The following is a 72,089-nucleotide window of genomic DNA, read 5'->3' on the forward strand; positions in this document are numbered from 1 at the left end:
GGCCAGGGGACTCTAAAGGGGCTTATGCACTGCATTGCCATGCTGGAGACCTACCTATGGGTCACAGTCTTGATTCCTTTCTCACCTGGTGCTGCTAAGATGACAGAGACCCAGGCCTTGGCTACACTTGCGAGTTGCAGCGCTGTAAAGCCGCCCCCAGCGCTGTAACTCACTCCCCGTCCACACTGACAAGGCATTTGCAGCGCTGTATCTCCGTGGTTGCAGCGCTGCATGTACTCCACCTCTCCGAGAGGAATAGCGAGTGCAGCGCTGCTGCTGCAGCGCTGCGGCGCCAGTGTGGCCGCCCAATGCGCTGTGAATGGCCTCCAGAATTATTCGACAGTATCCCACAATGCCTGTTCTAGCCACTCTGGTCATCAGTTCAAACTCTACTGCCCTGGCTTCAGGTAACCAACTATGTGACCGACCCTTTACATTCCCCGGGAATTTTAAAAATCCCCTTCCTGTTTGCTCAGCCCGGCGTGGCGTGGAGTGCTATCAGCGAATCTTTCCAGGTAACCATGCCTCCACGCGCCAAGCGAGCCCCAGCATGGAGGAATGGCGAGTTGCTGGACCTCATCAGTGTTTGGGGGGAGGAAGCTGTACAGTCCCAGCTGCGCTCCAGCAGTAGGAATTACGATACCTTCGGGAAGGTATCAAAGGACATGATGGAAAGGGGCCATGACCGGGACGCCCTGCAGTGCAGGATTAAAGTGAAGGAGCTGCGGAATGCCTACCGCAAAGCCCGCGACGCAAACGGGTGCTCGGGTGCTCCCCCCGCGACCTGCCGATTCTACAAAGAGCTGGATGCGATACTTGGGGTTAACCCCACCTCCACTCCGAGCACCACCATGGACACTTCAGAGCCGGTGTGGCGGGGGGAGGAGGAAGAGGAGGAGGAGGAGGAGGAAAACAGGAGTGATGGTGGTGGGCCTGATGGAGACACCCCGGAATCCCTGGAGCCATGCAGCCAGGAACTCTTTTCGAGCCAGGAGGAAGGTAGCCAGTCGCAGCGGCCGGTACTTGGTGGAGGACAAACGGAAGAGCAGGTTCCCGGTAAGCAGTTTTTTTTTCGGGAAGGAATTTTTTCGGTGCGGGCTCTTTGGGAGAGGAGGGTTAGGCATGCATGCCTAGATGCGGAATAGTGCATTGATGTGGTTTATCACATCGCGGTAATCGGCCTCGGTAATCTCCTCGAATGTCTCATCCAGAACGTGTGCAATGCGTTTGCGCAGGTTTATCGGGAGAGCCGCCGTGGTCCTTGTCCCAGCCAGGCTAACGTGTCCGCGCCACTGTGCCGCGAGGGGAGGGGGGACCATTGCTGCACACAGGCAAGCTGCATATGGGCCAGGGCGGAAGCCGCATTGCAGTAGAATACCCTCCCTTGCTTCCCAGGTCACCCTCAGCAGCGAGATATCATCCAGGACGAACTCCTGTGGAAAATGTTGGGACAGTGTTCAGTGTAGGTGCCCTCTGAAGCTGTTCGCTCTCCCCAAGGCACAGAAACCCAGAGGACAGTGCAGCCCTGAAACAATCAGTCCCCCTTACTCACCATTGTGAGGCTCCCGTGGGATATGTGTGCTCTGTTTCAGACGGGAAAATTATGCTATTGTGTAGACCCTGTGTGTTTTCTACTCCTTAAGTGCGGGGGGGATCATTACTCTGTCTGGTATGAACAATGCTGCCTCTGTTAAAAGTTGCATTTTGCCTATACAGCTGCATCAACCTTGAGACCTCAGCCGTCCCTCTTATCGCCTGCTCAGAGACTGCAAAGACTCAGGAAGAGACCGCGAAAAAGCAAAGAAGACATGCTGCAAGAAGTGATGCGGCAATCTATTAAAGAGAATGAGAAAGCACAGGACTGGAGGGAGAGAGAAAGCAGGATCCGCCAGGAAAATGCAGCGCACCGGCGGCAAAGCACCGCGCACCGGCAGCAAAGCACTGATAGGCTCATAAGCATCCTGGAGTGCCAAGCAGATGCTATCCAGGAGCTGGTAGCCATGCAGAAAGAGGAGCAGTACCGCAAACGCAAACGCCACCCCCTCCACAGCCCTTGTCCCAAAACTCTTTCCGTTGTGCCCCACTGTCACCTCCAACCCACTTTCCCCAACTTCTGTGTTCTTCACGCCACCCGCTGCCTCCAACACCAGTATCTTCACCACCCAGCCCTGAAAACCACGACCCTTACCCTCTGCACTCAACCCCCATCACCATGCAGTATAGCTATCCTGAAGTGCAGCACTCACTGCACAGCACACCAGACAGGACATATGCGAATCTGTGATTGTACTGTTCCCCACTCCACCCCCTTGTTTCTTTTCAATAAATAATTTTTTTTCTTTTCAATAAATGGATTCTTTGGCTTTGAAAACATTCTTTATTATTGCATAAAGTAAAAGGCTAGGTCTACACTACAACGGGGTTCCGACCTAAGATACGCAACTTCAGCTACGTGAATACCGTAGCTGAAGTTGCGTATTTTAGGTCGGCTTACCTGGTGGTGAGGACGGGGGAAAGCCGACCGCTGCCGCGCTGCCGCCGACTCCGCTGCCGCCTCTTGTCAAGGTGGATTTCCGGAGTTGACGGCAGAGCGATCAGGGATCGATTTTACCGCGTCTTCACGATAAACCGATTGCTACCCGCCGGATCGGCGGGTAGTGAAGACGTAGCCCAGGAACTAAACAGGCATTGCAAGTCTGCTTGTCTGCTAAGCAGACACTGATTCCTAAAGATTGGAACTACTGCACTTCACTCCTGTGCAGGGCACCAGATATCACTGCTGGTTTTCAGCCTCAAATTGCTCCCTCAAGGCATCCCTAATCCTTGCAGCCCCGCGCTGGGCCCCTGTAATAGCCCTGCTCTCTGGCTGTGCAAATTCAGCCTCCAGGTGTTGAACCTCGGAGGTCCATGCCTGAGTGAAGCTTTCACCCTTCCCTTCACAAATATTATGGAGGGCACAGCACGCAGATATAACCGCGGGGATGCTGTTTTCAGCCAAGTCCAGCTTCCCATACAGAGATCGCCAGCGGGCCTTTAAACGGCCAAAGGCACACTCCACAGTCATTCGGCACCGGCTCAGCCTGTAGTTGAACCGTTCCTTGCTGCTGTCAAGTCTCCCTGTGTAGGGTTTCATGAGCCACGGCATTAACGGGTAAGCGGGATCTCCAAGGATCACAATGGGCATTTCAACTTCCCCTACCATGATCTTCCGCTCTGGGAAAAAAGTCCCGGCCTGCATCTTCCTGAACAGCCAAGTGTTCTGAAAGATGCATGCGTCATGCACCTTTCCGGGCCAGCCTGTGTTAATGTCAATGAAACGCCCACGGTGATCCACAAGCGCCTGGAGAACCATAGAGAAATACCCCTTCCGATTAACGTACTCGGATCCTAGGTGGGGTGGTGCCAGAATAGGAATGTGCGTCCCATCTATCGCCCCTCCACAGTTAGGGAACCCCATTTGTGCAAAGCCATCCACTATTTCCTCCATGTTACCCAGAGTCACGGTTCTTCTGAGTAGGATGCGATTAATGGCCTTGCAAACTTGCATCAACACGATTCCAACGGTCGACTTTCCCACTCCAAACTGGTTTGCGACCGACCGGTAGCTGTCTGGAGTTGCCAGCTTCCAGATTGCAATAGCCACTCGCTTCTCCACTGGCAGGGCAGCTCTCAATCTCGTGTCCTTGCGCCGCAGGGTGGGGGCGAGCTCCTCACACAGTCCCATGAAAGTGGCTTTTCTCATCCGAAAGTTCTGCAGCCACTGCTCGTCATCCCAGACTTCCATGACGATGTGATCCCACCACTCAGTGCTTGTTTCCCGAGCCCAAAAGCGGCTTTCCACGGTGCTGAGTATGTCCGTGAATGCCACAAGCAATTTCGTATCGTACGCGTTACGCGGCTCGATAGCATCGTCGGACTCCTCACCCTCACTCTCACTGTCACTTTGGATCTTAAGGAATAGTTCGACAGCCAAATGTGACGTGCTGGCGAGACTCGTCAGCATACGCCTCAGCAGTTCGGACTCCATTTCCCGCAGACAGATCGCGCTGCACTCTGAAACCGTTGAAAGATGGCGCCAAAGGTGGACGGAAACAAAGGGATTTCTGGGATGCGAAGCGATGCATCACGGGGCATTGGGACAGGACCCAGAATCCCCCGCACCCATGCCCCCTTCCCACAACCCACGGCGCCAGAATGGGAAAAGGTGCTCTGTGGGATAGCTGCCCATAATGCACCGCTCCCAATAGCGCTGCAATTGCCGCAAATGTGGCCACGACAGTGCGCTGGGCAGCTGTCAGTGTGGACAGACTGCAGCGCTTTCCCTACTCAGCTGCACGAAGTCAGGTTTAACTCACAGCGCTGTACATCGGCAAGTGTAGCCAAGGCCCCAGTTCCTAGTTACAGTGTGGCAGCCAAAATACCTAATGGTCCACCCGGCGCAAGGATCTGGAGTGACTTGCTCCAAGTATGTTAATGGTTAAATCAGTGATATGGATTGTTCACATGAGAATGAATGAAAGGAACTATCTACACAAAGGGAAGCAGCTGGTCCATCTGGTCTGGTATTCTGTCTCCAGCAAGGGCCATTACCAGATGCTTCACTCCACCATAACTATACAAATATATGCTTACAGGGGAAGGTATTTCTTAATGCAGGCAGCTAGTGTTTGTTTTATCCATAAACCAGTAGGTCTGATCCTAAGAGTTGATCCTATCCAATGTCACTGCAGATATTTTCTCACTCAGATACGTATCAGCCTGCTTTGAACCCCACTATACTCTGCATCTCCATAATATGTTGAGGCAATGAGTTCCACAGGCCAACTATGTCCTGTGTAATAAAGTCAGACTCTGTAATGGCCAAAAATAGTCCAAATTTAAAGATGTTTCTGTCTTTGAAAGAGCAGCAGTGTAAAGAGGTTAAACAATTATGTTGCGTACATTGCTGGAGAAGAAACTACTGAATGACAAACATTTTTCTCAACTAACATTCCAGAGAAAATATTTTTCCCCTGATTAACAAGGTATTAAAAAGGTCAAAAAAGAGCTCAATGTAGATTACTATAAGAATCAGTTTAAATAATAAAAAATAGGTTTGTTGGGGACATAACAAAATCTTTTTTTGATTATGAAAATTATGAGTAAAATAACTAAATACACTTTGAGATACCAATTATAAAAAAATCCACCATGAGCTGAATCATTCCCAGTATATATTGCTCCCAATTCATTAGGTCAGGCTGTAGTATCTGAAGGAAATAAATGCAAAGGAAAGAGGAGTATTTTTCAGGGAGTCTTTCTTGAGGTGACTGGACTAGGAATTAGTGGAACAAAATTGAACAAAGAGGAAAAGTTTGGGTGTGGAATCAGTAAACACTTTAAGAGTGACCTGCAAAGGATAGCAATATTGGGGCTTGTGCTCTTCTTTATGAGGGACAAAAAAATGCCTAACAGGATTTGTTAAGGTGGCGCCCAGTCATGAACCTGGAGTCCATTGCTAGGCACTGTACAGACACAGAACAAAACGGGAGCCCTCCCTAGAGTTTACAATCCAAGTAAGGGTGTGTCAGCACATGGAGTTATTCAATAATAGCTGTCCCTGAATAACTCTATGTGTAGTTAAGCTGTAAAGTATTCACCACCTTCTTTTTTTTTTTTTTTAACCTTAGAAATACCAGGAAAATAAAGTCTTGCTTTTCCTGTTTTGCTGGAGGTCTTTCTTGGAAGACATGGATATGTGGATTCTCAGATCTCACAGCACATACTTGAAAGGCAAGGTGTGCCCTATCTACAAGAGCTTTGCTTCACACTGATTATTCAGGTATTTGAATTAGTTAAATAGATGTTTAAAAAAACAAAAGCATCACCGCCAACAACCAAACAAATCGTTTAAAACAGTTAGAGTAAAAAAACCAAAAACTCTTTCCATATCAATGAATCAGGGGGCGGGGGGGGGGACAGAGGCGGAAATGCCAACACTTTCAGGAAGCAAACAAACAAAAGAAAAACCCCACAAATCCAAATTTGTTTCTCATTGGAAGTAATCTTAAATATATAATATTAGGTTGTTTTTTTAAAGGGAGTCAGTGTCATGCAGTGGATAAAGCACAGGAGTAAGAATTGGAAGACATGGGGTGAAATCCAGCCGTATTAATGTCATAAGGGAGTTTTGTCACTGACTTCAAGGGAGCCAGGATTTCACGTATGGTTTATTCTCTCATCTCTGCCACTGACCTGCTGTGTAATCTTGTTTAAGTCATTAGTGTCTCTGTGCCTCAGTTTCCCCATCTGTAAAATAAAGATAATGATATCTAAACCCTCTTTGTATAGCGCATGAAAATCACCAACATAGGTGCTATTACTTATATCAAACTGTGAGTTTGATATACACCATTTTCTTAAGACTAGTAGAAATGTTTCTAAGATTTTCTTTGTTCACTCCAAGGAATACAGATTTTAGTTTGGATTTAAACATTCTCCTGCAGCATTTGCAACTCTGATATTACAGCAGTGCTTGAGAGCTGGAAAATAAAACTGACAGAAAAAAAAGTAAAATTCACCAGTCTATTTTTATAAATTAATGGAGATATCACATCTCCTAGAAGTGGAAGGGACCTTGAAAGGTCATTGAGTCCAGCCCCCTGCCTTCACTAGCAGGACCAAGTACTGATTTTGCCACAGATCCTTAAGTGGCCCCCTCAAGGATTGAGCTCACAATGCTGGGTTTAGTAGACCAATGCTCAAACCACTGAGCTATCCCTCCCCCCCCAATTTCTTTTATACTAAGTGAAATTCAAAAATGAATCAATCAGCATTAATAGTAAATAGTACATTTAATTTTTAAAAATTATTTCAATTATAATTTTTCAGTCAAAAGAGTTATTAATAACAACACAGGTAAGGAACCTTTTATTCACGTACATTCTGTTTGGCCTTTAATCAGTGAGAATAGTACAGTCTTTCAAAAGAAGTGCTCCTGAAGAATATACTGTGTTGGCCTATACTGGTTGGCACTGGATTCATAGATTCCAAGGCCAGAAGGGATGATTGTGATCATCTAGTCTGACCTCCTGTATAAACAGGTCATAGAACTTCCCCCAATAATTCCTGTTTTTTAGAACAACATCCAGTCTTAATTTAAAAATTGCCAAAGATTTAGAACCCTCCACAACCCTGGCTAATTGTTACAGTGAGAGGAATTAAGACAATTAATAGGTCTTTTCCAGCTTTAATTTTGATGCTCATTCCCAATACCAGTATCTACTCCCAAAGAATCACCACACCAGTAATATAATGGTCAGAATAAAATAGCTCCCAGCATTTAAAAAATTTCCCAGGGACAGCTTTACAAAGAAACAGGTGCCTGTGAGCTGCAGGAGGGTTGTCTTGCCAATTCTAGTGAATTTTAGGTTTTTTGTTTTTTTAAATATAGGTCTAATTATCAGGGCCTCCAAAATGATAGTTTTCAGGCTGTTCTTAGTAACATAGAAATGTTCTTATATGCTAGTTTTCTTGCTGCTCCTGAAATCCATTACATCTTTTACTCTTTTCCCCCCTACACTGCATTACTACATGATATTTGGTTACAATAATACTATGTCACAAAAACATAACAGCAGCAAAACTACCCAATCTGGTTAGCAAAAATTCCTGAAAAGCAGTTTGGTATTTGGAAAAGCATTCTAAAATCTGGAGGCTGACCTCTGGAGGCTCCCATAAACCCTGGAAACCATCCCCTACCATCCCAACCTTTCCTTAAACAGGCCCCAGCCATAGCTAACTTGATGTAGGGTGACCATGTTTTCCCAAAGGGAAAAGGGACACCATTCGGGGCCAACCCGAGGCACCCCCTCCTCCCTTCCCATGTGGGGCCAACCCGAGGCCTCCCTTTCTCCCACATGTGGGGCCAGCCCAAGACCCCTCTGCCACCCACCTGTGGCCAAAAGAGACTGGCCCAGCCAAAATGGGACATATGGTCACCCTAACCTGATGCCTTTTTGTGAGAAGGAACAAGACTTATCTGTTATCTCCATATGGAGTAACTGGGGGCAACTAGTAGGAATCTCTAACATCTTGGGGGGGACATAACACCCTCCCACACCCCATTGCCTCCTGACCGGGGCTGGCTCCAGGCAGGATCTTCGGAGGGAATTTGGCGGCGAGTCCCTCAGTCCCTCTCTTCTTCTTTGAGCTGCCGCCGAAGTGCCACCAAAGAGGGTGAGAGCCAAATTTGTGTGAGCGGCATTGCCACCCTATGGGCCAAGTGATGTGCCGGAGTGCCATTCCATCTGGAAGTCCCTCAGAACCTCATAACTCAATGGTTCTGGTGGAACTTCACTACTTGCAACATTATAGCTACGTCACTGACTCCTGAGATTCCACTCCCTGTCCTGTCCATGCATTGCTTCCCCCATTCCTCTTCTCCACAGAAGGGGTTCCACTGTTCCAGCCTTTCTTCTCCTTAGGCCAGAACATGCTCTTCCCCTTCTTCTGAGTGTGAAAAAGCTTGAGAATAGCTGCTGCTGCTACTTCCTTCTCAGCAGAAGTCAGCAGGGGGAGCAATTAGAAAAGAGAGGCAACCGCTGCATCAGAGGAGTGGTATCTAGGGTTTGATCCAAAGTCCAGTGAAGTTAATGGGACTGAGCTTTCCATTCAAGCTGGCCAGGCCCCTAGTGGTCAGAGGTAAGAATAACCAGGGGGGAAAACAATCCCAAAGAGCTAGACAGGTCAGATCCAGGACACTAGGCTCAGTAGCAGAAAATAAGATAAAATCCCAGGACCATCCCACTCATATTGGGGGCACTAAGACAGGTGTGCCATGACATATCTAGGTGGGTTTTTTAGCAATGTACATTAATTAAATGTCTCATCTTCCCATCTGGAAGCGGTAACCAGTGAGTCTCTCCCCCCGTGTGATTTCAGAGTGAGAGATCCGGGTTCTTCTATCCCTGGTGGTCCAGGGTGGGAGGTGTTCATGTGGACTTGTGAGGTTCCCCCCAGAGTTGTTAATGATTGTAGCTTATCTATTTACCTTGCAAGCCTGTGCCCCCACACTCTGAAGGGCAAGTTTTGCCTAATTGGGGCACAGCATGGGGAGCATTTGAGGAGTAGCACACACTGTACTGGCTGCTATGTTTAGCCTCTCTTCCCTCCTGCTACCCGAACTGGAACCTTCTGCCACCATGACCTGCTGACAATGGCAGGGGAAAAGGATGAGAAGAAGGGATGGGGAGGAATGGATTAGGCTCCAGAATGTCTTTGTGTGAGGGCAGGCCATTCTTCAGCAGGGATGAATTCTACAGCTCCAGTCTCCAGCTTTCTCTCTCTCTCCCCCTCCTTCTCCATGTGGATTACCAGATGTGGCACTTGAAGGCTGGATTCATTGGTGCTGTGCTGGAGCAGTGGAAATGCCTGGCAAAGTCCTGGCTGTTGCTGAGGGGCCCACGGACGCGGAGTGGTGGTGGGCTGTGTGGGTCCCTGTGCAGGAAGGCTCGCAGTCTCTCGGGGCTCTGGTGCCCACACATCCCCTGGAGGGAAACAAAACAGTCATGTCAGCATTTAAGAATGATCCCAAAGGCTCACTTGCCCACAAGCCCTCACATAGGTTCTGCAGGGTTCCAGCTTGTCATCCTTCCTGGACAACATGAGCATGAGGAGACAGGGCAGACAGAGAGATAAGCTGGACAACAGTGCCAGGAGAGAGGATGACACTCAGATCTACATGTTCTTCTATTCACACCTGGATACTGCCATTTCCTAGTGCATGGTAGACGGGAAGAGTTCCATCTATCCATATTTATCTGTTCTAAACTCTTCACTATGTTATTTCAGTGTGTTAATTTAGTCACAGCCCCGACAAGGCAGAAATTATGCTGGCTGGCAGGGGAAGCACCTATAGGACAGGTAGTGCTGTGAATATGCCATTCTTTGGAGGGGAGTGTCCAGCCTTTATTCAGGTGGTTTGCAGTGTCTGGGTCATACTGGACTCATCACTGTTGCTGGAAGCCCAGATGATCACTCTGGTTAATCCTGCCTGCATTCACTGACAGCTGGTCCTAGAGCTGCCACATCCCTTCTCTAATGCAGACCTTACCAGAGTGACCCAACACTTTGTAGCCTCAGGATTGGATCACCTTCTTCTGCACTCTTCTCAGGAGCCTACCATCAATAAGCACCCTGAAGCTCCAGCTAGTGTGGAATACAATGGCTGATCTCTATGATCCCTGAATCTCTATGAGAACATAACACCAGTGATCTATGAAGTGCACTTCACTTGCAGCTCAAGAGTTTGGTTATGTATAAATCCTAAACTTGAGAAGAGGAAGGTACCTGAAAAATCTCACTCCATCCATCCATCCATGTACTTGACCCCTATCACCAAAATACTTGATCAGCTCTGTCCCTAAAGCCCATCATGGTGGCAGTGCTGGTTCACTCTTGCTGTCTTTTCCTTCCTGCAAACCTAAATTTCTTCTTGCCCACTCTTCCCAGATAAGTACATTATCTTTTGACGGGCAAGTTAAATATCATTCTTTTTCTTTTCTTTCATTATCATCAGTCATCATAACCAAGGGTGCTTAGATATTCCAGTGACTGCTGCCTTAGATAAACCTTAAATGATGGATAGTAGATAGACTGTTGTGCTTGGTCCCTTTGACAGTCTGATATCGCTTCAGAGCCCAGTGTAAGATGTATGTCTTCAGTGAGGCCTTTGATCAGCATTTAGGGAGCAGTCCAGCGCTGCGAAGTAGGGAGAGAGACTCAGACCAGGAGGAAGGGAGATGGTGATGATCAGACACACAAACCAGAGAGAGAAAGTATGAGAGGAAGATACATTAAAAGAGGCCAGATGGGCTGAGACAGACAAGATGAATAAGATCAGCAGGGTGTTCATTACATTGGCAAAGCTGATGTAGAAGAGCTGATGGTGTGAGAGTCCACTCCCGGGTAAATTCCTCTCCTGTTTGTGCTTTTTCAGCCAGTTCTTATAGGCCTGTGGGCAAAGAGGGACAGATAAATTAAAATAAAAAATCTCAGACTGTGTCCCACAAATATCATTAAAGTTTAACTCACAACGGAGAGCTGAAATCAGGAGCCTGCATCCTCCCAGTGTGGATGTTGGTGCTGTCCGCTGGTGCTGCCCCGGAGCTCTTACGCTGGGACACAGACATCCATCACTCCACTCACTCACTGAGAAAGTGTAGTATCCTTTTCTTTCCCATCTCATCTCCTTGCTCTCTGAGATGGCTTATCCCTGCCCTCTTTCCTATCAACCTAACTGTTGTGCTTCCCATTCAAGGGAATACCACATAGTGGCAGCAGAGGGTCAGAAGATGATGCAGTTTGATGCACTATAATTGAATGAAAACCATTTCAACTTGAGTCACCCATGCTCAAAAAATACTTGCCATGCTTTGCATATCACTAGTACCTTCTGTCTAAAGATCTGAAGGCATGTGACAGACATTATTTAATTAAACCTCATAACTTCCCTGAAAAGGAACTTTCTTCTACAGAGAACTTTCAGCTTCATAGATATGGGTATTGATTCATACAGGACCAAGACAGGACCAGAGTAGGGGGGTTGCAGGGCAGGGCAGGTTGAGGGGTACTGGCAGAGTTGTGTGAAACTACAAGATTACAACAGCAGGTAGCTTGTGATACCTGGTAAGCGATGGCGAGTCCTCCTGTGTCAGCTGCATTCTCCAGCAGGGTGAAAGTGCCATTGATTCTCAGGCCCTGCAGAGAGTAGCGTTCATACTGTTCCACCAGGCAGTCTGTACCCCGCACTAATGCATCCCTGTTGCATCTAGGACAGCTCTCAAGCACCACTGTGGAGAAGAGGGAAATCCAGGAAGGTAAATGCAATACCAGTGTCCACTGGGATTCAGTCACTACTCCCATTAGTAATGAGCATGGTCTGTGATTGAGTCTTTTGAATTTACCAAACCCATCTTTGCACTACACATTTAAATAGGGAGCAGGTCCTGGAGGAGCTCCCCTGAGCTCTCCAGAGTGAACACACCCCTGAGGTCTGTGACAGTGAGCAGAGGGAACAGACTCTATTATAAATTACCAGCAATGGTTCGGGGCACTGGAACAATTTTTATAGTCAGGGTGCTGAAAGTGGAAACCATGTATTTGGTTATTTATTACTACTTCAGGCCAGGGGATGTTGCTGCATCCCTGGCACCTCTAGCTCCAGCACCCCTGAATGGTTCACAATACGCACCGTAATCATAGAATGCGTGAAGCAGCTCGTGTGCCATGATGACTCCCATGGCTCCAAAGTTCACAGCGCTGAAAAACACAGAATGTAAAGAGGTATCAGCTGCCAAGCCTGCAGGAGGCAGGGGACGCAAGGGTTTCTCTGTACAGTCCTGCTCCATCAAGTGTGATTCTACTCTGCCAAGTGATGGTGTAAAACCAGTATCAGGGGCTGCATGCTTATCGTCTCTGTTATTCCAGATCAACATGTTCAGTAATGTGCAAGCAAAGGTATGATTCTTCTAACTATCAGCACTGCCAATTCCCCCTGGCTATGTTTACATAGCAATTAAATACCCATAGCTGGCCTGGGTCAGCTGACTTGGGCTTGCTGGACAGCTGCAAAATTGTTGTATAGACTTTTGGGCTTGCTGGAGGCTCCAGCCTGAGCCTGAATATTAGATCTACACAGCAATTTTAGCTCCACAGCCCGAGTCAGCTGACCCAGGGCAGCCACAGGTCTTTTATTCTGGTGTAGACATACCCTGAGAGTCAAGCTGAATTCTTTCTAGCTCATATCCTTTCATCATTAATAAAGATTCTGCAAGTCAAATTCTGCCCTCATTAATTGTGGAATCCCACTGTCCTCATGCCAGGTTAGTGACATGGTAATGCCAGGTTAGTGACATCTGTGCAACCCCATTGCCAGCTGAAGAGTTGCACAAATGGTAACTGAGGGTAAAGATAATGGGGTTGTACAAGTGAACAATTGCAATTGGATGTTTGTTAACAAGTCTGCTAATTATGCGCAAGATAGTAATCTAATCAGGGGTTTCACTAGAAATAGTTGTGGTACTCCTACAAATTCCACCCACAAACCAAGCTCCGCCCATTTGAAACACCAGAATGAATCCACTCACAGTCAAATTTCCACAGTATGATCATCCCTCTCCTTTCTTACATGCATTGATCAATAATGAAAAAGCAAAGAACATTGACATGTACGTAGTGATCGTCACTACGTTTCAGAATTAACAGGTCACTGAAATGAATAGGAGCAACTCACATCTCTCTAACAGCGGCTGCTTTAAGAGTTCTGCAGACTCAGTTCACATTTTAAAGGTTATCTGCAACTACAGCTGGATGCATAACTGATTTTTCAGTTTACTGGCCATTCTGAAAAATCAAAACTAACTTTTGTTTCAGGGTTGACCAGAATTTAATTTTAATTTTTTTTTTAGCAAACTGTTGAAAAAAATATCTGCTTTGTATTGAATGAAACATTCAGTTCCACCTGAAATGAAATGTTTCATTTTCAGTTTTTTAAAAAGGTTTCTTTAATAAAATTAAAGTAAATTTCAAAATGAAAAGTCATTTAGAATTGAAAAATCAAAACTTTGCTTTAAAAAATGTTGAAACAAAATGTTTCGATTTTTTTGTTTTTATTTCAACTGAAACAACTTGGAGAATTCAAAATGAATTTGTGAAATATTTTTGTCAACCCCAAACTGCATTTTGGGGGGAACCCCCCCCCACCCTGGATGTCTGACTCCTGAATCTAATGCTCTCTCTCTCTCTGAACTGTTGGCTCTGCTGGGCTAACAGTGTTAACAAACTTACTTCCCTCACAGTCAATTTAGTCAGCAGATCAGACTGAATACAGGGGGCAGATCTGCTGATTCAGAAGTGACTCACTCATTAAGCGGAAGCACATAGCATTAGAAAAGTATATTTGTCTTGCCATTATTCATTTCAGCTGTGTCCCATTCTTAATCCTGTTATGAGTTTTATGAGTCATCAAGGGCACATGGGTGTTCTACAGATAGGAGGTGTAAGTTTCACCATAGACTAAAAAGAATTATTATATTGATCAGACCACTTGTTTCATTCCTTCCCCTAGTGAGAGCCTACTTTTGTACAGGAACTTAATGAGTCTGGGATTATTCTCCCTCTGCAAACCTTTCTCCTGGGGGACAAAAAAAATGACATCACACAATGTTTGATGTGTCTTAAATGACCACTTAATGACAACACTGGTTGCTCAACAGAGATGCTCTCATTATAACAGAGGAACAGAATTGTACTGTTCGATGGTTCACAGGAACGCATATAAACCTCATAATGCAAAAAAAATAATAATTAAGAAATGGTTGCTTAGTAGAGGTGATCTTTTTATAGAGGAGGAGCAGAGCTGTCTTTGATCCATTTGAAGACACTTTGGACAGGAGATTGCCTAAAGGTTTCACAGGATTTAGTCTTGGAATCTAGAAAACAATATATCTCCATCTTTGAGTGACTCAATATCGAGGTGGGCTCAGGAACTGTCTTCGTTGTAGCCTGTCTTGATGAGCCTTATGTCTTTTTCCTTCTGCTCTATTATATTCTGCCTGCATGGGAGGGACAGGAAAACTGCCAGCCTGATTCTCAGGGTAAGAGCCTGAGGTTACTCAGTGACAGATGAGAGATGGCTTATCTCAGCCCCACATGGAAAGCACTTAGGCTCTGATTTTGCTCTCACTGAAGCCAGTGGACAAATTCCCACTGAGTTCAGTCAGAGCAGGACCCTCCCTCCCCCCTTTTGGCCTTTTGCAGTGAAACAGTATGCTGGAAACTCAGCATGCGGAAGGGGTGAGGTTTATGCTGGTGGCTTTGCAGCCCCTCCGTACCTGGGGAACTCAGCATGGAAGAAGGGGCTGCGGAACATTCCCGCGGGGAAGACCACGGCGTGGCGCCTCAATGAGTAGTAGGAATGGACAGACCAAGGGAAGACCTCCCAACTAGAAGCAGAAAAAGAGAGAGAACACCCACTATTAACGGCTTGGGACCGTCTCCTGATCTCTCTCCCTACTGGACCTTTGTGGGAATGGTGGTGACATAGAGAAAGAACTCCCCAGTGCAATCCCATACAGCAAGGAGGCAGAGTTAGAGGTTCACATTATTCAGAGCCTCATGTGTTCAATACAAACACTGTATCTGCCTTTATTTATTTATTAGGCACTTATCACTGCCATAGCTAAGTTCCTTGGAAACATTCATGGATGTACCCTCCCCACACCACTGTCAGGTAAGCCACAGCTAGTAGTCTCATTTTACAGAGTGGCTAAGAGACTTGCTCAGGGTCATGCAGGCAGTATGTAGCAGAACAGGGAAATGAACCCAGCTTGTCTGACTTTCTGCTCAGTGCATTAACCACAAGAGCAAATTTCCTCCCCACTGTCTTGGCCCATTCCTATACTATATCTCAAATCCTTTTGTTTTTGTTATATCTTCTTTTGTGTCCAATCAGCTGCTCCTATACCTCCTCTCCACTGCCTATATACATCCTATAACCAGTCCCCTACCACACATCATCCCCACCACCTGTCAGCTGACACATACTTATCCTGCAGGTGGGGATGAAGGAGCCTCAGGGAGAAATTTTCCCTCACAGCCTTCAGGCAGGCCACCACATTGAGCAAAAAGGTATTGTCATGTATCTCCAGCTAAGGAAAGAGAGAGGCAATGAGAGCGAGTTTAAAAGGACACAGAAGAGAGAGAGCAACAAGAGAGAGATGAGTATCAGAAAGAGGACGAGGCAAAAGAGACAACACCAAACAGGGCAGAAAATGGGGTTAATCAAAAAACAAACAATCAAATATTCTCTCTTTTCTCTCCCAACCCTCAAAATCTCCGACCTAAGATGTGGAAAAGGACTGCAGGAGATATTATCACAAGCAAAGCAGAGCACGCAATCTTTGGGGGATGAACTGTGCCACCCCCAACTTCTCCTGTCCCAACAGGAGGCAGAGTAGGCAAAGACACAAGAGCACTGGCTGGACCTCCCAGTTTCTCCAGACCCAACCTCTTTCAAAACAAGACATTGGAGGGAAAAGAGAAGGTATGGTAGTTGTATGGAGTCTGCTCTGCTCCCTTCCCCTCCAGCAGAAGTTGCCCTTGGGTATGGAACAGGTATATTACCAGTAACGAGACAGGTATGTTTGCATTGTATAACTCACATCCTGGAATTCCCGGTCCATTTCAGCAGTTTGGAGGATGCTGTTTGGATAGCCAATTTCCACCTGAAGCTTAGAAACCTTAAATCATTAAAATAAAATAAAATAATACACATAATCAAGAGGATTCCTTATATTTTGAATGTCCCTATAATGTGTTTCAGGGCAGGGTAAGTAGGACTTATAAGTTAGCTCTGTAAAAATAAGAGCTGTCCTATTTGACTTCTCCAGGTAACACATCTCCCCTTGCTCTTCTCCTTTCCCAAATCAGTGCTATAAGGCCAAATGCAAACCTGATATAAACAGCAGCTGCTCTAATGAAGCCCATGGAATTGCAGCTGCTTACACCAGGACAGCTTTGTGCTTTTTTATCTCCCTCCATGTGGAAGCTTGTTGGTGCTCATATATGTTGGCATGTGTGCAGCTGTGGGTGCGCATGGATAAACACTGAGCTTTTCCATATATACGTCAGTGTATGACCATGTGCATATGCTGGTATATGTGTATCCACCTAGAAGTGTTGAGCAGGTATGTATAAAAGTGTCCATGTAGGATCATGTACATGAGAACACATGTCAAAGTATGTGCAGGTGCAGACACCCATCCCTTCCCAGGGGCTTCTGGGACATAAGGATCCAGTGACCTGTGTCTTCCACACATGCCTTGTCCTTGGCCTCTTGTCGGGTCTGCTCATCCATCCACTCCACCTGATCCAGCCGATTGTTGAGGGCATCTCGGACCACAGAGAACATCTTCTCAGCCTGCCAAGGGGGAAAGAGAGATACACTCAGGGCTACAGAAAAGCAGCTGCTCCTTAAGAAATACCATATCTGGTTCTGAGAGGAGAGGGGAGCAAACAGGGCCCATGTTTATTCAGTCCTGGGCTACTCTCTCTCTATGCTCCACAAATTGAGCTACAACCCAGCCCTGGTAAGGATCTCTCTTTCCAGGGAGTGCGAAGGGAATTCGTCCTTTACTTCCTTTCAGCCATGGGCTTGTCCCTGTACACTGCTCCCCTAACCCTGCCCTGTTCTCCTCATCTCCCCATTGCCTCTGCTTAGGTGAGAGGAGAACACAATCCCTTGTTCATTCAGTCCTAGACTTCTCCTCTCCTAACACGGGATGGGATCTACTCTAGACTCTTTCCCTTTGTTTGAATTAAAGGAAAATTCAGGATGTATTTAGTTCCAGCTCCCTCTATTATACAATCTGACCCTCCTCTTTGCTGGTGGTGTCTGAGGGGGATTCAATCAATCAGTTCAGGGCTTCACTACACACATGTGCACACACACATACACTTCTCCCATAGTGGAACCTATATTCTGCCCTGGAGGAAGCCCAGCAAATTCACTTCACTGATGCCCTTACAAGGAAGATGAGTGCTGTAGTTTGACATGCTCTCCTGTGTCCTTCTTCCCTCTTTCTCTTCTCTGCTTCTTCATTGCTCTTCCCTCTTTAATGTCTCTCATTGTCCCATGTCCCTGGGTTATTTTTTCATGGCATTTTTCACACAGTGCAAACCCTTTATAAATTCAGTGCTTGTGCTAATAACCTTGGAAATGGAAATCTGATCCCTTAGCAAAAAGGTTCCCCTTCCCCAGGGTACGCAGACTTGTTTGTTAGTACTGACCCACTCAGAAGCCCTGGCATATTGGTCTGTTAATACAGTACTGGGTTCACAAGTACTGGGTAATCCATGCTAGTCTGTTATCATGAGATGGTTAATGAGTGCTGGAACTGCACTTACTGGGGCTGCATGCACTAGTTTGTTATTGTAGGGTCACATATAAGTACTGGGCCTGCAAGCACAGGTTTGTTATTATAAAATCACTCATGAGTATTGGGGCTGCATGCACTGATCTGTTATTGTAGGGTCCTATATGAGTGCTGGGGCTGCACACAGTGGTTTGTTTTAGTGTAGGGTCATGCATGAGTACTGGGGCCCCCACTCTCTGCTTTGTTACTGAAGAAATGAGGATAAAGACTGCGATCCTAGTACTGACTATTTTCGCAATAAGTGTATTGAAGCTCCAATAACCTACCTCACTCCCAAAGAATGATGGGACATTTGTAAGGAATAAGGAAGTGACCTGACCTTGACAGTGTATCAGGTGAGAATGGAAAGAGGAGAAGGAAATTAAGCTGAGTTTGTGTTTAGGTGGAGGAAGAAGAATACCTACGAGTTCCTTTGTCTCTTGAGGGAAAATCTCTTGCACAATCATCTCCCCAAGGACAGGCTCAAAGAAGGTGCTGGTGTCACTCAGGCATTTCTTCCAGCGATGGGCCAGTACCTGGGAAAGAAGCAGAGAGAGAGAGAGAGAGAGAGAAACAAAGTTCCAGAGGAGGAAGGCAGAACAACACATAGAAAGAGAGCGGGACAGAGAAATATGTATACATGTGTAGTAATGATCATAGCAAATAATCAAGAATTTAATTTATTTTACTTAGATTTTTATCAACTCTAAAAGCCTTTGAGCATTTCAGAAAACATGACCATAGAACTCAAGGCTGGTTCACCCTCTTCGCTTCCACAAGTGGAGGGGACTCATATCCTGGCTGGAAGGGACAGAAAAAGGAAACCTGCCCATCTGTATATTGTTCTCCAACCCCTGTCCTTGTGGAAGTCTCTTAGTGTGGATTGGACTCCATGGGTGCAGCAGGTACAGGGCTGGCTTCCTCCATGGCATCATCACTAGAGGAAAGTGCTGGGAAATAGGAAGTAATGCTGCTATCCTGGTCAGCATGTCCTTCCACTGTCCCTCCAACATGAGAAACTACTTCGAGGACTAGAGATCAGGGCAGCAGCCAGTGGGGGTGGCCATGGGAGTAGAGCATCTACAGAGCTGCCTTGGGAGCTGGGGGAACTGAAGGGAAGGTGACTCACCATCCCAGATTCCCCTGTCTTTCCATGCAGCTTTTCAAACAGCTCCCTGCGTGCATCTTGGAACCGGCTGTCGAGGGCTGGGGAGAGGTTTCCAACCAAGCAGAGGATCATATAGATCTGTAGGACACTGGGGAAAAGACATAAAGCAGCACATTTATAGGGACTAATATATAAGGATCACTTCAGCCAGTACTAAATGCATCCATATCTTGGGTAAACTGTGGCAGCTGTTTAACTGCAAACAGCAATATCACTTAACAGCTGAAGACAAGGAGTGATTAACAGTACTTCTGTCTGGAACTGCAGGAAGAATTTAGTTTGGCAGAATATAATTGCCTGAGCTGGAACTGGGCCAGGAAACAGGTCAAAGCTTGCAGAAAGTGCCATAGAATCTTTAATGACTACAAGTGGGAATAGCCTTGCTGGGTCACCCACTGAGCTTCTGCAGTGCCTTAGTGTTTCCTTGGCCATCTCCTATCTGAACACTGACTAAGTCCATTCGGGTTTAGTTTGATACCTGAAGCTATCACAGCCTCCTCAAGGCACAATGGCTACAGTATCAGACATCAGTTCCTACCTCCCCTTCTGCCATTTTCCAATAATCCGCGACATGCCTTTCAAATAATCCATGTCATGCACTACGATTGGCTGGGAGATGTTCAGCTGCACAGGATGGAAGGCTGCCTGGAGGCATGACAGCCAATCGATCGCGGGTGCCTTTTCCTAAAGGTAAAGCCAAACAGAAATGCTGAAATATGACTTCCCAGCCTATCCCCAGGACTGAATGGGGAAAATAGGAATGTCTCCAGGGAGATTGAAGTGCTCGCACATGATGGCATATATCACATTGGTAGATGTGCACAATGCCCCTGTGCCATGTACATTGGCCAAACCAGACAGTCTCTACTCAAAAGAATAAATGGACACAAATCAGACATCAAGAACTGTAACTTCAAAAACCAGTAGGAGGGCACTTCAATCTCCCTGAACACTTAATAACAGACTTAAAAGTGGCCATTCTTCGACAAAAAAACTTCAAAAACAGACTTCAACGAGAAACTGCAGAACTGGAATTAATTTGCAAACTTGACACCATCAAATTAGGCCTGAATAAAGACTGGGAGTGGCTGGGTCATTACAAAAAATAATTTTCCCTCTGTTGATACTCACACTTTCTTGTCAACTATTGGGAATGGGCCACATCCACCCTAATTGAATTGGCCTCATTAGCACTGATCCCCCACTTGGTAAGGCAACTCCCATCTTTTCATTTGCTGTATATTTATACCTGCTTACAGTATTTCTTACTCCATGCATCTGATGAAGTGGGTTATAGCCCACGAAAGCTTATGCCCAAATAAATTTGCTAGTCTCTAAGGTGCCACAAGGACTCCTCATTGTTTTTACTGATACATCTAACACAGCTACCCCTCTGAAACTGATAATTCAGTGGCAGAGGAGACTCTAGGAGGCAGGAGAGTGGCAATTTCTGCCGGGCTCCTGCAAGGGGCTCCACACATCCTCTCTCATTTGGAAGTTCAAGACACACACCTGCAGCTCCCTGATAGTGGTGTGATAGAACAGCATCCCTCTCTCCCGCCGTTTCTGCAGTGGGGTGACCTCCTTCTGGAGGTTGGAGATGAAGGACAAGGCGAAGGAGATGAAGGTGGAGGTAACATTCTGTGGCCCTCCCAACAGTGTCCCCAGCTTCATCAGGTATGAGAAATACACACGGACAACCTGTGATTTAAAACCCATCACCAGTACAAAAGCTATGAGTTGGGATCTGAGCCATCCCACCCGCCCAGCCATTCACCTGGATCATCCCACACAACCCTCAATCTTTCAAGGGTTGCTCCCCACCATCTCACCAGCACAAACCACCCCTTTCATCCCAATGTTCCTGTGTATCTGCCTGGAGCAAGGTTTGCTGAATAGGGCTGTTGGATCTGTGAACAAAACTGAATTATCAATGAGAAATAATAGCTTATAGTTCCCTCACACTTTACAAATGATTTAAATATAGGGATCATTTTAGCACTGAAATGCAGCTACTTTTGGGGTGGGAGGAGGCAGCTGTTTAATTGCAAGAAGCAATATTGAACACCAGTGAACAGTGTGATGATGTCTTCCCTGGTGCCAGCTCAGGACAGGGCTGCAGGCTAATTCAGTCATATGTTAATAGAAATCAAAGCAGTGTCAAAGGTATTGTAGTGTAATCAGGCCAATTCATTTGTGAACACACAAAGGAAATGTTAGTGGTATTGTCTTTGCTTATCTATAACCTGTTGATTGCTATCACATTACATTATGTATATCTCTGTAACTAGATAACCCTAGATCAAAAGTGTTAGTGTTAAAATGAGAATGTACTTGATGTGTAAACTTCACGAAAACTAATGAAGGATTGTTATTTGCTATTACATTACCTTTTACATTATGTATATCCCTGTAATTAAATTACCCATCAAACATGATTGGAGCCTTGGAAATGTAAATGAAGAAGAGTGCTAATTTCAAAGCAAGGGCCATTGTATTTGACAATGGAAATTCACTGGCCCAGGTGGGTGAAGACATGAAGATGGCACTAAACTGGAAGGAGTGGTAGATACGCTGGAGGGTAGGGATAGGATACAGAGGGACCTAGACAAATTAGAGGATTGAGCCAAAAGAAATCTGATGAGGTTCAACAAGGACAAGTGCAGAGTCCTGCACTTAGGATGGAAGAATCCCATGCACTGCTACAGACTAGGGACCGAATGGCTAGGCAGCAGTTCTGCAGAAAAGGACCTAGGGGTTACAGTGGATGAGAAGTGGGATCTGAGTCAACAGTGTGCCCTTGTTGCCAAGAAGGCTAACGGCATTTTGGGCTGTATAAGTAGGGGCATTGCCAGCGATCGAGGGACATGATCATTCCCCTCTATTCGGCATTGGTGAGGCCTCTTCTGGAGTTCTGTGTCCAGTTTTGGGCCCCACACTACAAGAAGGATGTGGAAAAATTGGAAAGAGTCCAGCAGAGGGCAACAAAAATGATTAGGGGGCTGGAGCACAGGACTTATGAGGAGAGGTTAAGGGAACTGGGATTGTTTAGTCTGCAGAAGAGAAGAATGAGGGGGGATTTGATAGCTGCTTTCAACTACTTGAAAGGGGGTTCCAAAGAGGATGGATCTAGACTGTTCTCAGTGGTAGCAGATGACAGAACAAGGAGTAATGATCTCAAGTTGCAGTGGGGGAGGTTTAGGTTGGATATTAGGAAAAACTTTTTCACTAGGAGGGTGGTGAAGCACTGGAATGGATTACCTAGGGAGGTGGTGGAATCTCCTTCCTTATTGGTTTTTAAGGCCAGGCTTGACAAAGCCCTGGCTGGGATGATTTAGTTGGGTATTGGTCCTGCTTTGAGCAGGGGGTTGGACTAGATGACTTCCTGAGGTCCCTTCCAACCCTCATATTCTATGATTCTATTATTCAGATTGTCTTCTGTGAGCAGAAACTATAAATACCGATTCAAAGGAATAATCGTCATCTCTGACTGTTTGGACTTTTGGATATTCTATGATTCTATGACTTTTAGAGGGAAGATGCCAAATGCAAAGTGGCGATCCCCAGAAACATCTGGGTTCCCTGAAAAGACTTTTGGGCAACTAGTAGTTTATTATATCAACTGCTATCGTTTTGGACTTATAACCTTTTATCACTAAGTCCAGTTTGTCTGGGTGGCAAGGTAGACTGGAGAGGCTATGACTCCATGGTAAGGATGGTGTAGTGATCCAGGAGTGCACATTTGTTACTGGCTTGGTGAAATCTAATTATAGAATACACCACCAGTTTGGGGTGTCTGCCCTGTTTTCTGACAGTTCTGAGCCAATCCAGAGAGTGAGACAAACAGAATGGAAATTTTGGACGGAGATAGCAGACCAGACTCCTGTTTGTACTTGGATTATCAGGGGATCTTAAACATCCATGGTGGGAAGACAGAACTTTGGTATTTAAGATCTCTTCTGAAAGACCCACAGTTAGTAAATTGCAGCCAATTCAGCTGATCCAGTTCAGAAAGATGAAGAAGACGAGATGACTAAATGGAATTGGATTTTCTGGACTGAATTCAAAGGTGATTCCAAGGGCTCTCATCCACACTAGAATGAAATGTGTCACATTTTAACTAACAGGTTATAAAGTCCTAGTATAATCAGGACAAGTTTTTTGTATACCACGTTCCCCTTGACAAGCTAACACATTAAAAAAATGCAACATGCCCTTCCCACACCAGGACTTAAAAACCTGTTAGCTAAAAATATTCCAACCCCCCATCCTGTCCTAGTGTGGACAAGCCCTGGAATAGCCCCATGATCTCATCAGACACTGAGCACATGTGATCACCACTCACAAACCAATCCAAATCAGGGGACATTTCAAAGTAGATCCCTGAACCCAGTAGGCCTCTGATAGGGTACCTCGGGATAATTTGCTTTTTCATTGTAGTCACTCTCTGGTGGCATCTCAAACTCAGGATGGTCAATCTGAGGAAAGGAGTGAAGGAAAAACACTTAGTTAATGCCAGAAACACTAGAGATGGGGAAATAATTTATTCAATGACTTTTGTTTCTTTATCTGTTCAATAATTTGTCTGCAAGCAGCTTATGATTGTCATAAACTGATTTTATTATTGAGAAGTGTCCCCCAAACAGTTCTAGGCTTAATTTTTGGTCTCCAGATCATTTGCAAGAAGTTTGCTGTGAGTATTTGACATTTAAATTCAAGCTACATTGGTTAGTCTTCACTGGATACAGGGGCAAGTGGTAGGAGGGGGAGGGATAGCTTAGTGGTTTGAGCATTGGCCTGCTAAATCCAGGGTTGTGAGTTTAATCCTTGAGGGGGACACTTAGGGATCTGGGGCAAAATCAGTACTTGGTCCTGCTAGTGAAGGCAGGGGGCTGGACTTGATGACATTTCAGGGTCCCTTCCAGCTCTATGAAATAGGTATATCTCTTTTATTATTAGGGCTGTCAATTAATCACAGTTAATTCACACGATTAACTCAAAAACTTAATTGTGATAAAAAAATTAATCACAATTAATCATAGTTTTAATTGCACTGTTAAACAATAGAATGCCAATTGAAATTTATTAAATATTTTGGATGCTTTTCTACACTTTCAAATACAGGGAAACCCGCTATAACACGCCCCACGATAATGCAAATTCGGATATAATGGATCATAAGGTGGCTCTCGCCGCCCCAAGCACACAAAAAACCCCTCCAAAAAACAAAAAAAACCACCGGCTGGAGCGCCGCTGAAGCACAAAACAAACAAACAAACAAAAAAAACCCAGCCGGAGCGCCGCCAAGGAAAAACAAAAAAACAAAAAAAGGAACGTGCCTTCCCCACTGCCTCTTCCCCCCTACCCCTGCTTCTCCTTTTGGCAGGAAGAGCCATTCTCCTCCCCAGCTGCTCCTCACTCTTCCTCTGCCCCTTGCACATCTCCCCTGCTTGCTGCCCAAGAGAAATTGACCGGCTTGAAACTGATCCCCGCTATACCGCGACCCCGCATTTATCGCGATCGAATTTTTTGGACCCAAATCATCACATTATAGCGGGGTTTCACTGTATATTGATTTCAGTTACAACACAGAATACAAAGTGTACAGGGTTCACTTTATATTATTTTGATTACAAATATTTGCACTGTAAAAATGATAAATAAAAGAAATAGTATTTTTCAGTTCACCTTATACAAGTACCGTAGTTCAATCTCTTTATCGTGAAAGCGCAACTTACAAATGTAGATTTTTTTTGTTACATAACTGCACTCAAAAACAAAACAATGTAAAACTTTAGAGCCTACAAGTCTACTCAGTCCTACTTCTTCTTCAGCCAATAGCTAAGACAAACAAGTTTGTTTATATTTGCAGGAGATAGTACTGCCCACTTCTTATTTACAACGTCACCTGAAAGTGAGAACAGACATTCGCATGGCACTTTTGAAGCCAGCATTCCATGGTATTTACATGACAGATATGCTAAACATTCGTATGCCCCTTCATGCTTTGGCCACCATTTCAGTGGACATGCTTCCATGCTCATGGCACTCATTAAAAAAAATAATGCGTTAATTGAATTTGTGACTGAACTCCTTGCGGGAGAATTGTATGTCCCCTGCTCTGTGTTTTTACCAGCATTCTGCTATATATTTCATGTTATAGCAGTCTCAGATGATGACCCAGCATGTTGTTTGTTTTAAGAACATTTTCACTGCAGATTTGACACAATGCAAAGAAGGTACCAGTGTGAGATTTCTAAAAGTAGCTACAGCACTCGACCGAAGGTTTAAGAATCTTAAGTGCCTTCCAAAAATCTGAGAGGGACGAAGTGTGGAGCATGCTTTCAGAAGTCTTAAAAGAGTAACACTCTGATGCAGAAAATATAGAACCCAAACCACCAAAAAAGAAAATAAACCTTCTGCTGGTAGCATCTGACTCAGATGATGAAAATGAACATCTGTTGGTCTGCACTGCATTGGATTGTTATCAAGCAGAACTCATTATCAGTATGGATGCATGTCCCCTGGAATGGTGGTTGAAGCATGAAAGGACATATGAATCTTTAGCACATCTGGCACATAAATATCTTGCAACACTGGCTACAATAGTGCCCTTTGAATGTTCTCACTTTCCGGTGAACAAGAAGTGTGCAGCATTATCTCCTGCAAATGTAAACAAACTTGTTTGTCTGAGCAATTGGCTGAACAAGAAGTAGAACTGAGTGGACTTGTAGGCACTAAAGTTTTACATTGTTTTATTTTTGAATGCAGTTATTTTTTGTACATCAAATACTACATGTGTAAGTTTAACTTTCATGATAAAGAGATTGCACTACAGTACTTGTATTAAGTGAATTGAAAAATATTCTTTCTTTTCTTTTTACAGTGCAAATATTTATAATAAAAAAAAATGTAAAGTGAGCACTGTATACTTTGTATTCTGTGTTGTAATTGAAATCAATATATTTGAAAATGTGGAAAACATCCAAAAATATTTATATAAATAGTATTTTATTATTGTTTAACAGCACAATTAATCATGCAATTAATTTTTTTAATAGCGCGATTAATCATGATTCCTTTTTTTAATCGCTTGACAGCCCTAATTATTATTATTACATATAATACATAACAACAACAACTTATGAATTTTTATTTAAGTGATGCCAAGAGACCCCATTTGAGACCAGGGCCCCATTGTGCTATGCACATGACAAGAGCCAGTCCCTTCCAAGACAGCTTACTATCTAACTAGACAAGGGCAGATAAAGGGTGGGAGAAAGGGAATTAACTTTATCTGCATGTGCTCACCCTAACCCACTCCCCATATGCTCAATTTCCAGAAATGAATGATAAAGATTATGTTATTGTTTAAAAAAGTAATTACAGAATTAAGAAATGAGTGGAAAATGTAAGAAAATGAACTGATATAAAATAGCATCTGGTCTCCAGTGTCTGACAGACAAAGGCTTTAAAATATCCACAACATACCTCATTATGTAATATTATAAAACTGGAGCATGGAGGACTCCTTGGCCTCCCAGCTCACGAGGATTGATGACCAAAACAATTTGGCCCTTACGTAGCTGGTGTTGGTTCAGTTCATGGAAGTGCCTAATCCTCTTCTAGTCTCCCTGATCTAGTAGCATCAATGATATCCTGCAGCAGTGAGTTCCATGGGTTAATTACACACTGCATGGCAAAACAGTTCTTCTTGTTTATTTTAATTGCATAGATTTGCAGAGATCTTTTTAAGGAGCTAATATGTTTATAATACTCATAAGATATGTTCAATTTCCACTGCCTCTCCCAGTAGCTTAAGCAGCTATTTGACCCTAAAGGCCCACAGGTACTGCCCTGACTCTGTCCTTTCCAACTGCCATCTCCTGCTGATCCTCTCACCTGGATGATATTGGTGCTGGGGTCAGAAGAGTTGGGTCCCACATATGCTCTGAAGAAGGGGAAAGTGTTGTATTTGCCCATGAGTGTTTGCAGGGTCTGGTTAAAATCGGTCTGTTTCTCGGGGCCTGTGACGTTCCAGCCACCAACCTGAGGAAAAAGAGTGACAAACAGAGAGAACTTACTGATTACTATTGGTGGAAAGAGAAATGGGAACAGCTGCTAGATACTGATTTCCAAATTTCTCTCCACCTACCCACCCCCATGGAACATGATCACAGAATGTCAGGAGGTCATCTAGTCCAACCTGCTGCTCAAAGCAGAACCAATCCCCAAATGGCCCCCTCAAGAATTGAGCTTACAACTGTGGGTTTAGGAGGCCAATGCTCAAACCACTGAGCTATCTCCCCCCATGGATCTGACAACCAAGGTTCAGGATCAGTACAAATAATTAAGAAGACTGGGCAGAACCCATGAAAATCTTCACACTCGCTGTGTGACCCTAAAGTGACCCTGTCACTTTATCTTTATGGAATGACATAAAATTGCTATACAGGGCAGAGGAGGGCAAGAGGATGAGAGGAAGTCACTTGAGGTCCACAGGTGACATAAGAAGGTAGAGGGGGATGAAAGGAAAGTGTCTACACTTCACTGTGACCCTCAAGCAGGGCAGTTAGGGCTCATTTTTCATACTTGGGGATTTAGGTGCATTCCTTGGGCCCCAAAATTCCATCTGTTTTGCAGGGAGTTTCCTATCCTGCAGACTGGATCTTATTGAATTACATGAGCTCCTGTTAAGAAAAATATCCCTGCCTGCAGGATGGGAGGAATTCTAAAACTGCAAGGCTGCACGTGCCTGAATGGACATTAAGGTATACTAAATACATATTCAGGGCCTGAAATCAGGCAGCCAAATATGAGCGTTGAGCCCATCATATCTATTAGGGAAATGCTGTTTGTGCCATGGAGTCTCGTCAGTTATAAATTAGGCTGTGACTCCTCATTTACAAATTATGCTCATTCCATGGGCAGAAGCCATCAACTTGCCACCACTGACACCTTAGTCACCAATGACCTGGTGCTGGCAAGTGCAATAATGAAGGAGCAAATAATGAAGCAGATTATTATTTTTCTCCCTATTGTTTTCTATCCTTTTCCTGGTAGATCTCTTTTCTGAAGTGTAAGAGTATACATATGCTCAGAAATAGTATTGTGTGAACAATGATCACCTGATTTATAAGCTCCTTCAAGGGCTGAGCCCCTTCTGCTTCTATCTGTTGGGTATCCATGCAGGAGTGGTAGAACTGGATGGCTTTTTCCTTGGCTGAACTTCCAACCCTGAGCTGTGGAACCTCTGAGAAAAGGAAAGCACACAAAACACTAATGGGCCAAAAACTAATGAAGACCAAGAAACAGCATCAGGTGAGGAGGTGGGGTTGGTAAGAGGTAATGTGCATCCTGAAGCAGGAACTACAGCTTGTTTGACAATCCTTGATGAAATGTAGCATACTGAAGCTGCATAGATAAACGCCATGGTCACCAGTGCAGATCAAATCTGGATCTTCCACACTAAAAGGTACAACCCACAATCACCTAAACCAAAGTAGTAGCTTTAGCAGTGAGCAAGGAGGTTTCTGCTATAATTTCTAGGGGCCCAGAGAGTAACGAGAGACATGATCACATCCAGACTCTAGGAGACAGAGGGATACAGTCACAAGTCAGCACTGGAGAATCCCAAGAGAGCTTTATGTTCCCATCTAGGATGGTTATAGCTCTGGTGGCAGTGACAGGGAGATAACATGGGGGTGGTTGTGTGTCAGTGCATGGTTGGTTGTATTGCTGACCAATTGATGTGGCTACTTCCACAGTGGTGATGGTGTGAGATGGCAGGAAAATGATTTGGACTTAAGGGGCTGAAGTGAGAGACCATGTGGTTGTTACTCTGGCTAAGGTGACTGAAATGGTTTGGTCATTTTTTGGGGAAGTTTGTAGTGATGCATGTTGGGGGTTGTGGTGACAGGGGGATGGTGTTATTCCCATTGGTGTGATTCCCATACTGGTGCATGCTGGGATTCATGGTTGTGGTTGCAGTGACAGAGAGGTGACAGGGGTTGGGTTTGGTCCCTGTTGGGAGTGGCTGCACTGTTGTATGTTAGTAATCAGAGCTCTGACTGAAGAGCATGCTGGCAGTACATACACCATCCATCTCCCCTCCCTACCTAAGAGCCTCTTCAGGATCAGCTGGTTTTCTTCCAGCAGGACATCAAACACATTTGATGACTCCATAGTCCCCGTGCGCAAGTGGTTGGCTTCCCAGTTGCCACAGGCGTAGCCATAAAAATCCTCACAGGGGTCTATGGTGGCATTTCTCACCTCCAAGAGTCTGGCCAGGAGCGTGAGACACTCCTCGGTGTCACAAGGTTCTGAGCAAGAAGCAAAGACAGGAGCCATCATTAGCAGGGTGAAGGAAATTCAGGACAACTGTATGAAAATACAGGAGAGAGGTTATTTTGAAGTTTTATTTGTGGTAAAAATTCTATGCTTTTGGCACAGTGTTGGATTCTTTGAAAAATTATTGCTGAACAGAGGATAAAGTGTATCCTATGTTTGACTTTATGGATGGATGTCAATAAGTACCAATTAAGGGAAGCCATTAAAATAAAGGATGAATGGTCACCCCAGGGAGAAGGTCCCATCTTGACACAACCCAAACGGCCACAAAGCTGATTATCAACAAACTTCTCCTATTTTCATCTTCTTACCACATTCACTGTGTGTTTGGCCAAGTAATGACCCCAAGGGAATATGATAATCACTACAAGGTTAGGAAGGGTGTAAACACCAGAAAGGAAGAGAAGGGCATAGCTAGGGGAAAAGAGCTAAACCTGAACAATGATATTTCAGGAAGCATTTTTCAAAAGTGACATCTGTCAGACCTTTTCTACAAAGGAAAGTTGCACCAGTCCAACTTATGTTGATTTAAAAACTGATTTAATAAGCTTGTGTAAACTCCTGGGTAGACACTCTTATTTTGTTTTGAGAGTGGTTTGTGTTGGTTTCCAGTTAAGTCAGTTTTTTGCTGAAATAAGCCACTCTTCAGTCAAAATAATAATACATCTTTAGTTAAACCCTTGGAAGTTTGTGTCTAGACAAGGCCAGAGGCTGCGGCTTAATGTCTCAAGGTGAAGGGTGGAAGGGCCATTGTCTGAGACAGAAAACTGGCCTAAGCAAAATCATGTATAATATACAAGTAGGGCTCAGACCTTCACTGGTTGGTATGATGTATGTGGGAAAAGGTGGGAGATAGAGAAGATCTGAACTAATATAGCCTTTCTGTCTCTAACTTCTAGGGGTCTATAGTGAGGGGCTCCCCAGCCCTCACAAATGGGGAAAGGACAGGAGAGGAGTTAAAGGGAAATGCCAGCTAAGGGGAAAATAAGTAAACTGGGGAAGAGGATGTGTATGACTTGACCTCTTCATATTTATAGATCCTTATAGCAGAGATCTGTCTAGTGGTTAGAAAAGTGGACTGCTTGTGGATCTGGATTCCTGGGCTCTATTTCCAGCTCTGCCACTGACAGGAACTCTCTAATTGTCTTATTAATACAAGGATTCCATTGGTTGGACCTGTGAAAACTAGGACGGGCCTATGAATTCAGGGATGGAAAGGAGGGGCAATTCCAAGCCCCAGCCCCAAATTCTAGACTTATCCACATTTCTGCTGGGTCACCTACAGACAGACCAATACTGCTCAGGGATACAGAAGCTGTGAGTTAGAGGGAGGGGATGAGAGTACTGTAATACAATAGCTTTTAGAAAGTGCAGTGCTGCTCTTCATGGAAGCTGGGCCAGGCCACATTAGGTTGGCAGGAAGCTTGGGAGTGAGGAGGTCTCCACATGGCAGGGAAGGCTTGGAGAGAGGTAGCACAATATCTCTTTATTAGAATTTATTGACTTCAGACATTTATGTTTTCCTAAGACTTCGGAATCTTCCAGGGCTTGGGCCTCATATAGATGCTCAGCCCAAAAGGCAATGAAGGGAGAGGAGAGAGAGGAAGGGGTCTCACTGGTGGGTCGGGTGCGAGGGAAGGGAGAAAGACTGTCATGTCTTGTACCCAGGCCCTGGTGTAGGATGGTGTAGGCAAGAAGCAATGCAAACCCAAGGCCAGTGCTGAGCGTGAGAGCACACAGGAGCAGGCTCTTCCCCCGGAGACATCTTCCTTTCTTTGCAGCCTCTCTTGGATCCTCCTCACAGGGCTGAAAAGGGGGAGTTAGGAAAAGAGAGGAGATGAAGAGAGAAACGTTCCTTTTAAAGTTACGCCAGGTCACATGCCCTCCCAGCTCCACCCATCTACCAGTATTGACACAGGAGGGCTGGTAACCAGAGACATTAGTAATTGTACCTGTTCCCCAGCTGCTTCTATCCATGCCTTGCAGAACCCTCAACAGCAGTTTCTGCACCTCTGCCTGACCAGCTGCAGCGATCCTTCCCTTTCTTTCCATTTAGCTGAGCTCCCAACTCCTCCCCAAAAATCATGGCACTAATATGCTGCCATCCCATTGTTCACTCTGCTTGTGTGTTACTCCCTTGCCCCCACCCTGTGTCTCTCCCGTCTGTTCAGACTGTAAGCTCTTTTTGGCAGGGATCATCTGCTGCTCTGTGTTTGTACAGCACAATGGGGGCCCAATCTTGGTTGGCCTTGGGCACTACTGCCATAAACATGATTAATAATAAACAATAATCATAATAAAAGCAGAGAAAAGATAAGAACAGAAAACCCAGGCAGGAAAGGAGGAATGTGGAGATGGTATAGAAAAGAAGGATGCATCGGTGCAGGAGACAAAGCTTTCTCAGGGGCTGATTTGAGAGTGTGGAATGGACTCCTCCAGAAACTAAGGACCATCCCAAACCTCACCACCTTCTGCTTCAAGTGCAAGGTGCACTTATTCAGCCTGCCTTCTTTACCATAAACACAGAGCAATAAGTATATTTAAGCAACAACAAGGACAACACAAAACTAAACAAAAAATTCTACCAAACTGAACACTCTCGTGCAACACTCTTCTCCCCATGGGAGAGTATGAGAGAACTAACCAGACATGACAGACGTTAGTCATGCTGCTTAATGCACTACTGGAAGGTGCTCATACATCTGCTGGAAGCTGCTCACACACTACAGTGATGAGCGTGATATAAGATCCTATACAGAGCTGAATAGAATAGATGGAGAAGAGCAAAAAGCAGTGTTATAGCCCCAGATCCACAAAGGTATTGAGGCTTCTAACTTCCATTGATTTCAATGAAATTTAGGAACCTGCCTCAATATTTTTATGGATCTGGGCCATAATGCTTAGCACACCTAGTATTTTACATCCTTGAAAGGCAGCACAGTCGTTAATGTGGGATTTTCAAAGACAGACATTCCAGAACGGTCCTGCTAATGAAGACAGGGGGCTGGACTCAATGACCTTTCGGGGTCCCTTCCAGTTCTATGAGATAGGTATATCTCCATATATTATATTATATTATTATATTAGGTGCCCAGTTCCCACTGGCTTTCAATGGGTGCATAACTGTGCCTTTGAAAATCTGCCCCCAACTAATTAAGGCAGGATTTGGAATAGGAGAAAGGAAATCAAATAGACAGAAGCTGGGCCTGCACATGTAGGGTAGAAAACATAGAAAGTGACCAGACAGAATACAACAAAGGGAGAAAAATGGTTTTCTTCCACCTTTCGATGCCACTGTGATGGTAACACACACTGGGTTTTACGCTGAAAGTGAAGACAGTCTCAGGGAAGGGGTGGAACGGGAGGGAGAATTTGCATGGCTTAAGAACAGAGAGGAGTGGGTACCCTTTTCTTCTGTGTGCAACTCCTTCACTCCCTCCAAAACCATCCCTTGTGCCCCCTCTTTGCCCCTGCAATATGTTTCCCTGTTTTTCAGGTTTGCAGCCTGATTACAAGGTGTTCAAAATCCTGGATTACCCTGGTCTTGTGCTCTTTGAAGGGTACCTATATCTCCTCCTCAAATGCTGAAAGTTGTGGTATAAGAAGACAGGAAGCAGCAAGATGTGACTTTTCATTTCCTGTGGAAGCTATGATTCAAAGTAGACTCTACACACACAGTGTATTAATATTTTCCTTATTAAATAATGCCTCTGTTAAATAATAGTGATTAAAACAAAGAAGCAAGCAAGCAAACAAACAAAAACAGACATTTAGAGTGCTCCCTCCAAATGTACAATTCTGAACAATGCAAGGAAGCTGAGATTTTAGGGTCTGTGCAATGAGGGACATGATAAGAACAAATGTTCCTAAAACACTTCATATTTCCTAAATAATAGCCTTTGGATTTAGCTTATCTGTTTTTGATGTTGGGTTTGAAGGAATGACATTCAACTTTTGAAATAACAATGTCTTGGGTCTGCTCGGAAGGACACTGATCTCCTCCCTTAGTGCTGTGGGAAGAAGATACAGAATGGGGGAATGCCTCCTCTGCCTCTCATGGCTAGATACACATGGCCCAACACAAACTAACTACCCTTGACCGTGGCTCTGGGGGACTGTAGGGAGGAAGGGGTGCCACTGATCTACAGAATTTTTCAAATAGTCTGGCTTCAGTCTGGTCTCAGCTCAGGTAGGTCTGGATACTCAAAGGGATTTGGCAATGGGATATGGAGACTTTTACATCTTGTTCCAATCTGGCCTGAAGTTGTGGGGTGCAAGACAGTTGGATGGCTTACACAAGACTGAGGAATGGGATATGGAGCCTATCATGTGCAGGTTGCCCCTTCCAACCTGGCCTCAGATAAGAGAAGAGTGAGTGGGTAAACTGGCTGTATGGTTGGAGGAGATTGAGGAAGAGGATAGAGAGCCTTTTACCTCCAAGCCATCACTAGCTTCAATTCATGAAGGAGTGTGGAGTCTGAATGGTTTACAGGAGACGGAGGAGTGGGTCAGCATTTCCAGTGCTTCTCCATGTTGTGGGGACTGGATATTCCAGGGTAGGGGATGGACATGGGTGAATGGGGTATGAACCCTGTCATTTATAGGTTACATATGCTAATACAGATAGGATTGCCAGGCATCCAGTTTTCAACCAGAACGCCCAGTCGAAAAGGGACCCTGGCAGCTCCGGTCAGCACTGCTGACCGGGCCGTTAAAAGTCCGGTTGGCGGCTCAGCAGAGCTAAGGCAGGCTCCAGTGTCAACAAAAGCAGATCTCCCCAAAGCTCTGCTTACTTCATGAGCTCCTCACAGAATAAATGGCCAAATTCAAATTTTCTGTTTCAGTCTTTAAGGTTAGACACAGAATCAAGCCAAGCCAAGTAACCACCTGGGCAGATACAAAAAAAAAAAAGAAAGAAAGAAAATTATGTGACCCCCAAAATAGGGTTTAATTAAAATACTTTTTGTGAATAAATATATAAATAAATATATCATTGCTGATTACTTGTTTGTTTAGAAAAATTTCTAAACAAAAATGTTAAAATATCCAAAACTCTTAAAATGTTTGAATTTTTTATTTCAAAATAGTTAGAAATTTCCCAGTTTCTCTCTATTTTACTTACTTCCCAACTTTCTTCCCCTGAAAAAGGGGGATGGGAAAGGAAAAGAAGTTAGAGAAATAAGGGGAAAAAACCCACTATCTCTTATTTAAATTATTCACTACAGGAAATGTATGAAAATAAGTGTATATATAGTGAGAGAAAATCCCCCCCCCCCCATTTTTACACCCCGTTGCCTTTTTAAAAAATGGGCAGGAGTAAAAATTGATATAAGTGGGAGGGGATCCAGAAATTGTAAACAATTTTTTTCAAAATTAATTTTCTTTTTCCTTTTTTTTTTCAAAAATTGAAAACAATGTGAATTTTTTTTAACAAAACTGTTCATTATCTTTTTAATTTTTTTGCTGAATCTTTGACCATAATTTCAACCAGTGCGGTGCTAGAAAACATCTTTGTCCGTCTCCATAGATGTCTAATCAGAAACTATGAAAATGTTAGTCTGGAGAGTTAATCCTGGGAGAGAAGAAAGCAGAGCTTTTTCAGCAGCTGGCTCAAGAGATAGAATTCACTTCCCATGAAAAATAATTCTTGTCAAATTTGCCATTTCAGCCCAAATGCTTGAATAGCACTGGAAGCTAATTTCTAACTGATTATTTGAGAGTAAATACAAAATTTGGAATTTACAGTGTGTAGGTTAATTACATAAGTCATCCACTCAGGGATGTGAACCATGTGACTTATAAACTAAGAGGACATGAACTGAGACTGTTACAGTTAGAGCTAGTAGCATTATTTGTTGCAAATAAATTCTCCAAATAATGTAGCCCTTTTTCTGTTTGTGACAGATTTCTGCCTATGCATTCCCTGGGCCTGGTTCTCCATTGTCATTAACATTTACACTTGTGCAAAATGAGCGCAAAGCAGGTGTAAAACACTACCAAAGCAGAATGGTAGCATTTTACATCTAATTTGCACTCAGTTAGTACGGGTGTAAATGATGAAACAAAAGATGCAAGGCAGCGGAGAATCAGGGCTATTATTTGTAAGTATTCTCTAAATAACTTGAATGAATTATTTTCAGCCATTGGGTTGTTCACAAACTGTTCACTTTGATCATTTGCTATTCAGTGGGCCTGAAGTGTGACTTGCCATGGTAATCACATGCAGGGGTGGATGTAGTCTCCCAATTCAATGGGTGCACAATGCCTCCTCCTCCTTGCCCTGCTGAGGGAGCACTGGCCACAAGCAGCAGCACCCTCCGCCTCAGCACTACAATCCTAATACTGTCACAGGGCAGATGGGAGGTCCCAGGGAGCGGTGGGTGAAGTGGGTGGGTTGGAGAACAAGCCTGCCTCACATTCACCCCCCCAAGCAGTGGTTCTTGTCCCTTGGGGCTCTGCCCGGCTCCCTGGAAAACCAATGGGATTGAAGCACACATTGAAAGTGAAGTACATACTAAAGTGCTTTGCTGAATAGAGATGGTTTGCTGAACCCTGGCCTGGAAGACTGAAAAGTGTGAAGCATAAAAACAGCCAATAAAAAATTAAAATAATGAATGACACCTACTCTTGTTCTCATGAGAATATGAGTATTTGTATGTAAAACAGCCATTCCTCAAATATACAGGCCCATTTGCCTGAACAGAAAATAAAAATGGGTATGAACACGAACAAATGGAACAGCAATTCAGAATACAAACAAAGGCTTATGAACTCTACCTTTTGCTGTATTCAACAGCTTTAATTATAACATAATAGATATTTTGAAATTCATGTTATGTTGATTAGTTACATAACTCATATGGTATTGTTTCTGTTCCATTTGGATCTTATATATTTAACCAAATTAGCACTACTTGGCAAATGTACATTTGATTATAAATTTGCAGTTATGTTGATTAATTACATAAGACATCTAGTCAGGAAAGAGAAACAAAACCACATGACATATAATTAGCCCAATACAACGTGATTTTCAATTTGCAAATATTTGCAATTGAAGAATGATCTCCACGCTAAAAAAAAATGTTGAAAAAAATTGCAAATAATTCTGAATAAAGAGGGCATCTGGAATTCTGAAATTTGTGTGTGAACAATTTGTGGATACTATAAAAAAAACCTCATCAGATACATTATTTGTTGCAAATTGTTCACTTAGGTCTCAGCATAACCTAAATATGGCCACCAGTGGGAACCGGTTTTCTAAAACCTTTAACTGTGGACAGCAATTCCAAGACAAAACTGCCCACTGGGATTACTCTGAACTGTAGCTGGTGGTTCTAGCAGCAGTTACCAACTGGAATAGCGCAAAATGAGCCTCCCCCAGCAATTCACTCATCTGACACAGAGATATGGAAAGAAAGACTCTTAGAGACAAATGTGGGCAAAGCAGGGGATACAGATAAATATAGAGTCAGAAAACTCTGATATCTTGTCTCACCGGCAGCAGGGATGGGGAGCCAGGAGTTATCTATGTGTGTGTTAGGCAAGTCTAAACAAAGATGAAACTCAAACTTCGTAGATCCCTATGCTGGAACCTGAACCCCTAGTGTTGGGCCCTGTGCAAGTTCTTTTGTACCCCAACTCTCAAGTGCAATTGAGTCCAGCTGTTCAACCCCCTGAGGGCACAGAGCAGGGTAAGAGTGAAAGAGAGACATAGAGAGGAAGGAAAAGAGAGGGAGCACAACTGAGTTAAATGATATGAGTAGGGGACTAGAATTCTTTCCCTACCTGCTGAGGAGTCCTTATGCCGTTCATTGTGGAGACTCTCCTGTTCCCTGTGTGGTTACTGCTGCTGCTGCTAGGTTGTTTATGCCCTACTCCTCCCCGAGGGCTGGTAAAGAACACAGTTCAGATCACAGATAGTCTCTCCTTCCCACCTTGGCTGAGTGCTCGGAGGAGGAGGAGGAGATGGGAAAAAGGGCTTTGAAAAACACCCTTAAAGAAAACAGGAGGCAGAGAGAGAGAGAGAGATATGGATACATTTCTGCAGCTCCCCGCCCACCTTCTCCTTCTGACACCCCTTCCTCCCCTGACAGTGCATTTTTGCTTTCTACTTCCCTTTGGGAGAGCAAGGTTCTACCACAGTTTATCTATCTGTCTGAGTTATCCTGTGCACCTGCCCCCTCCCCGCCATGCCAGGAACCCATGTTGGTCACAAATATGTAATTCTTTCCCCTGGCCAACTCACCACTTCTTCCTTCCTACCCCAGCTGCCCTGCTGTTCCCTGCACTCCACATGCCTGCTCTGATATTCAAACTGCCAGTTTGAACCTGCTGTTCTGGGCCCTGAGGCCTCTGCTAACCTCCAAGATAATGAGAGTTACAGAGTCTGGTGCTCCTCTTCCCCCAGAAGGTGCAAAAATCCAGGTGTGCTTCTCCTGCTGCTTCTACAACAGCTCCAAAATCTATTTCCAGCAGGAACAGAAATGGAATTCTGATTCTCTTCCTTCTGCACCCAGAATCCATTCCAGGGTGGCAGGTACACCCCGTGTGCATTCCAGCTTGGTACAAAATAGCAGCAGCCCACTTCCCTGAAGACCCTTCCTGGGAAGATTTAAGAGGTGTGGTTCCTCCGCTTTGAGAAACCAGCTGGTGGTCCCTTGAAGGTTTCATGAGTGGAGTGAGAGTCTAGGTTACTTCCCCCAAGACCCCTAAAGCTCAGTGACAGGGAAGGACAGTTACAGAGGGGTGGCTGGAACCAGGAGCGCCGCCAGCTTTTCCACCGCCCTAGGCGGCGGAAGGTCCCGGCCCGAAATGTCGCCCCTCCAGAGGCGGCAGAAGGTCCTGCCGCGGAAATACCACCGTGGTCACCGCCCCCCAAATCGCAGCACCCTAGGCGACTGCCTAGGTCGCCTAATGGGTTGCGCCGGCCCTGGCTGGGACCTATTTGGAGGGTGAGAGTTTACAGAAAGGTTAGACCTGAGCAGAGGTCCAGTGCAGGGTCCTCCCTCACCACTCCACTCTGACAGACTCTCCAGATGAATGTGCCATTGTTTTCCCACACTGCCTTTGGGATGTACAAATAGGCTTGGATTCCAGTTCAGGCGTTCAGATATTTCCCAAGTATTAGCCCCCACCCCACATCTAACAGTGAGGTTATTTGTGTATCCGTGAAGTGCACATGCAGATTCATAGTTTTATAATTATGAGATAAGGATATTGATCCCTTAGGAAGCTGAAGTCAATTACTTATTCCCAGGTCCTTATACCTCTAGGGTCACCCCAAGTCATACATCTCCATATCCATCTGATGATTCTGAACAGCCTGGAACATGGGGGCCCCTGTAGAAGTTTTCTTTTTGTGCAGTGTTTTACCCTGTGTCACCCCCAGCTCAGGCTCCATTTTACAAATGTTCCTCGAATACGCAACTAGCTGTGTATGAGAAAATAGCTCTTGGGTCACCCCAAATCAAGTCTCTGAGACTGAGGGCATCATGTCCCAGGATGTTCAGAACCATTTGACAGACACAGGGACATATGACTTGTGTGACCTGAGAGATGTTATGTCAAACCACCACTTACTTATTTAAATTAAGAGCCCTTGAACAATGAACCAGGATCCTGAATAAGGGGATGGGACTAGGTAACTCATTTCAGCCTCATGATTGCTTTATTTAGCACAGCCTCTGTCATCCCCTGAGCAGCATAAACTATTGTCCCCAACCAGTGTAGGGAGAATAAATGTGAAGTGACAGAGTGATTTATATCATGTGACTGAGGTACTCAATTTGTCCTCAGACTGGCTGATAAGGCTCTCCTGACAGATGGCCTGGACCCTTATGCCCATGTCTTCACTTTGGCATGTGCTCTCTCAGACAACTGGCAAGATGAATTACAGCAGTATTTATATTCATATTCAAGCTCTTTATTTTGCCTTCAAGGCCCTACACAATTTAACTTCTACCTACTGCTCAGCTCATGATTATTTTTGCTCCCTGCCCCTTCCAAGCTGCATCTAGCTGATCCTTTCATGTCCCTGTGCCACACTTGTCTCTGTGCCTTTACCATGGGGCTCACACTCCCGTACTCTTCATCCAGAGGTCCCCCATTCCACCCTCTCCTCCTTCAAATCCCTTCTCAAAACACAGATCTTCCATGACACCTATAAGCATCTGTGAATAAACTGGCCAAATTTGTTCACTGCTATTTGCTCTCTGACTCTGTCCCTCTGTCACCCTTGCACCCACAGGTGCTGGAACTAGGGGTCCTGGGGGTGCTGCCGCACCCACTGGCTTGAAGTGGTTTCCATTATATACAGAGTTTACAGTTTGGCTAAATGGCTCTCAGCACCCCCACTATACAAATTGTTCCAGCCCCCCTGCTTACACCTGGTGGTGCTGACAGCAACAAGGGCCAGGTTCCATATCTAGAGGTTCCTGTTAATATTGCAAAACAGAAACGCCTCGAGCCCCCACCCAGAAATCTGGTAAAACTAAATACCACCCCTGGGCACCTCTAAGAGGCAATACTTCCCCTCTTGCAAGCACAGAGTCTGTGAATAACAAAAGAAAACTTTTATTGCCAGGGAAAGGAGACCCAGCATTAATTTTGGAAAATACCATAATAATGATTCAAAAATATGCAAACTACAAGTGAACACCTGCCCCACAATATCTTGGGCAATGTCCTTTGCCTCAGTTTCTCACCTGGTAGAGTAAAAGCCTGACAGACAAATGTCCCTTTAACATGCTGCATCTCACTCACAGTCAGTTGTCCAAAGTCAGCAAAGTCCCAGAAGTCAGGGGTGCTTTCACGTGGGTTCAGCTCCCGCCCCTGAGGGGGGCATTGAGCAATGCCTTTTCTGCTGCTCGCTGCTACCCCTGTTGTTTATGCTGCTGTCTGCCACCTCTGCATCTAACTGTGATGGTTCCTCTACCTAGCCCAGTTCTTAGCCGTTTCACTGGGTAGTGGGGAACCTCACTGCTGCTGCTGCTGCTTTGTGTTGTATTTCAGTGCAATACTGTCCCTACACAAGGTCTAAGGTTCAACCCCCTAGACCAGCGGTTCTCAAACTTTAGCAACCCGAGGACCCGCATTTTTATTTTAAAATTTTCACAGACCCCCAAACCTCCTGATCAGCCCCAGGCCCCACCCCTACTCCACCCCTGCTACTCCTCTTCCCTGCCTTTTTCCACCCCCCTCCCTACCAGTGCCTCCTGCATGCCACTGAACAGCTGTTCTCCGGAGTGCAGGAGGCACTAGGGGGAGGAGTTGATCAGTGGGGCCCACAAACCCCCTGAAGTACCCTCACAGACCCCCAGGGGTCCACAGACCCCAGTTTGAGAAATGCTGCCCTAGACCTTCCCATCAGTGATTTTACCTCTAGTCATTAATTAGTAAGCAGAAACAAGGACTCTCCTTTTAGTCTGATCAGCTCTGTCTTTAGACACTGAAGAAGAATATCAACTGGTACAGACTTTTTAAACAATGCCACATCAGCAGGTAGAAACACCCATTCCAATCCTCTCTAACTTTCACTTGGATTTGGCATCACTACTCCCTGTTAAGGTAAGAGAGTGAGGTTACAGTGAGAGTGACCCCCTCAATTAGGGCATATTAAGTTCTGCTGCCCTTTCGTCATACAATCAGGATAATAACATTTCATTTTCCCCGGGTCCAAGATTAAAATGAATTTTAACCCAAAACAGCCAAAATTGATTACTTTGGCAAAGCAGGTCTCTCTGCTTTTCAGGTGTGTCTATGCAAATACAGTCTGCTCCTGAAGTCTCTTCCCCCAGTTCATCAACAGAGGATAGAAGAAAACTTATTCTGACTGTTTACATATCTAGCTAGCTACTTAAATGCTTCCTGTAACTGAGGTACCTGAGAGCCTCCTAAAACTAAGGAATGTACTCATAAAGTAATATTTACCTCTCTCCTCTCCAGTTAGCAGGGGCTGGGCTTTGTATGCTCTTTGAGGCACAGATCTTATTTCCATTTTTGTATGTAAAGTGCCTAGAATGATTTGGGCATGATACAATTTAAAATAAATTGGTTTGCTAAATAGGATCAATTCTCCTGCTATTCAGCAAACTAGATTCTGCTTTCCTGACCCAGAAATTTTGATGCTTGTTTAGGCCCTAACTATCTTTTAAAGAACATTTTATCTCCTTTCCTTGAAGTTCACCCACACCCTTGAAAAACAAAATTTTGATAAATACATTGGAAGCTCAGATGGAGGAATAGCTGCCAACAAAAACCATCTAAAAACACACACAGAGTAAAGGAAGCAGGGTCCAGCTTTCAGAGTTGCTGAACATTTACAACTTTGCAGGGCTCAAATTCAGCCAGAGGTGTCCAGAGTGGAGCTCTGGTAAATATTTTTAAACTCGTGGGGCAGAAGCCCTGAGCCCCAGCACCTTCAATAGGGCTAAAGCCCCAAGCCCAGTGTCTCTCAATGGGCTGAAGCCCTGAGACCCAGTGCCACCCCACATGGGGCTAATGCCCTGAGACACCCTGCTCCACGGGTGAAACCCAGAGCCCCGCTGAACCGCAGGGCAGAAACCTTTAGCCCCATCCCTCCATCGCTGGGCAGAAGCCCTGAGCTCCCCCAAGCCCAGGAGCTGAAGCCAAGAGCCCCAAATGTGCCCCCATCCCCGATGGGCCCTGGAATTTTTATAGCATGTGTGTGTGGGGGGTGGCCCTGGAAATAATCCATGAGAATTTAAGCCCTGCAATTTTGATGGAAGTCCTTGGGAGCTGCTGCAGCTCAGACCCTCTGAAAATGAGGCCCCAAGCACATTTGGTTTTAAAATTACTGTGAAACGTGAATTGGCCAGCAATCAACATTGGATAACATCAATGAGAGAATGAGACAGGAGTTAACTTGTTTAAGTGAATCTCTTAACCAGATGCTAGGCACTGATAGGCTTTTTTTAATGTATGCCCCACCAGTGGGAGAAATGTAATTCCTATTATTATGACCCTGCTATGTATTCTCCATGGTACAGTATCTAGACCATTTGGGATGAGTGTGAGCTGTTTCAGATCTCACAAGCTAAGGATAGGAGACCTTCATGGAGATCTAGGGTGCTTCAAGAAGTAGTGCCATTTCCTTAACAGAGACCACTCATCCCTCTGTCAGTGCTCACTGCAATGACCAGCATGGCACTAGAGGGTGCTGTGCTGTAGCGGTATGGGTGGCTCAATTCGGGGTGCTCTCCCCTCTGAGTCAGCACTGACCCCAGTGCCCCAGATTGGAGCTAGTGTGCCCTAGCATAGTACTGGATTGCAGGGAGAGTGATTAGTAATTCGATAGGAAGGTGCCGCGAGTCATCTAGCTGTGATATAAAGCGACTCTTGGCCATTAAAGATTCAATGGCGTTTTTTCTCCAAGAGTAGGGGATGTTAAGCCCCGTGTCCTTGCCAAACTCCATGTATCTCTCTCAACTGTCCATATTTCCACTGGATATTGAACTCTTTTGCACTTCATCACCTATACTGTTGTGTATTGTGACTGTGATGGAGGAGTGATGCCTGTACTGTCTATATAGCCTGCAAATAGCTTGGGATCCTTCAGGGGGAAAGGTGCTGTGTACGCGAAGTTGTTTTTGCTGCTAACTCATGAATTTCTTCGAAGACACCTTATCAGCTACTGAAAGAGCAGACAAAATGCTTTTCCCTGGAAACTTTCTTGTGCCACTGATGGAGGCAGAGGTGTCGGGGGGGACGTCACAGAACCATTTATCAGCTGACTTATTTCTTATCTGTGAGCTGCAGAGGACAGCTCTGATCCCTTGAGGCCCGTGGTTGTGACAGGAGTTGTAGAAGTGGCAATACTGGCTTTCTTCCTCTTCCCTGTACAGAACTCTACTCTTACGTGGGCTTTGCATTCCTTTTCTCTCCCATCCCCTCCCTGGGCCCCCAGGATGCAGTGCAGGGCTGTCCTGCAAGCAAAATAAACTGTGGCACATGTTGTGTGAATTGTGCTAATATAACCCATGTCATAGAATGCTCTCTGCTCTGCTACAATGCTGCAGCCTGTAGTCAGGGGAAAGGATTATGCCCATTGGCATGAGGGCCTGGGTAGCAGAAATACAACAGTACTCTTCCCACCACACAAAATCATGAGTTTGCCATAAAAAACAGGAGGGTTTTTTGTTTGCTTGTTTGTTTTTAAATGTTGGTTTCTTTGTCTTCTGGTTCTGGAGCCTTTCGGGGTCACTAGGTTCACATTTTCAAACTTTTCTCTGCAACCATGAGAGCTAGAAACTTCCTTCTATTTTTATATGAAAGCTGAGATTTTCCAGTAATTGCGTGAATCTAGGAGCTGAGACATAGAGCAAAACACCAAACACTGTGAGAGCTGGCAAGAGTGCTGACCAGCCCATTGTCAGCTGGAGAAGGGAGGAGTGGGGAGAGTGAGGAGAGTCAGTGCACACAGACAGCGTGAGGCTGTCACACTGTGGAGGCTGGGAGGGTGACCCTCTGGGCAGGGTGAGTTCACCTCTCACCCATAGACTAGGAGTGAGGATGCCATTCAGGGCTTTTGTCACTCCATTCTGACCAGCCAATGGTTGGCAGAGCCCATCCGTGGCAGAGAGTGCTGATGGAGACTCAGTGACACACCCAGGTGGCACCCTGCTTCTCATGTTATCTATACCTTTCCTCCCTCTTTATGTATGCTATCTCTTCTACTTTCATTCCTCCACTTGCTTCTTCATCTCCAACCATGAATGGGGACAGAAAGCCTGTGAGGCTCCCCACGCTCAAATGGCAGGAAAGCTCAGCCACCAGGGCAGGGAAAAGGGGAAGGAAAATCTAGCATTCAAGTCAGGGAGGGATAATGGGATAGTCCAGCTCATAGCAGAGGAGGTGGCAGACAAGCCTACAATAGAACTAGGGCAGGGAGGGTGGAATAGTGTCATTTCTGTGGGCCCTTTGAAGAGAAGGAAATGGCCAATCCAGTCTGGAGCCAGAGCACACTTAGGCCAGGAAGCTGAGTTTGTATGAAAGAGGCAGAGGCTGGATCAGGGAGCCTGATATCCATGGAAAGGAGAGAAATCAGAAGTAAGGGTGAAAATGGAGAAGGGGGGGGAGATCATGGTGTCAAAGTTAGACTCAGGACTCATAGTTTGTCAGGTTTTGTCAGACCACTCTGTTTTATTAGCACAGCGCTCTGCTAATACATTCAGATAATGTGAGCCCCCATGCAAGATTCAAACAGTCTTATTTATACAGATAAAAGGGTGCGAACTAAACAAAGGGACAGAGAGAGCAAATTGAAGAATTTGCCTAGGGCACAATATGCATATCCTACTTCCTTATTAGCTCTTATCATCTAAGGCTAATGCTTCACCAATTGCCCTTAAGTGGAGCAATTGATTAACAGTTTCCTGACACCTGGATTGCAGCATTTCATACAGCATTCTTTAATTCATTCTATTTCTTTAATATAATTCATTTCACTTTCACAATCCCTCCTTTTGGTCAAGCTTACGCAAAGACCAACAATTACTGGGTTCCACATATTAATTGTTCTTTATCTCTTCATTCATCAGTGATATTTAACATCATCATATTAGCACTCTGTTTTGGGGCAGTCACCTGGGTGGCATACCTTACACAATTCTGGATACAACAGGAGATTAACTGAAAACATACAAAAATCATTAGGATTCCAAACAGGATAGTCAGGATTCCCTGAAACAACGTTTCCTATGCCAGAGAAATTGAACAAGTTATTTAGCCACTTCCATAAAGAACTCAGCTCTTTATGGGGAAGATATGCAATTTGTTTTAAGTGGCTAGCGCGATCTGTTACCTCATTGGTGTTGTCAGGTATATACACACAACATTTTTTTCCAATGAGAGCACAGGTCCCTCCTTTGGCCGCCAGCACTATCTCCAATGCCTGACAGTTTTGGAGGGCCATCTGTCGGATCGCCCCTGTTTCTTTGGCCAGGGCTTTTAAACTCTCTCCGGTTTCATTTGCCATTATTTCAACTACTGCTTGTAACCTTAGGAGCCTTTTTGCATGGTATATTACTCCCCCAGGTGGGATAAGGGAACCACCCAATGGCCTCTTCCCTCCACCCAGGGCCGGCTCTGGCTTTTTTGCCGCCCCAGGCAAAAAAGCCTCCGGCCGCCCCCCCTCGCCCCCCGCGGGGGCGGGAGGGCGGCCGGAGCCCCGGGGGGAGGGCGGCGAGCCCTGGCGGGGGCTCCGCTCTCCCCCCGGCAGCCGGGGGGAGGGCGCCGGGGGGGAGGGCGGCCGGAGCCCTGGGAGGAGGGCGGCGAGCCCCGGCGGGGGCTCCGCTCTCCCACCGGCGCCTGGGGGGAGGGCGGCCGGGGCTCCGCTCTCCCCCCCGGCGGCCAGAGCGCCGGGGGCAGGGTGGCAAGCCCGCTCTGCCCCCGTCGGCCAGAGCGCAGGGGGCAGGGCGGCGAGCCCGCTCTGCCCCCGTCGGCCAGAGCGCAGGGGGCAGGGCGGCGAGCCCGGCCATGGCCCCGCTCTCCCCGGGGGCCGGAGCGCCGCGCCGCCCCACTCCAGGTGCCGCCCCAAGCACCAGCTTGGTGGGCTGGTGCCTGGAGCCGGCCCTGCCTCCACCACACTTATCCATTTATTCCCACTGCTTCCACCACACTTATCCATTTATTCCCACTGCTTCTCAAGTGTCATTGTTGTTCCATGTTTTGTTAAACGGACGAGGTCCTCCAGTGAGGTCTGGGGAATTGAGTGAGATTGCCAGGACAGGAACACCAGCTTGACAGTGGGCTGGGATGTGGCTGCAGACCCAGCAATTAGAAATATTAAGGGTCTGAGCTATCCACACTTGCTTCTGGATAAAAGAACTGTCATTGTGGACTCCCCAGACCTCAAGACACCAGCAGCCGAGGAACAGGCACCACCAGAGGCGCATGTTGGAGGCAAGGCCCTTCTGGTTCTGACAACCTCAACTGAGGGAACCGCAGTCACAGTTTTACATCCACCAGGCAGCAGGCGCTAGGCTCACTACTGCTTCTTCTCGGGCCTTGCTTTTGGTCGTCGTCTGCTTCTGGCAACCCTTATGAGAGCGTAGATTGTAAGGTATTGCAGGCTGTTCCTCTACATCTTCTTCTGGAGTCAAAAGTGACTCTGCGTGGTCCTGAGGTGATGATTGGTTCGCTGGGGGTGGTGCCTTCTTACACGGCGAAGCATGTATCCACGCTGCGATGCCAGATAGTTTAACAGCCATCTGGGTAGTAAGCAGTACCTGATGATTCTTTGATGTCCTTTAAGTCTCTTTACTTCTTATTCCTTGACTCTGGCTATAACAATGGCCTTCACATCTTTTTTTTTTTTTCCTGATGCATACATTCCTCATTCACACAAACAGATTAACAAACAGTACTATTTTATATCGAGCAAAAAAAGCATTGTAAATTAAACCTTGCTAAGTTTTACAATCAATAACTAAGACAATTTACATTGAGACCCAGGCCTTTAATGTTCCTCTAATCTATTTAACATGGACACAATAGAGAATCCTGTTTCTTTACTTACTAAACCTTAAAACAAAGAAATGTATATTTAACTAGAGTGCCTACTTTGTAATACATATAGGAAACCATAGTAGACATTATAACTTATCCTAAAACAAAAGAGGTGACCATAATGAGTCATAAGGTTTGTTCTGGTCTGTCATTCCTTTCTGCTATTCAAAAAAGGGTGGCTGACAGGATGAAATCCAGCTCCTACATATCCCCCTTTTGATACTAAGATTATTAATCGCCAGTGTCACTTCTTATTTAGTCCACGTAATAGAAAATACTGGGAGGTGATTTGGGCCTGTGGCTCCAGCTTTGCATACATTTGTTTTATGCAACAGCACATTTCAAACATTACAATTAAACACATACAATTTAAAACCAAAAACAATTAGGGTTAGTAACATTAGTATGCCAGTAGTTGTGGGAGACCATTGAGAAAATATGTTATGCTAATGGTAAGCTGTTATGTCTTTCTGCAGTGGCAATTCTTAACATGTTACCATTTGCATGTATAATATGAATGGTTTGGTTTCCCACATTGCCTTTTTGTTTGTTTTAGGAACTATGTTACCTTTTTACCTTTTGTAAACACAGTACTTACATTACATTTACATTTGTCTATTGGAAGATTGCTAACACTTCCATTCTTTTAAAACACTTTTTCCCAAGAATTAACACATACACATAGCCTATTATACAGTACTTTGGTCTCATTATTTATTTTATTTCACATACAGGATCCTAGTGAAATGTCTTTACTACAGGGCTTTGGAGCAACAGGCATGAACAAGCATACCCACTTTTGAGGAGTCTACTTGGTATAACCTCTGATGTCCAATAGTTTTCCTCCCTCCCCAGCCCACTGGCTCTAGCCAGAAGGATCCCATGTGCAATCTGGGGAGTGGGCTAACTTTCCATATTTTTGCTTCCAGAGCCTGTTGGTATGCAATCTTAACAACAATTTCTTCACTTAACAAATCTGGTCTCACCATACTGGAGACATACTTATAAACATGAATGGATGCAGTATCAAACAAAGATCCTTCCTTTGCTTTAACAGATGCATCAAAACCTTAGTGTTTCCTGATATTACCCAAAACATTTTGTGTTTCAAGGTGGACAAAGCAAGTATCTGAACTCCAGTACATTACATAGCTATAGTATTATGTTTTTTTTCTTTTCACTTTCATTTGTTTCTGTATTAGGTTGTCCTGTAGCTGGTATTAGCTTTTTCTGATTTTCTGAAAGACAAAAATAACATTTTTCTACCCCTTTTGGGGTGGCATTGATTATTGCTTAAAATATTTCTTCCTTTCACAAATACCCTTGCTGATTGCAGGCAAAACAAGAGGAATTACCTCCATATTTTCCTGTGTTTTTGTTCTATAGGCAGGCCAGGTTTCAATGGCTTCTATCTTTTAAGAGTTATGGGGAAATTATCCCACTGTTCAGTCATTAAATCCATGAGATGGTGTACCTCAGTTTCTCCTCTACAGCAGACCAAGTTTACAATGTCTTTCCTGCTGTGTTAAGCTTTAAGTTTGTTCACAGGTAATAGCTGAAAAGCATCATTACCATAAAGGATATTTCCAAAAATCATACACACTATACATTGTTACAGGGGTACTTTTTAACATTAAAGTTATTTTAATTAAAGGTATCTTGTTATACCGTGCCTTTTATTTAGACAATTTGTTTGCTGACCAGGTATGTCCTTTATTTGCAACTTCTTTGTGCTGGCAGTTCTCTCCTTCCTTTATCAGTTAGGTAATTTGCATCAACACAGGCTTGGCTTTTGGATTCAAAGCCATCAGCAGAGCTCAGAGACTCTGTCTTAAAAGGAACACAATTAACTTTTACCAGAGTTTTGATTACTTTTAACTCTTGCTTCCAAAACGAAAACACAATCTATTGTGGCTCCTTTGGAGCCCTAATAGGATTTTAATTAAGTAGCATGTTTCGTTTGCATTTCTTTTACCCCCTCTATAATATACACTGCACATGTCTGCACATTCCTTCTATACTTTAACTTTTAAAACATTAGCCATATTAATTTTTATATAAGGTGTAACTGTTTCTTTTGTTCTTACAGGGTTTTATGTACCCTTATCAAAGTGACAGTCTGATTACACAGAGCCATTTTAAGGCTCAGTGTTTCTAACATTGCTTCTTTTTGTTTTGTGCACCTCACCCCTCCTGTTGCTTCAGAGGGGCACTGTTAATTTCTTATTCTTTCACTACAGCTCTCATCTGCTATTTTGTTACAAAAAACAAACAAACAAACAACCAAACAAACAAAAAGAATCCAGAATCTCTTCCTATTTTCCTGATTTTTGACTGCCCTGCTGCAGCCATGACTTGATTTAAATTTTGTAAAGAATTAAGTTACCCCTTAAGGGTTAAATACCAAATCCCAAAGCCAACCAACACTGATTACCTGTGTCTGACAAAAAGGTCTGTCAGTTTTGCAACTTTGAATTAAAGAGTCAAATGGATTTTTAGTGGCATTATAAACAAAACAAAACCAATTTATCTTAAACCTACAAAACAGGAGTTTTACAAACCTCACATATTTCCACAGACAAACAGATACATACACATTTTCTTTTCCTTAACATCCCTTCTACACTGCTGTTTTTACATAGCTGTACATAGATTACATTCCCTTTATACATTTGGGTCAGTTAAGTTCCAATAGAACCCCCTTATGTTCTTTTAGCAAATTTGACTAAATTGTCCATAGTCAAATTATTTTAATCAGATAGTCTCTTTACCTGGATTATTTACAGACATTCTTTTGGAAAAGGGCCCATTTTCCCTTCAGAATGGCTGCAAAGAAACCAAGAATTCTTTCTTTTTAACATGGTCCTTTTCAACATTTTCACAAAGTTTAACTGCTGCAGCCTCTGTAGAGTTAACTTTTCCCTCTCTTTCCTTAAATCACTTGTTTATCTCCCAAAATGATACCTTTATCAACTCAGATTTCACCATTCCAAGTATTGTCCCAGCATCTGAATTCCGCATGCCTGTACTTACTTACTCTTTTCCTTACTCCTGCTACTATGCCCTTAGGGCTTCCAACCTGTTTTCCAGTTTCTCTATCTGTTTCTTGCCTGCTTGTCTGGGCCTGATCCTGCTTTTTCCAATGAACCGTTTTTGTGAGTGATATTGTGGTCATTTCACAATTTTGAAAGAAATGTTTAAGGAAAGGGACCAGGAAGGGTGGGGGCTAGTTGAGGAGTCCACCCTCCTAGCTGAATTGGTAGTGGAACGCTAAAGAATCAGTTTCTGAGGCAGACAATGAAGGGAAACAGAACAAGGGGCTTTTTATCCTTTTTACAATGAGAGGGGAGTATGAAGGAGGTTGGGATCGATCCAGGGTTGTTTTTTTGTCAGAGAACAGGGTGAAGGGGAGCGCTCAGTCTGGTGGTGGGAGAGGAGGCTTTTAATAAAGCTTTTAACTTATTATTTGAATATATTTGAGAGAGACGAGTTTTGATTCTGTCCACCTATGATTTGCCTCTTCCCACCACTGCATGAAACAATTAACCTCTCCTTTAGGCAATTTAGTTTTAGGTTGGCCGAGTTTGTCTTTTAAGACGTCCACTCGGTCCTTGTCCCAAGATCCTAACAGCGGCCACTGAGTTTTGGGATCTCCCTGAGTTAGCCTAGACCATTTTTCCAGAAATTTACAGGAGTCCGGACCCTTCCTAAAACTGAGCCGGCATTCCTTTAGGGAACTGTCCTGACTTAGGCGTCTGGTTACCAATACAGGAGGACTTTACACACACCAATCACACAAGAAGGAAATTCGGGTTCGTCAGAGCGATGCCCGGTGCAACACACAAAAGGAGCCCACAGGCTACTGCCTCAATCGCCCTTGCTTTCACACCAAGGGTTTTACCCAAGGTGTGGTGCGGCTGCGATTGTGCAGATTTCACTCACTCAGACCGTGGGGACAGGAACCCCTTGGTTGGCCGATCCCCGGACGGAGACAGCACCCAGACTCAAACACTCCACAGGAGGACGGATAGACACAGAGACAAGACAGTCCTCAGCCCGGACAAAACACAGAAATAATTACCTGACCAGATTCCTGATGTCAGATCCTGGGATCCCTACCAGAACAGAGTGGGAACCAACAGGTTCGATGGCGTAGACCTCATTGTGGTCGTGAGCCCTTCCGTTCAGGAGGAGGACCGCTCGGGCCAAATGCCCAGGTGCCGGCTACCACGGTCGTCCTACAAAAATGGTCAGGAATCACACAGCCCCAGTGAAGACAGTTGCCATCTCTGTGGGACCTCCAAATTGTCAAAGTTAGACTCAGGACTCATAGTTTGTCAGGTTTTGTCAGACCACTCTGTTTTATTAGCACAGCGCTCTGCTAATACATTCAGATAATGTGAGCCCCCATGCAAGATTCAAACAGTCTTATTTATACAGATAAAAGGGTGCGAACTAAACAAAGGGACAGAGAGAGCAAATTGAAGAATTTGCCTAGGGCACAATATGCATATCCTACTTCCTTATTAGCTCTTATCATCTAAGGCTAATGCTTCACCAATTGCCCTTAAGTGGAGCAATTGTTTAACAGTTTCCTGACACCTGGATTGCAGCATTTCATACAGCATTCTTTAATTCATTCTATTTCTTTAATATAATTCATTTCACTTTCACAATGGGAAGCCGGGAAAGGACTGGAGGGTAATCCTGGGTGGGGGGATGGGGAGGAACAGAAGGAATGGAAGAAGGAAAGTAATGCAGAGAGAAAAGAGCAGGAGATATGTGAGAGCCAGGAAGAGAACAGGGGTGGATAATCATGGGGAGGGAGGAAAAATCAGGGTATTCAGGGCCTCAGGAAAAGGAGGGCAGGAGAATAGAGAGGATTGGAGGTGAAAGCCAAGAGGCAGGGAGGAGATCAAAGGTGCAGGTAGTAGGAGAAGGTGTTGGATAGAAATTGTAAAGCACCTACCTCTTCTTGTTATTGTCATTTTCCCTGGGCATAATTCTGCCTACCGAGAATGCCTTTCATCGCTTTCTGAGAACTTTAATGCCTGGTTTTACTGCTGCATTGGGCAAGGTTTCTGAGAGTGAATCTGTCTTAATTATAACATCACTTCAGGCTAGATCTAGTGAGTTCTTGTTTGTGTATACGTGAGTTCGCAAACGTGATAATGAGTTTAAACTTTTTCCACAAAACGTTATAAGGACTCAAGCTAATCATAATACTTAGAGCTTGTATAGTGCTGTTTGTGTTCAGGTGCTAATTACAAGATGCAGCTGCAAAAAGGCTAATACAGCGGTTCCCAAACTTTTGAGGGTTGCACCCCCTTAACCCCTTCCTGCCCCCCCCTGCCCTCCCCAAAGCTGGGGCCGAGAGCGGGGCCACGGCTCTGGGGGATGTGGGACGCGGCCAGGGATAAGGGAACCTATGGGGGCTGGCACAGGCCCCGCTGCTCCCCCCTGGATGTTCCTTCACGCCCCCCCTAGGGAGGCACACCCCACAGTTTGGGGAGCTCTGGGCTAATAGTCTGGGGTGAATTAAAAGGAGTGTCATAGGTACGACACGGGCTGGTGAGGCCTAAGCTGGAATCCTGCATCCAGTTCTGGGTGCCACACTTTAGGAAAGATGTGGATAAATTGGAGAGAGTCCAGAGGAGAACAACAAAAATAATAGAAGATTTAGAAAACCTGGCCTATGGGGAAAGGTTAAAAAACTGGGCATGTTCAGTCTTAGAAAAGAAGACTGAAGGGGGACCTGATATCAGTCTTCAAATGTCTTAAGGGCTGTTATAAAGAGGATGGTGATCAGTTGTTCTCCATGTCCACTGAAGGTAGGACAAGAAGTAATGGGCTTAATATGCAGCAAGGAAGATTTAGGTTAGATATTAGGAAAAAACTTTTTAACTATAAGGATAGTTAGACTCTGGAACAGGCTTCCAAAGGATCCCCATCACTGGAGGTTTTTAAGAACAGTTGGACAGACACCTGTCAGGGATGATCTAGGTTTACTTGGCCCTGCCTCAGAGCATGGGGCTGGGCTTGATGACCTCTTGAGGTCCCTTTCAGCCCTACATTTCTATGATAGCTATGATTCTATAAAATTCTGCCAACACTACTCTGGGGTGCTGCTTTCCTATTAAAAAAAGCAAACCTTGAATGACTTTTATTTTAGATTATGGGAAAACAAAACACGGTAGAACAAAAATAAGATCCCTGCAAAGGAGAGCACAGTGTATGTATCTCCCTTATAATAGGCTGGAATCACTCGAAATACAAAATGGATGCTGTTGTGTAATGCACATATTTCACAAATTTAAAGGTACATTACACAGAAACTAAAGACATCATGGTTTCAAGCTACACACACATACTTGTGATGTAAGTAAGAATAATTATCCTCATTTTACAGATAGGGAAACCGAGGCAGAGAAGTGAATGACATGCCCAAGGCCAGCAAGTCAGTCATGAGACCTGCATTAGAACTCAGGAATCCTTCCTTGCAACCTCATTTTTAATCCTCCAGAGTATACCATCTACCCAAATATGTGCTAAAAATCGAGCTACCCACAGTCCTAAAAGGTAGTGTCTACCCTCCAGTTATTTTTTTACAATTACAGTTGCATCTGGCCAGAAGCCCCATGATGCCATTTACAGGGAGTCACTTTTCAGAGTAGAATTGTTTTCTTGAAACACTTGTTGCCTTGAAAAGATTTTTGAAAAATCGGTAAATGCACAGGAAGTTGAAAGCGGGACAAGAACAATATTTCTATAACTCCGGTATAACTAATTGGATTGAGACATTCTGAGAAACGATGCTGTAGGAAACAAAGGATATGCAGTATACAGGTGTAAATCTGGAATAACTCTGTTGAAGTCAAAGCAGATATGCTGGTGTCACTGAGAGGAGAACCGGGCCCAGAGATTCTGTCATTTGCAAAGTAGGAACAATTGCATATACATACAGTGCAAGTGGAGATTCAACAACTGGATTTTTAAAATTTTTCTGGGTGCAGCAAAATTGTAGGGGAAAGTCACTCATTTGGGGCCCAATTCTGCAAGGTGTTGACCACCTCCTGAGAGCTATTGAGTGTTCCCAACTGCTATGGAAGTGCATGGGAATTGAGGGTGCTCAACAGCTCTCAGGATCAGCCAATGGAGGTGACCTACAAAATGACACCAATGTAACTGCTGGTCCATTTAAGAGCAAACTGAAAACCAGGCCTCAGTAGCATGTATCCTCACTTTAAAATGGAACCTCCACCCATTTAATTCCTTGTCAAACTTCCCATTGACTTTGGAAGGAGTTAGGGTCAAACCCTTTGAATACGTGTTTGCATGTGCATATGTATGCCAGGGGGGATTTAAAGGAGTCAGGATTAACAGATTAATAGCACAACAGTTTAATTTGGAAAGAATTTGACTAAGAGGAGTTTTGATAAAGTTAAAAGATTAAAAGGAGCAAAAGAGTAAGACGCCACTGACAATGAAAAGAAGACACATTGAAAATGGGGAAAAGGAAATCAATTTTTAATGTAATATTCCTAAGGAACTCACAGTAGGAGAGGCAATTAATTTAGGAAGAGTCAAAATTGGTTTAAACATAGAAAGAACAGCACTTGCAGTTAAATTAGCTAGAATAACAATTACAAGGCCACCAGTTCTTATGCTTCTGGGCATATATTGACCATCATCAGCGGTCAGGAAGAAATGTGCAGCTGTGGTATTGCATGGAAAGAAAGGTGATCAGCTGAGACTGTGAGGATCCATATAAAGTGCACAAAATTATCTCTTGGACTGGAGTATTCTGGGCTGCTAGAGTTGTGATGCTGCAGACGGGGATATCTGGCCATGGTGAATAAAACTGCAATAGTCTTTGCTCTGAGAACCTGTGTCTTTTCTACTAATCACGATAAACACACAAAACACGTTGGCTTCCTGGAGTAGCCCTCTTTATCTTTAGAAACTACATCCCACCTTTCTCACTCTGTGCTTCCTCCAGCTGGCCTCCCCAAACCCAGAAACGTCATATTTGCTAATGATATGTGTGACGCATGGCTAGAAAGGGTTAAACAGCTTGCAGGCTGAATGACCTAAAGCTCATCTTTAAAGTCATGTTAGAAAAGTATGCAAATTATAATTAGGGCCATTAATGCTAAATAGGCTAGAACTTTGAAATGCAAACCTATATTTTAGAAGTAATATTAATGGTGTGTATCTTAAATGCTACCCATAAACAGACAGTTCCTGTCTGTCATTATAACTATTGATTCAGAGATCAAAAGGGAATGTTAACATTTGGATGTCTCTTGGGTAAAATTATGTCATTGTCTATATGTCTCTTCGAAGTTTGTGATAGACTGCCTAATGGATAAATTGCCCTATGTTAATTTGTGTAACTAATTACTGGTGGTATTTAGAAATCAAAAGGTTACATCAAAAGCCTATTGTTTAACCAGGACTGTGTGGTCAAGTGGATGCTAGAACACTGTATAAAAAGACCCTTGGGTCCTGATCCTGTTAATCTCAGATCTGCTTAAGCTTCATTAGGGGAAGTTTGAGTCACAAGACTGAGGTCTCAGTTATGCTGGTACGCCCTGAATATGATATTTGGACATTGGACTATAACCTATGAACTGAATTCTAAAGGAACTCTTTGAAACTATAAAGCTCACCATCTCTGCTATAAAATTATTTGAGCATAAGCTTTCGTGGGCTACAGCCCACTTCTTCAAAAGCTTATGCTCAAATGAATTTGTTAGTCTCTAAGGTGCCACAAGTACTCCTGTTCTTTTTGCGGATACAGACTAACACGGCTGCTACTCTGAAACCTGTCATCTCTGCTATGAATCTAAACCTCAGTGGATTGAACTCATGTCTGTATGTATATTGATCTTTTAACCATTCTCTCGCTCTTTTGGTTTTTAATAAATTTTAATTTAGTTGTATTTGGGTAAGATCTGAAACATTCATTAACCTGGGAGGTAATGTGTCTGATCCTTTGGGATTGGTAGGACCCTTTCTTTTATTTGATGAAACAAGATTTTCAGAAATCATCATGTTTGACTTAGGTACCTGGATGGAGGCCTGAGGCTGGGTCACTTTAAGGGATCTGTATTGTTTGGACTTCTGAGTAACCAGTAGGATAATAAAGAAGCTGTTTCATGCTGGCTTGGTAAATCTAAGTATTGGAATATCCACCAGCTTTTGGGGGATTGTCTGCCCCATTCTTTGCAGTTCACCCTAATTGAGTGACCACAGCTGGCCTCCACTAGGACCCCGGTCACAGTATGGTACCCAGGCCTATAGGAATCTAATGGCTGCTGAGGGAATTTACCCATGATTAGAGTTGGTCAAAAATTCTCCATTAGAATTTTTTCTGTTTTAAAATGCTATTTTGTCAAAATTGAAACTTCCAGTGGAAACATGTCAGTTTGGACAACATTTCATTTTAATAAAATATAAAAGCATTTTTACAATGAAATGTTTTGACTTTTTAATTTAAAACAGAGTTTTGTATCAAAATTTATTTTATTTTGATTTAAAAGTCAAAATTTGAACAAAACGTTTTGATTTTATTGAAATGAAACATTCTAGTTGTGTTCTGTGGAAAATTCTGATTTAGAATGAAAACAAATTTTAAAATTTTTCACAGAGCAAAAATTCTAGTCTCTGCGCAGCTCTACTAACCTAGGCTCCCATGATTCCAAGCAAAATGGTTTAGTCATATTCCATTCTGTAATCATACTGAACTACCCAGACTTCTTGACCTGGGGCTACAGTGAAACTGGGGACCAAGAGATGAAAAGCTCCATATCCCATCCCCTGGCTGTTCTGAGTCATCCAGTCCCCCCAGGAGCTTTGACTGTGATCTTAATTTTGTTTCTGGGAGACAAGCAGCAGTCCAAGATGAATGGACACAAACACAGCCATGGCGATCAACAAGCGGAAAATCCAGGAGCTCCAAAAGTAGAAGACACGGCGGTGGGATGGACTAACTGACAAATCCTCTGGGGAAACATAAAGGGGAACAGGAGTCAGCAGGACAAACCCAAGGGCCATCAGTTAGCATTCCATGCACACTAACACAGGATAAATATTTTCACTTTGAAAAGTCCATCTAAGAAAGCAGGGACAGGGTGGAAGCAAGAATAAACTAAGCCAAAACCGTCACTCCAAAACTAGAACCTTCACCCCAATTTCAACTGCACCCATAATTCTTCTCACTCAACTCAAAATTTGCATCCAAAAATTCAGCCCTGGCAAACCTTCAGTCCCCAAACTCAGCCGTCACTCCTTTAAAACTCCCTCCTCCTCCTGGCGCTTCACACAAAGAACCCAAACCACAGGGTTTCCAGGGCTGTGAAGAGCAATATTAGAGCCATTCTCCCAATCACACAACTCCCCCACCCCCCAGCTCTCAGATCCCTTCCCCAAGGACTCCCCTCTCCCAGGCTTACTCTGCTACCCTAGAGTCCTCCCATAGAGTCCTAGAGGACCACCAGATCATCTAGTCTGACCACTTGTAGATCACAGGCCACCAGCACCACTCACCACCCACACGCTAAATCCATAGGCTTTCTGCCACTGGTGAGAGGCAGGAAGGAGAGGGACATGCCCCCCACAAGGGTTTACTATCCTGGTTATGTTCCCCTCCTTGTGGCTATCGGACTCAGGAACTCACTCCCACCTTCTCCCCCATCATCCATTACCTTCCCCAAGCCCGCTTTGCCTTGGACTGGGGATAATAAGGGGTTCCTCAACCACAGAGCTCTGGGGTGGGATCAAGACAAATCCTTGTGTCACACCTGTGTCTGAGCAGACCACCACCACGGCATTCGCATCAGCGTGGAGCTTCCTGTCCGACAGCCACGAGCTGCACTGAGAGATGTTGCGGTCTGCAGGGCCACAGAGTAGGCCATGGAGTGCCAATGAGTGGCCTGACACTGATGCTGGCATAGATGATGTCTCTAGAGGTGGTCCACAGCCCAGACTGCAACAGAGGATGGAGGAGGATGTGGTGCTCCAGCCCAGGCTGCACACAGTACCCCACCTGCCCTGGAGAAATACCTCTACACGCCCTGCACAGGGGCCTTGGTCACCTACCAGGCGCACACCAGAGATATCTGCAGAAGAAAGGGCAAGGTTGGGGACAGGTACTGCAGATTGATATTGGCCCTGTGTCAGAGTAGGGAGCAGCTGCAGTGTTTTCTCCATGGGAAGTTAGAGATCAGGACTGGGAATTGAGCCCTGGTCTTCAACATGATGACAAAGAGTGCTAGCCTCTAGGAGGCAGCCAACTCAGCCTCTAAGCTCTCCCAACACCTGCTGCAGCTGTAGGAGGACAGCAGGAGGCTAGAATTGCTAAATGAATCCTAATCTCCCATAAGGCAGCTCAGAGTGCCCAACTCTAGGTCTCCCAGGCCCATCTGCTTTGGCACTCCCAACCTCCATTGGCCCTGGCCAGGGAAAGCTAGAGACCTGGCACAGGTGACCCAAATCTGTATCTCCTGCATGGCAGTGCAGAGCTCTAACCCATAGGAGGTAACAGACTCAGCCTCCACAGCACTCGTGGTTCCTGGAGGGTGAGCAAGTTGGAAGGAGAATTGTCTCATGGCTGTCTGCACTAAACCATATGAGTTAATAGCAAAGAATGGAGTTACCTGATCCCGAGCATATTACTCCAACATCCTGAGCATGACTGCAGGACTCCTGCCCCATCCCATGGTTCAGACACTGTGAGAGATATTGCTCAATACCACGGCAGAATGTGGCCTCCAGCCACACAGGACCAGAGCCTGGTCCAAAGCTGAACCATGGAGATTCCAATGCAGATCCACACCCCAGCTGTTTGCACACTACCGCAGAGTCGTGAGCATCCCAGTGCTTATCACACACTGTGCCCCAGGTACCTTCATGCAGCAACTCCAGCCGCCCAGCGCAGGGGTTGTTCCCACCTACCAGTCGCACACTAGAAATACCTATGGGAAGAGAAGCAATGAGAGGAGTCAATGTGCTCCTCTCCAAGGGCTGAAATTCTCACACTCTCCTGTGTACCAGTGACCTATCAGTTTATACATAGGTGACCCGAACTGAAGTAGTTCTCAGGGCTGGCAGCCACATTTCCTCATTCCCTTACTGTCTGCTGCCACTATGTGATCACTTGGTGTCTTGCACTCCCATCCTTTTATGCTCACATACATCTCAAACTATTGCACCATGCTCCAGTGGCTAAGGCACAAAACTGGTGGTCAGGAGACCTCAGTTCCATTCCCATCAAGGTGTGATTTTGGGCAAATCACTTAACCACTCTGTGCATCTCGCAAATGGGATAATTATGTTTATCCACTACTGTAAAGTGTTTTGAAATTAAGTAAAAAATCTCCTGTATAAGTACAAAATAGGGCTGTCGATTAATCGCAGTTAACTCACATGATTAACTCAAAAAAATTAATCGTGATTAATCACAGTTTTAATCACACTGTTAACAATAGAATACCAATTGAAATTTATTAAATATTTTGGATGCTTTTCTACATTTCTATATATTGTATTCTGTGTTGTAATTGAAATCAAAGTGTATATTATTTTTATTATAAATATTTGCACTGTAAAAATGATAAACAAAATAAATAATATTTTTCAATTCACTTCATACAAGTACTGTAGTGCAATCTCTTTGTCATGCAAGTTCAGCTTACAAATGTAGATATTTTTGTTACATAACTGCACTCAAAAACAAAACAGTGTAAAACTTCAGAGCCTACAAGTCCACTCAGTCCTACTTCTTGTTTAGCCAATCACTAAGACAAGCACGTTTGTTTACATTTACAGGAGATAATGCTGCCTGATTCTTATTTACAATGTCACCAGAAAGTGAGAACAGGCATTTACATGGCACTTTTGTAGGTATTTACATGCCAGATAGGCTAAACATTATTATTATGCATTAATTAAATTTGTGACTGTTTTACCCGCATCCTGCCATATCTTTCATGTTATAGCAAACTCGGATGATGACCCATCACATGTTGTTCATTTTGAGAACAATTTCACTGCAGATTTGACAAAACGCAAAGAAGGTGCCAATGTGAGATTTCTAAAGATAGCTACAGCACTTGACCCAAGGTTTAAGAAGTGCCTTCCAAAATCTAAGCGGTACAAAGTGTGGAACATGCTTTCAGAATTCTTAAAAGAGCAACATTCCAATGCGGAAACTACAGAAGCCGCACCACCAAAAAAGAAAATCAACCTTCTGCTGGTGGCATCTGACTCAGATAATGAAAATGAACATGCGTTGGTCCACACTGCTTTGGATTGTTATCGAGCAGAATCCCTCATTAGCATGGACGCATGCCCTCTGGAATAGTGGTTGAAGCATGAAGGGACATATGAATCTTTAGCACATCTGGCACGTGCATATCTTTGATGCCGGCTACTACAGTGCCATGAGAACACCTGTTCTTACTTTCAGGTGACATTGTAAACAAGAAGCGGGCAGCATTATCTCCTGCAAATGTAAACAAACTTGTTTGTCTGAGCAATTGGCTGAAGAAGAAGTAGGACTGAGTGGACTTGCAGGCTGTAAAATTGTATATTGTTTTATTTTTGAATGCAGTTTTTTTTACATAATTCTACATTTGGAAGTTCACTTTAATGATAACGAGATTGCAGTACACTACTTGTATTAGGTGAATTGAAAAATACAATTGCTTTTGTTTTTTTTACAGAGCAAATACTTTTAATCAAAAATATTCTTTAAGTGAGAAAGCCAAGGAGACATATCTGTTGTATGAATAAATGCCACATCCAGTTGTTTGCAGGCATCTTTTGCTCTAAACCTAATTAAAGTTTCCACACTTTTGCCGACAGTCCTAAGTCTAGTTCTGAAAAGCCCAAAGAATGGAGGGAACAGTGAATTTGAAAACAGCCAAGCGAACTTTAGAATATGTATCTTCTTGAGCTGTTCCTCTAGACATAAACTTGGAAGGCACTGTAGATTCATTTGACGAATGCAGAGCCAATAATTAATATAAAGGCTTTGGTCGAAATAGCACATTCCCCTACCTTTGCCCTGGGTAAAGCAGCAGGGGTGTAATTTGGAGCATTTTCTTTAAAATGCTGTTTTGCTCAACCCTTACTCCCTAAGACTCTTCCAGCCCCAAATTCCCATGAGATATAGTACTTGGGCACAGACTTTAGCCATGAAAACGCTACAACTGGGGTGATTAGATTTGCCCCCATAGACCTGAGTGAAACATAGCACTGCTTGTATAGAATTTAAGGCTTTCTTCTTTCTTCTTTACACCATCTATATGTTTGTCCCATTAACCATCATGAAAAGTTTGGCTGTGCAGGGCTCTCAGGAGATAAAATAGCCTAGCTCATATACTAGCCCATGCAAGTTTCTCCGAGAGATGACCTCTGTCAATCCAAAGCCAATTTCATGTCGACAAAGGCTGCATCACATTTTCCCTGCTTGAAGGAACAATATTTGTGAATCAATGAGAGGACAAAGCAGTTAGCAATGGTAGAGCGGTCATTCAGACTTATTCCTTGGCAAATAGCCTGTTTATTCCTGGGCAAATAAATTACAGTTCTCTGCCTAATATTCTGCTCACCCCAGGAGATATCTAGTGTAAATTTTAAAAACTACATGTAAGAGGCTAACTGGCAGTAATTCCCAGGATCATTTCTGTCACCGATTTTATAAAGTGGAACAATAATACCTGTGGACCAATCTGAGGAGAAAACTCCTGTATTTTTTATATTAATAAAAAGTTTTGCTCACACAGGGGCCCACCAATCAATATTGTCCGTACAACTTCTGCTGGGATGAAATCCCCTTCCTGTCTTGTCAAAGCCCATTGCCACCAACTTCCAAAATAGAGATGAATTTTTCTCTGTGATTGCAAATTCAAGTTACTTCCAATTTTGGGTGTTCCAATTTTTCCTTATTCAGCATTTTTTAATATTCCCTTCTAAGGATAAACTAATTTCTTAATAGAAACTGGGGAATCATTATTTCTGGCAGCCTTTGCAATGATCTGAAGCTGTTTCTGAATATTGTACCCATCGGAATCATACCAGATTCTTTTATCTTTTAAAGGATAAAAATAAAACTTTTTGGTGGTAGGGTCATCCTGTAATTTTTTAACAATCTAAGTAAATACTGTATAAACTGATGCTGGATCACTAAGGTCCAAAAGTTAGTTCTTTAAAACCAACAAATCACTGGATGTGAGTTTCTTTCTGATTTTAGACTTAACTTCATCAATGATTTAGACAATGGCATAGAGAGTACACTTATAAAGTTTGCGGACGATACCAAGCTGGGAAGGGTTGCAAGTGATTTGGAGGATAGGATTAAAATTCAAAAAGATTTGGACAAGTTGGAGAAATGGTCTGAAGTAAACAGGATGAAATTCAATAAGGACAAATGCAAAGCACTGTACTTAGGAAGGAACAATCAGTTGCACACATACAAAATGGGAAATGACTGTCAAGGAAGGAGTACCATGGAAAGGGATCTGGGGGTCACAGTGGATCATAAGCTAAAAATGAGTCAACAGTATAACGCTGTTGCAAAAAAAGCAAACATCATTCTGGGATGTATTAGCAGGAGTATTGTAAGCAAGACACGAGAAGTAATTCTTCCGCTCTACTCCATGCTGATTAGGCCTCAACTGGAGTATTGTGTCCAGTTCTGGGCGCCACATTTCAGGAAAGATGTGGACAAATTGGAGAAAGTCCAAAGAAGAGCAACAAAAATTATTAAAGGTCTAGAAAACATGACCTATGAGGGAAAATTGAAAAAACTGGGTTTGTTTAGTCTGGAGAAGAGATGACTGAGAGGGGACATGATAACAGCTTTCAAGTATATAAAAGGTTGTTACAAGAAGGAGGGAGAAAAATTACTCTTTTTAATCTCTGAGGATAGGACAAGAAGCAAGGGGCTTAAATTGCAGCAAGGGCGGTTTAGGTTGGACATTAGGAAAAACTTCCTAACTGTCAGAGTGGTTAAGCACTGGAATAAATTGCCTAGGGAGGTTGTAGAATCTCCATCATTGGGGATTTTTAAGAGCAGGTTGGACAAACACCTGTCAGTGATGGTCTAGATAATATTTAGTCCTGCCATGAGTGCAGGGAACTGGACTAGATGACCTCTCGAGGTCCCTTCCAGTTCTATGATTCTAATGGATTCCATTTAATTCACCTTGAGTTTACAGCTTCAGAATTAGGAGTCAGACACAATCTGCCAGCAGTTGTCTGGGGGAAAATGGTTAGAGGATAGGCGTTGGTGATTACTGTCTGATTTAAAAGTGACTAAAAGTTAGAGAAACAAGACCAGCTTAAAATTGTAACTGTGATATAATCCATCATATTGTCCTCTCTATAAGAGGAAAGGCAACCATTTAAAAAAAGTAACAAATAGAGTCTTTACAAAATAATAATATCCTAAAAAAATTCTTTCCAATTTTCCACACAGCTTCCGGACCCCTGCACGTTCCCTACTATTTAAAGGTCAAAATATCAAAAGCAATTAGAACTGAGTGAATTAGGAAGCATAACCTTAGTTAATGCATCTTTGTTTTCAATAAAAAGCTTAATAGGGCAGTTCAGTGTTCACACTGGAGTATGTCCAGTAGAGTTAATTGTGAAATGTTTTTTCCCTATCAACTTTTTTATTACATTTTTTTTAATTCGCTACAAATTTTTTTGAGTTCTCAACAAAAGTTCCAAAACTGACATTTTCTTGGTTTTCAGCAACCAGAGTTGATTTAAGATTAACTAAAATAAACCACTTTTAAACTGAAATAAGAGCCCTTTGCACCAGTTTAACTAAATCATATGTTAAGTTAAACCCAGGCAGCTTTCTCATGCAGACAAGGCCACTCTCTTCCAAACTGACACATTTCCCACCCAATGGGAATTTTTCATCCTAAAATTATAACTCCCCCTTTTCTGAAAGGAAACGAGAGAAGTCAACATGCTTCCCTAGCAAGCACAGTGCCATCTGCATTCAGTGTAACTGGCTGGTCAGAGCTGCAGACTCACCCTCTGCCACGAAGCCTCCATCAGAGAGAAGGAAGAGTAGGAGGAATCTCAAGGTGGATATCATTATCCAAATTAATTCTTCACGGTGCCCCAGGAGAGATGTGTGAGCAGGGGACTCCAGACCACGGTTAGTGCGGCTTATATCACCTCTGCAGAGTGCGAGTGCTGGACACTCTCTTGACTTCCTGCCATTCGGCTCTGCAGTCACCCCCAAAGTAGTGGCTTGTGACCACAGCCAATGTCTCATGCAAAGCGTTGGCTATGGGAAGTAACTTGACTTATTGTTATCTGGCTCTGTGATCAGCCTTCAGCCTGGGGTCCTTAGGCTGCTGTCAGAGTTACAGAGACCTTGGAAACTTAGCAATAGAAGTTACTACTAATAATTATAACTGGTGTTTCTATAGCACCTCTGAACCTCAAAGAACTTTACAGACATTATTGAATTTACCTTGAATGGGGCCTGATTCTGCCCTCATACTGTTGGAAATCAGGAGTGACACAATGGCATTACACTGGTGTAAAATTAGTAGCCTCCATGCTTTAAAGCAGGGACTTGAAATTAGGTAGCAGGAAAGGGGGGGAAGGGGTCAATATAGTGAGAAGGATTTGTTCTTTGCTAGCCCTGTGAAAATCCACCCAAATTAAACACCTCTGGAAACCACCATTTGCACATGTGGTTTCTTAGGGTATATCTACACAGCTTACAGAAGCGAGCCTCACAGCCTGGGTTGACTGACTTGGTCTAGCAGGGCTCATGCTAGTGCTCTAAAAATAGCTCTGTAGAGAGCGCTCGGAAGTTTGGGCTGCGGCTCAGGCTCTGAAGGCTAGGAACAGGGGCTTGGCTTCAGAGCCCAAACTTCCACCTGGCCTGCAACTTCAAAGCACTGTCTACACAGCTCTTTTTAGAGAGTTAGTGCGAACCCCATCAGCCCAAGTCTGTCATCCTGGGCTGGGAGGCTCACTCCTGCTGGGTAGAGGCTGGCAGCATTCTTGTCCAAAACTTCCTTTACCCTTCTTCCCCACCAGAGCTCACTGAGCATGCTTTAGCCTGGGGCTGAGCAGGACTTTTCCTGCAATTGGTCCTCCTGGCTGCTGTGGGGCTAGATGCTGGGCTGGAGACCAGGGATCCTGTCTCTGCTGTGCACTCAGTGACCCGCTTCTGGCACCCTGGCAGCGAGGAAGAGAAGGAGGAAAGAACATGATTGAAATGCAGAGGGGTTAGCAACAGGGGTGTGGGGGGAAGGGGAGAAGCTGGGTGAGGCGGGATAGCAGTAGAGGGGGACCAAGACAGACTGGAGTGGGGACAGATGTAGAAGGGATAGAAGCAAGGACAGCAGGTATAGAAGGGGGCATATGTGTCTTCCTGTAAATGGCTCATCACATTGTTATTTTGCTGTCTTATTGGACCCCCCCACACACACACACTCACACACTGTCTGTGAAACCTAGTTGGCTGATCCTCCTTTATCTCGTCCCTGCAGCTGGTCAAAATTTATTCATCAAAACTTTTTTGGCCAAAAACAGCTTTTCAACACAAAGGAAAATTTTACATTTTGAAGAATTGTGTTTTTGTCAGAATGTTTAATGGAAAAGGCATTTCCCAACCAGCTCTACCCTGCTGCATGAGTAGGAAGACATCCCAGAGTGCATTGCTCTATGTGGTGCTGGTGCTGTCCTCTGTGCACTCCGTGCTCACTACGGGATTGTACCCAGATTTTCCCAGCATACACTGAGACAGCCCTTTTTAGACAGTGGGGTGGATGTAGACACACAAACATCATTTACATATAATTAAAGGTGAGAAAAGCTGCTTCTGTGTGGGTGCTGCTTGCTTGCATTTGCTATAACCAGGTCAGATGAGAATGCAACAGCCTGGTTACTAATGCACATCCATCCTTGCACTATGGACCAGGCTATAATTTTGTGTTCCTTTATAACAGAATTCTGAAGGATTCTAGAGACTGAACTCCAGAAGAATTTCTGGTCAGTTTATGGTTCTGCAGCTCTAACAGCTCAGAGCTGCAGAGACAGCCTGATGTCTTCAATTACTGATCGCATTTTCTACTGGAGCTGGAGAGGGCAAACTCCCCCCTGCAGCCTTCACACTCACTGAAAGGCATCTCATTCATCTGGCCCATGCTTGCCAGAGACAGATCATAGAATCACAGAATGTCAGGGTTGGAAGGGACCTCCAACCCCCTGCTCAAAGCAGGAGCAACCCCAACTAAATCATCCCAGCCACGGCTTTGTCAAGCCTGACCTTAAAAACCTCTAAGGAAGGAGATTCCACCACCTCCCTAGGTAACCCATTCCAGTGCTTCACCACCCCCCTAGTGAAAAAGTTTTTCCTAATATCCAACCTAAACCTCCCCCACTACAACTTGAAATCATTACTCCTTGTTCTGTCATCTGCTACCACTGAGAACAGTCTAGATCCATCCTCTTTGGAACCCCCTTTCAGGTAGTTGAAAACAGCTATCAAATCCCCCCTCATTCTTCTCGTTTGCAGACTAAATAATCCCAGTTCCCTCAGCCTCTCCTCATCATTCATGTGCTCCAGCCCCCTAATCATTTTTGTTCCCTCCGCTAGACTCTTTCCAATTTTTCCACATCCTTCTTGTAGTGTGGGGCCCAAAACTGGACACAGTACTCCAGATGGGGCCTCACCAATGCCGAATAGAGGGGAAAGATCACGTCCCTCGATCTGCTAGTAATGCCCCTTTTTATACAGCCCAAAATGCTGTTAACCTTCTTGGCAACCAGGGCACACTGTTGACTCATATCCAGCTTCTTGTCCATTGTAACCCCTAGGTCCTTTTCTGCAGAACTGCTGCCTAGCCACTCTGTCCCTAGTCTGTAGCAGTGAATGGGATTCTTCCATCCTAAGTGCAGGACTCTGTTCTTGTCCTTGAACCTCATCAGGTTTCTTTTGGCCCAATCCTCTAGTTTGTCTAGGTCCCTCTGTATCCTATCCCTACCCTCCAGTGTACTACCACTCCTCCCAGTTTAGTGTCATCTGCAAACTTGCTGAGGGTGCAGTCCACGCCATCCTCCAGATCATTAATGAAGATATTGAACAAAACTGGCCCTAGGACTGACCCTTGGGGCACTCCGCTTGATACCGGCTGCCAACTAGACATGGAGCCATTGATCACTACTCATTGAGCCCTATGATCTAGCCAGCTTTCCTTGCCCTTGGTGAATCCATGCTGACTGTTCCTGATCACTTTCCTCTTCTCTAAGTGCTTCAGAATTGATACCTTGAGGACCTGCTCCATGATTTTTCCAGGGACTGAGGTGAGGCTGACTGGCCTGTAGTTCCCCGGAACCTCCCTCTCCCCCTTTTTTAAAGATGGGCACTACATTAGCCTTTTCCCAGTCATCCGGGACCTCCCCCAATTGCCATGAGTTTTCAAAGATAATGGCCAATGGCTCTGCAATCACATCCGCCAACTCCTTTAGCACCCTCGGATGCAGTGCATCCAGCCCCATGGGTTTGTGCTCGTCCAGCTTTTCTAAATACTCCTGAACCACTTCTTTCTCCACAGAGGGCTGGTCACCACCTCCCCATACTGTGCTGCCCAGTGCAGTAGTCTGGGAGCTGACCTTGTTCATGAAGACAGAGGCAAAAAATGCATTGAGTACATTAGCTTTTTCCACATCCTCTGTCACTAGGTTGCCTCCTCATTCAGTAAGGGGCCCACACTTTCCTTGATCTTCTTCTTGTTGCTAACATACCTGAATAAACCCTTCTTGTTACTCTTAACATCCCTTGCTAGCTGCAACTCCAAGTGTGATTTGGCCTTCCTGATTTCACTCCTGCATGCTTGAGCAATATTTTTATACTCTTCCCTGGTCATTTGTCCAATCTTCCACTTCTTGTAAGGTTCTTTTTTTGTGTTTAAGATCAGCAAGGATTTCACTGTGAAGCCAAGCTGGTTGCCTGCCATATTTACTATTCTTTCTACACATCGGAATGGTTTGTTCCTACAACCTAAATAAGGATTCTTTAAAATACAGCCAGATCTGCTTAAAATACAGATCTGCTAGGACGGAAGAATCCCATGCATTGATACAGGCTGGGGACCGACTGGCTAAGCAGCAGTTCTGCAGAAAAGGACCTGGGATTACCATGGAGAAGAAGCTGGATATGAGTCAAGAGTGTGCCCTGGTTGCTAAGAACGCTAACGGCATATTGGGCTGCATTAGTAGGAGCATTGCCAGCAGATCAAGGGAAGAGATTATTCCCCTTTAGTCGGCACTGGTGAGGCCACATCTGGAGTACTGCATCCAGTTTGGGCCCCCCTACTCCAGGAAGGGTGTGGAGAAATTGGAGTGAGTCCAGTGGAGGGCAATGAAAATGATTAGGGTGCTGGGGCACATGACTTACGAGGAGAGGCTGAGGGAACTGGGTTTATTTAGTCTGCAGAAGAGAAGAGTGAGGGAGGATTTGATAGCAGCCTTCAAATACCTGAAGGGTGGTTCCAAAGAGGATGGAGCTAGGCTGTTCAAAGTGGTGGCAGATGACAGAACAAGGAGCAATGGTCTCAAGTTGCAGTGGGGGTGGTCTAGGTTGGATATTAAGAAAAACTATTTCACTGGGAGGGTGGTGAAGCACTGGAATGGGTTACCTAGGGAGGTGGTGGAATCTCCATCCTTAGAGGTTTTTAAGTCCTGGCTTGACAAAGCCCTGGCTGGGATGATTTATTTGGGGTTGGTCCTGCTTTGAAGTCTCTTCCAACCTAATCTTCTATTAATCTATATTAGACCTAAAGTGTAGTCCTCCATGAACTGTTCTTCCTCCTGTAAGCAGTCTGAATGAGCTCTCCCCTGACATCTAGTGACGCTCTGGGGGAAAAGACTTAAAGAGCAGACTGTGTTTTCATAGACATGCCTAGGTGCAGCATGATGCTTTGCCAAAATGATCAATTTTGGCTGGTTTTAGATTACAAATCACTCTAGTATTTGAATGCAGGGGTAATGAAATGCTGTCATGCTTACTGTCTGAGTAAAGGGCAGTAGAACTGTGCTTGGCCTGCCCTGATGAAGGGGGTCATCCTGAACTGAACCTCACTTGCTAAGCAAAGTGAAGGGATGCCAAATTCCAGGGAAGCTGAGAGTGGGTGGGGACAGGTGTTCCTCCGGGTGGGGATGGTCTCTACCTAAAGAGTTCTAGACACTCTTTGACCTGCCCCTCTCTAGTGGTTAATGGCAGAGCTAATTAGACTCAATTAAAAGCCCTTGTTTCTGGTTGGTGATTCCTAGTGCTGACATCACTGCTGAATGGGTCTAGAAGCCAATCCTTAGTCCTTGCATGGGGACTGTGAAAGACAACACAGAGACTTCACTGACTGTGAGGTTCCCCATTCCCTGCTGAATTCACTAAGAGCCATGTTAAGTGGTGGAACCTCAGACGGTGACATCAGGGGAGCAGCAAGCAGTGGTGGCCAGTGGCAGCATAGTGGCAGTGGCTAGCAGTGGTAGAGAGACAGTGGCAGCTGTGAGCCAGTTGCAGAGGCAGCAGCAGAGGCATTGTTTGATCCCTCTCCCTGCAGGGGTGGGAGGTGAACCCCTGTGAACACACCTCTGAACTCTGGGTCTTTGCTAACCAAGGACAGCAACTGTGAGTGGGGTGCAGCAGAGGGAGAGGGGAGTGATGTGTTAAATCATTTGTTGGACTTTCACACACAAGATTGGAAACTGAAGCAAAGGACCCTACCCAACACATTGTGGGATCGGGTTTGCTTATGGTCACATGCTTTTGAATGTGGTTGTGGCATTTTAACAAACTAATGCTGGGTTCCCTTTCCCTTTTAATAAATGTTCTCGTTTGTTAACACAGACTCAGTGCTTGGGAGTGGGGAAGTATTGTCTCTTAGAGGTGCCCACGGGTGGTGTGACATTTTCCCAGATCACCGGGTGAGGGCTTGAGCTGGTTCTGTGTTATATTATTAAGAGGAACCCCAAGATATTGAACCTGGACTTTGTTGCTGCTGACTCCTCCTGGCAGAAGGTTACACTCCTTGCATGCATGGGGTGGGGGTGGGGATTGCAGGACAGGTTTGAGTAAGTGTATCTGGAGATGGGGCCACATCATGACCCCTCCAGATCATGGAGGTTAGTCTGAAAAATTAATCTAGGCTGGGATAATCACAGCTCTTTTGGAATTGCACTACAGGGGCTCCTCCCCCCACATCTTTCTACAACTCTCCACAGAGGCAGTCTCAGGCATGGGAGGTCATGGGAATGCAGTTCCAATGGAGCTGTGTGTGGATTGCCACGGGCATGCAGGGGCGAAAGAAAATGCAGGCCTGTTATTTACCAGGCTGCACGTGGCAATAGACTATATTGGTAAGGGATGCAAGGAGAGTATGGGTCACGATGCAAACTGCAGACACACACACACACAACAAAAAATTAATCAATTTAAAGTTTTATTGGGGATAATTACAAGGGGTAAGGGACCAGCGTTTGATTAGCTAATAGAGTTAATGAAACTTAAAACACACAATGACTAAAATATCTACTAACAATATTTATAAACAAAGATGCAGCATTTAGTAATAACTGATACTTACAAATACAAACCAACGCATAACGACCGGCAAACGTAGAAACTCTGTTTGAAACACGTGAGCTGAGAGAGAGGCTTCGAGGTGATCAGGCTCGGTTACGGGTGTACACAGGATACACAGGATTCGTTTTTCTTTCTCCTCTCCCTGCCTGCACATGGCAGGCAGCCCATAAAGTACCAACTATGACTTCATAGAAGTGTCATAGGGGACGGGGCCCAAAACCTGTTTGTGTTCGTTTCTGATTGGCACAAGCAAAGTTTACACCAAGTAGGGGAGCAGGTGCCTCAAAGTCTGGCTTTGCCCCCAAAAGGTGAAGAAATGCATATTGCTTTAGAATGCGTGCAACACTGAATGACAAAAGAAGAGGCCAGGGCAATACCGGTATGGGCAAGTTTTACAGGATGCAGACAGGAACTCATCTCAACACTGTGATGTCAGGAACTGGGGAGGGAGGAACCAGGAGACCTTGAGCCAGTACAAAGAAACATAGGTGTTGTGACTGGGGTTCCAGGGGGGCCACTCTGAGATGGGCAATCAGGGCAAACTGCAAAGAATGGGGCAGACAATCCCCCCAAATGGAGGTTATTCTAATACTTAGATTCACCAAGCTTACAACAAAACAGCTTCCACAATACCTTACTGGTTACCCAGAAGCCAGAAATACAGTTCCCTTAAAGCAACCCAACCTTGAGCTCCCACCTAGAGCACCAAATCAAATGTGATGAGGGGATTACTGAAAATCCTGTTCATCATATAAAAAAGTTCTACCAATTTCAAAGGATCAGACACATTACCCACCAGGTTAATGAATATTTCAGATCTTACCCAAATACACGCTTGCAGCCAATTCTTATTAACTAAACTAAAATTTATTAAAAAAGAAAAGAGAGAGAAAGTATTGGTTAAAAGATCATTATACATACAGATGTGAACAGAATTCTTAGGTCAGTTTCATTGTAGAGATGGTGAACTTTAGAGTTGCAAAAAGTCCTTTCAGAATTAGTCCATAGGTTACAGTTCCATGTCCAATATCAGAGTGATCTAGATGAGACTGGAGACCACAGTCTTGCATCTCAAATTTCCCCTGATGAAACTTAAGCAGATCTGAGATGAAAGGATCAGGGCCCTAGAGTTCTTTTTATGGTTGTTTAGCAGCCTCTTGACAGCGTGCAGTCTTTGGGTAAACAACAGGCAATTATCCTAGCTTTCAAGTAGACCTCCTAAGCATATACAGGTAACTATTTGCATTCATCAGTGTAAGGTAATTATCCATTAAGCAGTTTGTAGACAGTTTACTGCAAACTTCAAAGAGAGATCTAGACAACGAAATTATTACACCCAAGTTTCATCTAAATATTAATATTCCCTTTTGATTTCTGAATCAATAAACATAGTAACAGACAGGAACCTTTTGTTTACATGGTTAACAGCTAACAAGATCTAAGTAAACACATACAA

The 72,089-nt window shown here is 44.5% G+C and overlaps 2 protein-coding genes across 4 annotated transcripts in view; both read right to left on the reverse strand.

Annotated features, from left to right (window-relative positions):
* Nucleotides 1-6,902: 6,902 nt before the first annotated feature.
* KEL (Kell metallo-endopeptidase (Kell blood group)) lies at nt 6,903-37,432 on the reverse strand. 3 transcript variants are annotated; one of them, XM_026660251.1, is made up of 18 exons: nt 37,261-37,432; nt 31,137-31,278; nt 29,241-29,444; nt 28,251-28,375; nt 27,025-27,171; nt 23,535-23,600; nt 20,635-20,823; nt 19,661-19,806; nt 19,084-19,210; nt 18,380-18,490; nt 16,862-16,960; nt 16,203-16,280; nt 15,586-15,689; nt 14,874-14,984; nt 12,233-12,300; nt 11,665-11,831; nt 10,898-10,993; nt 6,903-9,527 (listed from the first exon to the last, which is right to left on the reverse strand). In XM_026660251.1, the coding sequence occupies exons 1-18, from the start codon at nt 37,285-37,287 to the stop codon at nt 9,351-9,353; spliced, it is 2,184 nt and encodes a 727-aa protein (XP_026516036.1). In that variant the 5' UTR covers nt 37,288-37,432; the 3' UTR covers nt 6,903-9,350. The 3 variants fall into 3 exon arrangements, with proteins under 3 accessions (XP_026516036.1, XP_026516037.1, XP_026516035.1); XM_026660252.1 differs by lacking the exon at nt 14,874-14,984; XM_026660250.1 differs by lacking the exon at nt 6,903-9,527 and having other exon boundaries at nt 10,700-10,993.
* Nucleotides 37,433-56,871: 19,439 nt separating this feature from the next.
* CD163L1 (CD163 molecule like 1) overlaps nt 56,872-72,089 on the reverse strand; it is a 128,839-nt gene continuing 113,621 nt past the window's right edge. Inside the window, exons 15-17 of the mRNA XM_029913602.1 lie at nt 58,911-58,979; nt 57,807-57,896; nt 56,872-57,008 (exon numbers count right to left, since the gene is read on the reverse strand). Coding sequence (XP_029769462.1) covers nt 56,872-57,008; nt 57,807-57,896; nt 58,911-58,979 — 296 coding nt within the window. The remainder of the gene's footprint in view (nt 57,009-57,806; nt 57,897-58,910; nt 58,980-72,089) is intronic.

This window comes from Terrapene carolina, unplaced genomic scaffold (genome assembly GCF_002925995.2).
Source record: "Terrapene carolina triunguis isolate 2854851 unplaced genomic scaffold, T_m_triunguis-2.0 Scaffold740, whole genome shotgun sequence".
Lineage (NCBI taxonomy): Eukaryota > Metazoa > Chordata > Testudines > Emydidae > Terrapene > Terrapene triunguis.

Coding starts and splice junctions, on each gene's coding strand:
- KEL (XM_026660250.1), bottom strand. CDS start 37,287: ATGAACGGCATAAGGACTCCTCAGCAG. Junction 14,985..15,585: donor CATCCCCACCTGCAGGATAA/GTATGTGTCAGC, acceptor TTCTGCTTCTAG/TTGGGAGGTCTTCCCTTGGT. Junction 11,832..12,232: donor TCACGCATTCTATGATTACG/GTGCGTATTGTG, acceptor TCTTCTCCACAG/TGGTGCTTGAGAGCTGTCCT.